At 43.8% G+C, this 72089-nt stretch overlaps 2 protein-coding genes across 2 annotated transcripts; one reads left to right on the top strand and one right to left on the bottom strand.

Annotated features, from left to right (window-relative positions):
- Nucleotides 1-41742: 41742 nt before the first annotated feature.
- On the bottom strand, nucleotides 41743-50294 carry olfml2bb (olfactomedin-like 2Bb). The gene is made up of 9 exons (XM_079285655.1): nucleotides 49714-50294; nucleotides 48486-48758; nucleotides 48231-48338; nucleotides 47058-47222; nucleotides 46723-46945; nucleotides 45726-46322; nucleotides 45429-45605; nucleotides 44390-44586; nucleotides 41743-43322 (listed from the first exon to the last, which is right to left on the bottom strand). Exons 1-9 carry the CDS (start codon nucleotides 49978-49980, stop codon nucleotides 42933-42935), a joined length of 2397 nt encoding a protein of 798 aa, XP_079141781.1. The 5' UTR covers nucleotides 49981-50294; the 3' UTR covers nucleotides 41743-42932.
- Nucleotides 50295-51260: 966 nt separating this feature from the next.
- klhl20 (kelch-like family member 20) lies at nucleotides 51261-61069 on the top strand. Its single transcript, XM_079285612.1, has 14 exons — nucleotides 51261-51373; nucleotides 53135-53198; nucleotides 55147-55404; nucleotides 55516-55624; nucleotides 56305-56511; nucleotides 56945-57103; nucleotides 57265-57359; nucleotides 57538-57653; nucleotides 57829-58012; nucleotides 58103-58246; nucleotides 59200-59333; nucleotides 59416-59624; nucleotides 59768-59874; nucleotides 60905-61069. The coding sequence occupies exons 2-14, from the start codon at nucleotides 53176-53178 to the stop codon at nucleotides 60987-60989; spliced, it is 1830 nt and encodes a 609-aa protein (XP_079141738.1). The 5' UTR covers nucleotides 51261-51373; nucleotides 53135-53175; the 3' UTR covers nucleotides 60990-61069.
- The last annotated feature ends 11020 nt before the right edge of the window (nucleotides 61070-72089 follow it).

Below are 72089 nucleotides of genomic sequence, written 5' to 3'. Positions count from 1 at the left end.
CATATGGTTTTTGGTTGACATCATGGTTTGTTTCGACACAATACAACATTACACACTTTCCACTCATGCACTCACCTGCACTGCTGAAATGACTGATTTCACACACCACTGTTAGTTTAAGCTTGCCTTTTATGTTGCCTTTAAGTTCATAATTTGTTTTGTTGCGTGAGTCTCACTCGTCGGTTTGTGACGAGGGTGCAACAAGAGCTTTCTTACATGTAGGGAATGTCCGTCACCACTTAAACCACCAAACCTCTCTCTTTGATTTTCTGCCATGTGTAGACTTCTCTTACTATTCTGACATGTAACGTAACTCAATCCAAACTTGTGCTGGTTCACGCAACAGCCACGCAATGCAAAAAGAAAAACCATCTGTATGATTCATTTTCCAAGGTAAATGCAGATTCTATATACAAATAACTGTCTGTGGTTTTAACATTATTATTCTGTCACACGGTGCTCAAACAAAGAAATCACATTCTAAATCCTGTTTAGTGTACTTTTAATGGAGGCAAGAACAAGACGAGAGCCGTAATGCAGCAGAGAAATGCCTTAAAAGAGATGATCCAAAACAATCAAGAGCAAAATCATTCATTCATAATTGTGTATAATAAAAAAAGAAAGTGCACATAACACTTCGTGTGACATATCAAATAATTTGATACAAACAGCCCAATAATCGAATAATACAGTGCAGTTTTGTCTAGACACTCCTGATGATCCTGAAGAGAGGTTGAGCTAGGCTGGCGTACTGATAACCGGAGTCAGGTTCCCCCTCGTGACCTTTCGAGAGTTCAGGGCGGTCAGGGCCATGAACCTACGCATGGAGAGCTTCGGAAACAAAGAGGTGGAACTCTATGGTTCAGCCTTCCAGAAAGCCAGGATCAGTGCCGGTCCGATGTCCCAAAGACGCCATGGTTGTGGTCGGGGGAGACCAGCTGAACCCAGATGTGGGACAGCGCATACCAAGCAGGGAACTGTGGCTTGCAAACTCCTTACGCAGTGGTATAGGCTTGGTGAAGAAGATTGAGTGGAGGAGGCTGGGTGAGATGCCAAACAAGCCAAAGTTCAGGCATGGAGTAGCAGCAATGGTGAGAAAGTTGTGTGTTTGGAGGATGTTACTACTACTGCAAGAATGACATGATGAAATCTGCCTTCAGGTAAAAGGACACAACTGGTGCACAAATATCCTCTTCTCCCACAGATGGGGTCTGAACATTTCCATCTACCTTTTTCTGTCACACACATGCTATAGTTATGACCCCGTGCAGGACAGCTGGAAAAGGCTCGCTGACATGCGGGAGCTGAGAAGAAACTGATTGGTGGTACACGAAGAGTCTTTATGCCATTGGTGGCGATGAGAACACCAACCCAGACAGACTCCTGGAGGTAAGTTGAGTCACGTTACACTTGAAGTAGAACATGTTTTGGCGGATCATCGCGAGAGTCCTAAATCCTACGGTATCAGGGCGCAGCTATGCAGAGCTTTAGTATACCCAACTTTACACAGGTCAGTGAAGCTGTCACATTAAGAAGCAGAGTCTGTCATTTAAAAAGCTGTCAATGTTTATTATATTTAACTAAAGCAAGGATGAAAGCTGCCAGTTCACTTGTATGGTGAGTCTCTTTTCCTCCATACAAATGCAATCCCAAGTGTTGTGCCACCAGATGTCCCCATTGTGACATCAATCACTTGAAAAGACTGAAATATAGTGTTTCAGTGACTGAGTTAATGTTCATATGTTGATCTCGGGTTTTAAAAATATCTTTAACTAGTAGCGAGGTGTTTGATGCACAGAAAGCCAAAAACAGTTTCAAAACAACACATTTGTTTCATCTTTTATTTTTGACATTTCAACAATCCTCCAAAATGTTTAAATTTTACATGAGAAATTGCTGAAAGGAAGAAGAACAGATTGAGACACGCGTCCCTAAATAAAAACCTTGGCATCTCAGTCGGTTCTAAAATCTACAACGTCGGGAAGATGAGGAACCCACTGAAGACACTTTTATGTATTTTCCCATCCTTCCCCAGGATGACGTTGACGGTCTCTCCGACACTCAGCTCAAGGATTACCGTGTTGCTGGTGGTGTCACTGTTATCGGAGCCGGTGGATTCCCAGGTGCTCACTTGGGAATGCCTGTTCTTCACCAGGATGGCTCCCGAAGTGTGACCGTTGTAGCCGAAAGTCATGAATGAAAAGTGGTAAACGCCTTTCAGTCGAGCAGTGAAGATGCCTGTTGAGGCGAATGCAATGACGTCAATAAGTTAGAAAAACATTTGTCCTTACTTCTTAACACAGTTAGATGAGACGATCGATACCACTCTTACATCTGCATGTTAAGAATGAAGATAAAGCAATGCAGCTGGTTAGCTTAGCATAAAGATCACAAACTGGGGAAAACAATTAACCACCTTTATTCTAAAAGTAACAAAATCACCTACCAACACACCCTAAAGCTCGATGGACTTATAGGCAACTTGTGGAATGCTTCAGAGGCCGTGGTAGGAAGATTCTGCCATGTTCTGACCATATTACGAAACCAATGTTTCCCATATGATATCCAATAATATGGAGGATGCATTCCATTTTAAAGACTCATACTTTCATATCTGTTAATCGTTGGTCAGTCTTCTGAAGGTTATGCATCTAGAACATACCTGTTTTACAGTTGTAAGCAAAGCCAACGTTTGTGAAGACACGGTTATAGATGAGAATATTGTTGGTGCCGTTCGTGCCGGGTCCAGTGAACGTATCGTTGGATTCGATTATAGTTGCAGAAAAGGCCACCTTGGCGTTGACTGAATAAAGAAATGCAAACATTGTTAAATTCAGTTGTGTGTTTAGCATCTTGAACTATTACTTACTCTACTTTCCCTTACCTTCTGCTATAAGGCACTTCACCTCTAATGAGAGTTCACTTGCTTCAGTTCCGAGTTTCTCTTCGTCTTCTTCTTCTAAAAAAAGGAATGTTACTTTAACATACAATTTTACATTCTACATTAATAAAAAGCAGCAGGTCAGTTTTTAATCCATTTTCGGGGTACAAGTAGCAAAGCTTTTGTTAAGGGATTGGGCAGTCTCGTCACTCTTGAGCCGTCGATGTCAGCCTTCTGCTGGTCCACTGCTGGTTTCAGCTGTTCATCAACAGTCCTGAATCCATCAACTTCAGCCTTTTGATCATTCAGTTTTGTCCTCAAAGCTTGAGCCATTATCAAAAGGACATTTTTGCAGTCAATTGCTGAAAACCTTTTTTTAAAGAGAATACAGACTTGTAAAACTTACCGTCGCTGTCATTTTGTATTTCCGTTAGTTTGGCTTCAAGTTGCGTCTCCGTGGGATTCAGTAGGGCTTCGACTTTGACTTCAAGCTCTCGGGCCGTCGAGTTAAGGTGGGAGAGTTCCTTCTTGTTCATATTCAGCAGTTTCTGTGTGGCATTGAACGCAGCCCCAGTTTCTGACTCCAGATTTTCAAGTTTCTCTTTTCTCTCCCTTAACTGCCTCTCAGTTGTATCAAGTCTCTCCTCAATCTCACTGATGTTTCCCCCGACTCTCTCCCCGTGTTTGACCAGTTCTCCAACGTCTCTCGTAAGGCTGGCAATGTCAACTTCCTGTTCCTCCAGCTTTGTCTTTGCATCGCTCAACTCCATCTCAGTTTGTGACACCAGCCTTCCTAGGTCCTTTTGGGCGTTCGAAACGTTCGCCACCAACCTTTCAAGCGCACTGATGTTGCCGTTTGCAGAATCAAGCTGCAGTCTGGTCCTACCTTCCATAGAATCAATCCTCTCTCGCAGCAGCATTTGGTTCTCTTCAAGTTTTGTCTGAACATCATCGAGGTGTAAAATGTTTTTGTAATTTGAGCAAAGAGTCGGCGTTTCTTGTCCTTGCTCCGGGTCACACCTCCGTCTGTGTGGGAGTTCTGAAGATGCCGCTCCAACTAAAGCCAGAAGAAAAACCAGCATGGTGACCATCTTCAGAGATAAGTTACGGTTCTTTACTTGACCGGTCTGCAAAGTTGGGATTCCTGTGCCAGTCTTGTGTGGCAGCTCCCTTTTACCTTTTTTGAGGTGGGCGTGGCAAAGGGTCATCAGCAGAGTGGAAACACCTGAGCTCATCAGCAACACATGGGCCCTTTGTGCCAGTGCACTCTTTTAAAAACCCTCTTTAGTCTCAGTTGGTCCCTGTCTCCTGCCTGAGACACCCATATGGTTCTTGATTGACTGGTTTCAGACACCACTGTTAGTTTAAGCTTGCCTTTTATGTTGCCTTTAACTGATGATGGCGAGATGAAGCCTCATGAGGCATCGAACCACTTCAGCCAATTGGTTCGAGAAAGGGTTCATTTCTCGAAGCTTCATGTGCACAAGATACCACCTACTGGCCAAGTGTATAATCACAGGCAGCTGTATCTGAACCACATAATGTGATGCATTGAATTGTTGTGTCTGTTATGGCTGTTGGGAATTACTGAATTACAAAAATGTATGACCAAATAATGTCTGTACATAAAGGATCACATATGTGCATAATAAAATATTTTTATATATTTTTTGAATGTATTCTGTGTGTGAATTTTCCCAAAATGGGAGTATCATATGATATGGCAGGTTGTGTAATGATGTTATTATGTCACTTTAGGAAAATGGCATGGGCTTAAGCAGGCAGAGGACAGTGAAAGTGCTTGTGGAACTAGGAAGAGGGGACTGAATATGCTTGTGGAACTTGGACAGTGATGTACAGGACACGGGACATTTTATTCATTTTTATTCAGAAATAACAGTTTCTCAACAGTGTTTGGTTTTAAACGATTCCTTTTTTTTGACACGACCTCTCCGGCCTTTGAAAACACCCTTTCACAGGGTACAGAAGATGCTGGCGTGCACAAAAACGCAAGAGCAAGTCTATATAAATTTTCATACAGGAATTTTTGCTTCTCCCAGTACTCCAGAGGCTTTTCCAGCCTATTTGGCTCGGAAAGGTAGCGCTGGACCTCCAAAGTGGCATCTGCTGTTACATTTTGAGTCTTCCGTGCCTCCATGACGCTGGTGTCTAAACGATGCCACAATTTGCTACCTTAGAGGAAACCACAGATCACGTTACTAAGTGTTCTCATCGGAATAATTGATCTCAAAATGTAAAATAATAGATTACCTCCTGTGACATCATGAGAGGTGGAAGCCTGGGGGATTTCCTCTCTGCTTTGTTTTGACCGTATAATGGTGGCACACTCGGAGGTCAGTCGTTTTATTGCTTCGGTGGCTTTTGTTTGGCTGAAAAATCCTATTACTTTAAATCGGGATCCAGTTTGGACACAAATGCCCTGAATCCAACATCATCCACAATACTGAAGGGCTGTGTGTCCTTCACTATCATGGAGACGAGGGCTTCATCCAGCTCTTGTTTTCTGGTGGCTGGTTAAAAGAGAATAAATACAGTGTCTGTTACCTGTCTTTATTTGCACAATAAACAAAAGTGAACAGGGAAAAATTGTGATGGTGCATTTGTAATATTGTAATGACTTACAATGGCTGGGTGAAGCTCCAGTTTCCTCCTTATTCTCATGCAAGGCACGGTAATGCCTTAGCATGGATGAGGTGTTGTTATTGTACCCCAACTCCTTGGAGCACAATAAACACCTCACCTTTGAATAAAATAAGAAACTGTGAAAAATACAGTTCTTGATAAGCAAACCTAATGTGTCTGAAATAGAGTTAGATTTAGCTTACCTTATTAGGAGTTATCAAATCAAAGTGTTCCCACACAGGGGAAATCCTCCTCTTCCTAGCTGGCTCCATCTTATCACCTATCCTTCTCTCCTCACTCTCCTAACTCTCCAAACTATCTCTCTCTCTTGTTGAGAATAAAACTCATGTTGAGGAGAAAACTCAGGTGAACAGACTTAGGTCGAGGCGTTTAGCTCAATTCAAGCAATAACATTGATTTGTAACAGAAGTATTATGTCCAGCAGTTAAACGTGCACGGACCTAGAAAAGTTCACTCTGTAGGAGCGAATGAAAAGCTAAAAGGCGCTTAGACAGAGTGCGCCAGTCGTGAATAGGTTCTTCGGATGGAAGCATATTGGTTGAATACAAAGCAGGAGGCGGATCTGTTTCTATCTTTCAGACAGCCTGTTGGAGCACTGGGCATCTCCGCCCACACTGGCTCACGTCCGGATCCCGCCTTCTCTGGAACGTCAGTGTGTGTGAAATGTTGATGTAACAGCATATTGTTATGTTCGGCCGACTAGATAAGCTCGGCGCTAGATATGCTAGGGCGCCTCTTTCTATCTCTAAGATGGAGCAGGCAGTTGAAACTAGTTCTCTGTAAGACTATGTGACAGTTAACATTTAACATTTAAGTTCTAGTACTTTCCACTTTGTTCAGGCGAGCGCTAGAGTGCCCCGCCTGGAGTTTTTGACCTTCGTGCACTAGAACTCACATATCCGCATATAAGCTGTGTTTAACATTGAATGAATGTATATTTTATTTACACTCTCTAAACTCTCCAAACTATATAAACGCCATCCAAACTATCCAAACTCTCAACTGACCGCAACTCTCCACCAACAACCCACATTTTGAATGGAGCCTGAGGGGTTTATATTGCTGTCAAACCTCCCGGCAAAATCTGAACCACTTCCCGAAGCAGTCACGTGGTACAGCCGGGCAGCGAGGCTTCGGACGTCATCATTTTTGGCTCCTCCCCTAAATGAAGCAAGCCTCGATACGCGCTTCGAGGAAACGCCCCCTCCGTTACTTGACACACGCTTCGAAGCGTCGGCACATCTCGTAACATCACTACCTTTAACCCTCCTTTTACTTTTGGGGTCAATTTGACTGGTGATGGCGAGATGAAGCTTTATGAAGCATTGAAGCTTTCCATCCAATTGGTTCACTCATGGGTCGAAGCTTCATGGTGCTTCATTTGCTCTACTGCGCCATCAAGTGGACAATAAATGTAAAACAGGCAGTGATTAATGACACCATGGCTTTGGTGTGTGAAGCATTGAATTGAATGAATGAATGAGGTTTGTGATGTGTGATACATAACTTATTAATATGGTGTCTGTCTTTATGATACAATGGCGGGGTCAAAAGGGAAAGTGGAAACAAATTGGGGAGAGGGTTGTGATGTGAAAAGTAAAAAAAAAACAAAGTTAAAGTTAGTATTTGATTGTCATATACACATACACATATACGGCATTTGACTTCTGCATTTAACATGTAGCAGCCAGGGATCGACCCGCCGTCCTTGCGGTTACCGGACAACCCTCTCTACCCATTGAGCCACGGCCGAATGTGCTTGGGTATCTTGGTTTGTGACTGTCTTTATGTTACTAGGGACAATATGTAACACGTAAAACATTTTATTCATTTTTAAAAAAGCGCTCAAGGAATTTGGTTTCAGCCTTCCAGAAAGCCAGGATCAGTGCCGGTCCGATGTCCCAAAGACGCCGTGGTTGTGGTCGGGGGAGACCAGCTGAACCCAGATGTGGGACAGCGCATACCAAGCAGGGAACTGTGGCTTGCAAACTCCTTACGCAGTGGTATAGGCTTGGTGAAGAAGATTGAGTGGAGGAGGCTGGGTGAGATGCCAAACAAGCCAAAGTTCAGGCATGGAGTAGCAGCAATGTTGGGAAAGTTGTGTGTTTGGAGGATGTTACTACTACTGCAAGAATGACATGATGAAATCTGCCTTCAGGTAAAAGGACACAACTGGTGCACAAATATCCTCTTCTCCCACAGATGGAGTCTGAACATTTCCATCTACCTTTTTCTGTCACACACATGCTATAGTTATGACCCCGTGCAGGACAGCTGGAAAAGGCTCGCTGACATGCGGGAGCTGAGAAGAAACTGATTGGTGGTACACGAAGAGTCTTTATGCCATTGGTGGCGATGAGAACACCAACCCAGACAGACTCCTGGAGGTAAGTTGAGTCACGTTACACTTGAAGTAGAACATGTTTTGCCGGATCATCGTGAGAGTCCTAAATCCTACGGTATCAGGGCGCATCTATGCAGAGCTTTAGTATACCCAACTTTACACAGGTCAGTGAAGCTGTCACATTAAGAAGCAGAGTCTTATGTCATTTAAAAAGCTGTCAATGTTTATTATATTGAACTAAATCAAGGATGAAAGCTGCCAGTTCACTTGTATGGTGAGTCTCTTTTCCTCCATACAAATGCAATACCAAGTGTTGTGCCACCAGATGTCCCCATTGTGACATCACTTGAAAAGACTGAAATACAGTGTTTCAGTGACTGAGTTAATGTTCATATGTTGATCTCAGGTTTTAAAAATATCTTTAACTAGTAGCGAGGTGTTTGATGCACAGCAAGCCAAAAACAGTTTCACAACAACACATTTGTTTCATCTTTTATTTTTGACATTTCAACAATCCTCCAAAATGTTTATATTTTACATGAGAAATTGCTGAAAGGAAGAAGAACAGATTGAGACACGCGTCCCTAAATAAAAACCTTGGCATCTCAGTCGGTTCTAAAATCTACAATGTCGGGAAGATGAGGAACCCACTGAAGACACTTTTATGTATTTTCCCATCCTTCCCCAGGATGACGTTGACGGTCTCTCCGACACTCAGCTCAAGGATTACCGTGTTGCTGGTGGTGTCACTGTTATCGGAGCCGGTGGATTCCCAGGTGCTCACTTGGGAATGCCTGTTCTTCACCAGGATGGCTCCCGAAGTGTGACCGTTGTAGCCGAAAGTCATGAATGAAAAGTGGTAAACGCCTTTCAGTCGAGCAGTGAAGATGCCTGTTGAGGCGAATGCAATGACGTCAATAAGTTAGAAAAACATTTGTCCTTACTTCTTAACACAGTTAAATGAGACGATCGATACCACTCTTACATCTGCATGTTAAAAATGAAGATAAAGCAATGCAGCTGGTTAGCTTAGCATAAAGATCACAAACTGGGGAAAACAATTAACCACCTTTATTCTAAAAGTAACAAAATCACCTACCAACACACCCTAAAGCTCGATGGACTTATAGGCAACTTGTGGAATGCTTCAGAGGCCGTGGTAGGAAGATTCTGCCATGTTCTGACCATATTACGAAACCAATGTTTCCCATATGATATCCAATAATATGGAGGATGCATTCCATTTTAAAGACGCATACTTTCATATCTGTTAATCGTTGGTCAGTCTTCTGAAGGTTATGCAACTAGAACATACCTGTTTTACAGTTGTAAGCGAAGCCAACGTTTGTGAAGACGCGGTTATAGATGAGAATATTGTTGGTGCTGTTCGTGCCGGGTCCAGTGAACGTATCGTTGGATTCGATTATAGTTGCAGAAAAGGCCACCTTGGCGTTGACTGAAGAAAGAAATGCAAACATTGTTAAATTCAGTTGTGTGTTTAGCATCTTGAACTATTACTTACTCTACTTTCCCTTACCTTCTGCTGTAAGGCGCTTCACCTCTAATGAGAGTTCACTTGCTTCAGTTCTGGGTTTTTCTTCTTCAAAAAAAGGAATGTTACTTTAAACATACAATTTTACAGTCTACATTAATAAAAAGCAGCAGGTCAGTATTTATCTATTTTCGAGGGTACAAGTAGCAAAGCTTTTGTTAAGGGATTGGGCGGTCTCGTCACTCTTGAGCAGTCGATGTCAGCCTTCTGCTGGTCCACTGCTGGTTTCAGCTGTTCATCAACAGTCCTGAATCCATCAACTTCAGCCTTTTGATCATTCAGTTTTGTCCTGAAAGCTTGAGCAATTATCAAAAGGACATTTTTGCAGTCAATTGCTGAAACCTTTTTTAAAGAGAATACAGACTTGTAAAACTTACCGTCGCTGTCATTTTGTATTTCCGTTAGTTTGGCTTCAAGTTGCGTCTCCGTGGGATTCAGTAGGGCTTCGACTTTGACGTCAAGCTCTCGGCCCGTCGAGTTAAGGTGGGAGAGTTCCTTCTTGTTCATATTCAGCAGTTTCTGTGTGGCATTGAACGCAGCCCCAGTTTCTGACTCCAGATTTTCAAGTTTCTCTTTTCTCTCCCTTAACTGCCTCTCAGTTGTATCAAGTCTCTCCTCAATCTCACTGATGTTTCCCCCGACTCTCTGCCCGTGTTTGACCAGTTCTCCAACGTCTCTCTTCAGGCTGGCAATGTCAACTTCCTGTTCCTCCAGCTTTGTCTTTGCATCGCTCAACTCCATCTCAGTTTGTGACACCAGCCTTCCTAGGTCCTTTTGGGCGTTCGAAACGTTCGCCACCAACCTTTCAAGCGCACTGATGTTGCCGTTTGCAGAATCAAGCTGCAGTCTGGTCCTACCTTCCATAGAATCAATCCTCTCTCGCAGCAGCATTTGGTTCTCTTCAAGTTTTGTCTGAACATCATCGAGGTGTAAAATGTTTTTGTAATTTGAGCAAAGAGTCGGCGTTTCTTGTCCTTGCTCCGGGTCACACCGCCATCTGTGTGGGAGTTCTGAAGATGCCGCTCCAACTAAAGCCAGAAGAAAAACCAGCATGGTGACCATCGTCAGAGATAAGTTACGGTTCTGTACTTGACCGGTCTGCAAAGTTGAGATTCCTGTGCCAGTCTTGTGTGGCAGCTCCCTTTTACCTTTTTTGAGGTGGGCGTGGCAAAGGGTCATCAGCAGAGTGGAAACACCTGAGCTCATCAGCAACACATGGGCCCTTTGTGCCAGTGCACTCTTTTAAAAACCCTCTTTAGTCTCAGTTGGTCCCTGTCTCCTGCCTGAGACACCCATATGGTTCTTGATTGACTGGTTTCAGACACCGCTGTTAGTTTAAGCTTGCCTTTTATGTTGCCTTTAGCTGGTGATGGCGAGATGAAGCCTCATGAGGCATCGAACCACTTCAGCCAATTGGTTCGAGAAAGGGTTCATTTCTCGAAGCTTCATGTGCACAAGATACCACCTACTGGCCAAGTGTATAATCACAGGCAGCTGTATCTGAACCACAGAATGTGATGCATTGAATTTTTGTGTCTGTTATGGCTGTTGGGAATGACTATGAATTACAAAAATGTATGACCAAATAATTTCTGTACATAAATGATCACATATGTGCATCATTAAATATTTTTTGAATGTATTCTGTGTGTGTAAATTTTCCCAAAATGGGAGTATCATATGATATGGCAGGTTGTGTAATAATGTTATTATGTCACTTTAGGAAAATGGCATGGGCTTAAGCAGGCAGAGGACAGTGAAAGTGCTTGTGGAACTAGGAAGAGGGGACTGAATATGCTTGTGGAACTTGGACAGAGATGTACAGGACACGGGACATTTTATTCATTTTTATTCAGAAATAACAGTTTCTCAACAGTTTTTGGTTTTAAACGATTCCTTTTTTTTGACACAACCTCTCCGGCCTTTGAAAACACACTTTCACAGGGTACAGAAGATGCTGGCGTGCACAAAAACGCAAGAGCAAGTCTATATAAATTTTCATACAGGAATTTTTGCCTCTCCCAGTACTCCAGAGGCTTTTCCAGCCTGCTTATATTTGGCTCGGAAAGGTAGCGCTGGACCTCCACAGTGGCATCTGCTGTTACATTTTGAGTCTTCCGTGCCTCCATGACGCTGGTGTCTAAACGATGCCACAGTTTGCTACCTAAGAGGAAACCACAGATCATGTTACAAAGTGTTCTCATCGGAATAATTTATCTCAAAATGTAAAATAATAGATTACCTCCTGTGACATCATGAGCGGTGGAAGCCTGGGGGATTTCCTCTCTGCTTTGTTTTGACCGTATAATGGTGGCACACTCGGAGGTCAGTCGTTTTATTGCTTCGGTGGCTTTTGTTTGGCTGGACAATCCTATTACTTTAAATCGGGATCCAGTTTGGACACAAACGCCCTGAATCCAACATCATCCACAATACTGAAGGGCTGTGTGTCCTTCACTATCATGGAGACGAGAGCTTCATCCAGCTCTTGTTTTCTGGTGGCTGGTTAAAAGAGAATAAATACAGTGTCTGTTACCTGTCTTTATTTGCACAATAAACAAAAGTGAACAGGGAAAAATTGTGATGGTGCATTTGTAATATTGTAATGACTTACAATGGCTGGGTGAAGCTCCAGTTTCCTCCTTATTCTCATGCAAGGCACGGTAATGCCTTAGCATGGATGAGGTGTTGTTATTGTACCCCAACTCCTTGGAGCACAATAAACACCTCACCTTTGAATAAAATAAGAAACTGTGAAAAATACAGTTCTTGATAAGCAAACCTAATGTGTCTGAAATAGAGTTAGATTTAGCTTACCTTATTAGGAGTTATCAAATCAAAGTGTTCCCACACAGGGGAAATCCTCCTCTTCCTAGCTGGCTCCATCTTATCACCTATCCTTCTCTCCTCACTCTCCTAACTCTCCAAACTATCTCTCTCTCTTGTTGAGAATAAAACTCATGTTGAGGAGAAAACTCAGGTGAACAGACTTAGGTCGAGGCGTTTAGCTCAATTCAAGCAATAACATTTATTTGTAACAGAAGTATTATGTCCAGCAGTTAAATGTGCACGGACCTAGAAAAGTTCACTCTGTAGGAGCGAATGAAAAGCTAAAAGGCGCTTAGACAGAGTGCGCGAGTCGTGAATAGGTTCTTCGGATGGAAGCCTATTGGTTGAATACAAAGTAGGAGGCGGATCTGTTTCTATCTTTCAGACAGCCTGTTGGAGCACTGGGCATCTCCGCCCACACTGGCTCACGTCCGGATCCCGCCTTCTCTGGAACGTCAGTGTGTGTGAAATGTTGATGTAACAGCATATTGTTATGTTCGGCCGACTAGATAAGCTCGGCGCTAGATATGCTAGGGCGCCTCTTTCTATCTCTAAGATGGAGCAGGCAGTTGAAACTAGTTCTCTGTAAGACTATGTGACATTTAACATTTAACATTTAAGTTCTAGTACTTTCCACTTTGTTCAGGCGAGCGCTAGAGTGCCCCGCCTGGAGTTTTTGACCTTCGTGCACTAGAACTCACATATCCGCGTATAAGCTGTGTTTAACATTGAATGAATGTATATTTTATTTACACTCTCTAAACTCTCCAAACTATATAAACGCCATTCAAACTATCAAAACTCTCAACTGACCGCAACTCTCCACCAACAACCCACATTTTGAATGGAGCCTGAGGGGTTTATATTGCTGTCAAACCTCCCGGCAAAATCTGAACCACTTCCCGAAGCAGTCACGTGGTACAGCCGGGCAGCGAGGCTTCGGACGTCATCATTTTTGGCTCCTCCCCTAAATGAAGCAAGCCTCGATATGCGCTTCGAGGAAACGCCCCCTCCGTTACTTGACACACGCTTCGAAGCGTCGGCACATCTCGTAACATCACTACCTTTAACCCTCCTTTTACTTTTGGGGTCAATTTGACTGGTGATGGCGAGATGAAGCTTTATGAAGCATTGACGCTTTCCATCCAATTGGTTCACTCATGGGTCGAAGCTTCATGGTGCTTCATTTGCTCTACTGCGCCATCAAGTGGACAATAAATGTAAAACAGGCAGTGATTAATGTCAACATGGCTTTGGTGTGTGAAGCATTGAATTGAATGAATGAATGAGGTTTGTGATGTGTGATACATAACTTATTAATATGGTGTCTGTCTTTATGATACAATGGCGGGGTCAAAAGGGAAAGTGGAAACAAATTTGGGAGAGGGTTGTGATGTGAAAAGTAAAAAAAAAAAAAAAGTTAAAGTTAGTATTTTATTGTCATATACACATACACATATACGGCATTTGACTTCTGCATTTAACATGTAGCAGCCAGGGAATCGACCCGCCGTCCTTGCGGTTACCGGACAACCCTCTCTACCCATTGAGCCACGGCCGAATGTGCTTGGGTATCTTGGTTTGTGACTGTCTTTATGTTACTAGGGACAATATGTAACGCGTAAAACATTTTATTCATTTTTATTTAAAAATAACTTTTCCACAGTGCTGGGCTTCAGGCGGTTTCTTTTTTTTTGAGATTATTTCGCCTGCTTTAGAAAACACCCTTTCACAGGGCACAGCTGAAGCTGGGGTACAAAGAAAAGCAACAGCAAGTTTATACAAGTTCGGATACACATTTTTTATGTCCTTCCCAATACTCCAGGGGGTTATCCAATCTTCCAATGTTTGGTTCACCCAGATACCTTTGGACCTCTACTGAAGCTCGAATAGTTTGCAAACAAACGCTCAATAAAGTCCGAAGTACACAAAATGTGACAGGGGATCCATTGCGTTTCGCTGCCCCTTATATTTCGAATCACACGCCAGACCCGTGAACCATTTCCTGAATCAGTCACGTGGTACGGCCGGCTCGCGAGGCTTCGACGTCACCACATACTTCATCAACACAACCGAATCACACGATTAATAGCATTATATTTCATGAAATAGAGGCCCAATCCGGGCCACCCGGCAGACTGGTGGGTCTGGCCGATGGCCCGCAGAGGATCTGAAGATGTCCGCCGATCCACAGTCCTATTGTCCGAAGGAAAAGTCAGGGAAAGTCTCATGTTTCACATTCTTCACCATCGATCAGCTCAGTGATTGGCTGAAGTCCGATCCTCCTTTGCCCATGACCCGATGGTCCAGAAAGACACCTCTCCTTGCAGCCAGCATTCGTCCATCCCCCTCTCTTGGCACGTTCCTCACTAACCACCTTATATGGTCTGCTCTGACTGCCCCAACACTTTAGACTTTAGTAACTGGCTGGTCAAGATCACATTTAGAAACGAGACATTTTTAGTGGGATCTATTACCAAAATTCTATACATCAGCAAATGTGTTTTAGCTTGAAGTTTTATTCAGACATGTGGTATAAATTGTAGAAATCTAAGTCCAGAATGACTGTTGTAAATGCCAAGTCTGTCTGTACTTCTTCAAAAGTATAGTATACTAAAGAGGATGAAATTCAATTCAATATTGGCTGCTATAAATCATCAAATCATTTGTAGTACATCACAATATGAATCTCTGCATGTTCCCTATTGCTGCATGACAACCAAATGTATATCAGTTACATATAATTTACAACAGGGGTCTTCAACGTTTTTCAGGCCAAGGACCCCCAAACTGATAGAGAGATGGAGCAGGGACCCTCGACTATATATATTGTATAAAATTGTGTTTTATATTAGTACCGTGTATACCTCTTTATTGTGCATTCAATACTAAGCTATTCAAATAATACACAGGTTCATAAATTGATGTTGTTATTTTAAACATGTGCAAGGTACAGTGAGTAGGGAGGCCGTGCCGCTGCCTTTTATAAACACACCTTGTCAGCTGATACCAATGCCAATATCAACATTGTCTGTCAATTGCATGATAATCATGCATACAAGCTGTTCAAACTGATGTTTTCATTTTAAACATGAATGTGGAAACGAAAAATTAGTGATGGCCTATTAGTGCCACTGCCATGCATAAATATACCTGTTATCCTGAATACAATACTGAACTATTAAAATAATGGACAGATTCATGTTTAGAGAAAATTAATTCATTTTTTTTTTTTAATTGTCCACTCTAATCAACCAAAAATTTCACGGACCCCCTGCAGTACCTAGGGGCCGCGGACCCCCTGTTGAAGACCTCTGCCCTAGACATTCTGATTCTATGTATTTAAATCTGACAGTAGTGCAGATGACTCTTCTGTAAAACAAACAAATGTAAATATATGTCAAATAAAAACACATACTTATATAAGAAACGTCTGCTGCAATTTGTTCCTGACATTCTGTAAAATGAATTCAGATTTTACCTGCATGGTGATTTGAGTGAAGTGTGTTTTACTTGTGTGTAGTTGACATTATCCAAAATCAATCTAATCAGCAGACGTGTGATCGGTATCTAAATCCCCCCCTCTTGTTTCTATAGATATATGTAAACTTTTTGTATTCACATCCAATATGAACTGTGGGTTGCCTCCAACTGATGGTGTAGTTTCGTGCTGATGGAATCCAACACATTAATTTGTTCTGAACTCTGACAGGCAGATGTTAAAAACACAGACCATGTTCTTTACTGTACCCCAGATAATATCAGTTTTATAATTCTTGATTGTTTACGGGTGTTTTCTGAAAGCATGCTCTCATATTCTCAGAAGTCTAAATACATATGTCGGCTCTCAGGACGTCCACGTGTGCTGCCGGTTTGTTGTGACCGTGTAGACTTGTTATCGGATCTGATGCTCCACAAATGTCCTGCAAAATGAAATTGCATTCATAACAGTGTTATGTTGCTTCAAAATGGTGTTTTGTCTTCATATGACACAAACCATCAAGTTTTTGTTGCTTTAGTCACATTCTGGTTTATGTACAAACATTTAGGCAAAGCAATGTTTCCAGTTCGACAGTACTGGAGCTGCGATGGAATATTGAGGCCTCTGTTTCTAGTGATTTGAGAGAGAGTGAAGTAAAAGTGCATCCAGTAGCTCAGCAGCTATTTGCAACCCAGAGAGGTGAAGGGAACGTGCGTACCATAATCAGTTGATAATCCAATCCCAAATTGCATACTATGCACTGCATTTGCACTATGTGTACCGTTCAACATACTTTGTAGAAATTGTGTGGCCTTCTGGCTCTTCGGCTGTTTAAGAAAGCAGCAATTTCCCTTCGAACAGCCGGCCTTTGCTGAGCCATCTTACGTTGTTGTGCAGCAGAAGGTCATCAGCATCTGCATCAATTCCCTGAGCATGTGATGCTGAAGGGAAGAGGATGCTCTGAGAAAGTTATTCATTGTCATAATTATGTTCATCCCCTCAGCATATAACACTGTCTTCTCCTTGTTAAAGAACCTCACATAAACTAAGAGCTGAGCATCGTCAGATACATCAGTGGACTCATCAGCTAAGCCAACACTGGCTGCTTTGTGAATTGTCTCATCCAGCTGTGCTAGTACAGATTATAAGTATGTTTATACTTTCCTTGTATTCATGACGTGTCATTTAGGAAGGTCACTTTCCCTTTAACAGTGATGGCCTTTGTTTGGGAAGCTGTACTCCATCACAATGTCATGGCAGTCATCAGCCACCTGAGGGGGCCGCAGAGCAAACCTTGTCAGGAGAGAATCACAAAATGGGAGTTGAAAAAGAAAAGAAGAGTAAAACCTGGAGATGATCATGAAGCTTTAACTCGATGAATTGTTTTATTGGAAGATATATGTCAGCCAAAACACTCAAATGTACACTGTAAAAACAATCATCTGCACGTAATGAGATGCCATTTTCGCTGTTGGAAAATGAACTAGTTTGCAAGCTTTTGAGCAGCTACAGCTACATAAGCTGAGGTACAAAAGGTAGTAAAAACGTTCTGTTGCTGCCATTACACAGGCTCAGTCCTGTCCTGTGTACACTGTGTAGACTTAAAGTACCATAAGGAAAAATACTCATTCTTCAGAATCATTCCCATAATGTTATTGATCACTATTTTAGAGTATTTTACATGCAGTGTGTTGTTGTTATTTCAGTATTCAAACACAGTTATCATACAGAGAAGGTACTGCATGGACAAAACCCCTGCTGATGAATTGATGCTGTCCAGTGGTGTCTTTGTCGAACATATACTTGTTCTTTTAGAGGCTTTTCCGTCCTTTAAAAAAATAGAATTCAAGAACAATGTGTACCGGTATATATGAGTCATGAATAAAGTCATTATTCTGGATAAACCATCAAATATCAGCTCAGACTGTCAGCGAGGTCCATTTCCATGTTCATCTAACACAGACTGTTTTTAAATTCATGCACAGAAGCTTTTTTTTGTAAGATCTTACATCATCTAAGCATTTTGTGCGAAACATGATTGAGCAACAAAGCTACTGAGTGTTCAGATCTCAATGCCAAGCCTTTAAAGGACAGTGTGTGGATTGTTGCAGTAAGTCTTAAGTGAGATCATTCCACCAGTGCCTGACTGTAACTCAGCTGTCCAACAGACGCCTGGAAACGTGGAGCACACACACTGGAAATCTAGTGCAGAGGAGGAAGAGGAGGAGGAGGAGCGACAAACGGTGACCAACCAAAAGAGAGGGTTATGTAAAAGTGGTGGAAAAGGGGTTTAAATGAGGTCAATTAAAAATGTGTGAAAATGAAAAGAAAAGAGAGACAGGGGATGTGGTCTGAGTTTTCCATGCTCTCATAAGCACTGGAATTAGGAATCAATCAAAGGGGACTTCCCACATTGTGTGTGTGTGTGTGTGTGTGTAAGAGAGAAACATGAGATCATAACATTATGTGCAGATAATGTATTATTTACATCAATCAGTTGAGATCCTGAGAGATTGTGACCACATCCGCCACAATCTCTCTTTAGGAAGTGAAGGAAAATAAATTAACTGTAAGACTGCTCATGAATGCTCCACTTCCAAAGTGCTGGATGAAATGTCACATCATCGTAGACATGATCTCAAGCTGCTACAGTCTTTGAATGTCTACCTCAGTTAACTAACAAATTACAAAAGTCATATCCACAAATAACTAGAGATCAGCTGTGACATTATAAAGTGAAAGGGGGCCAATGGCCCTTTCTCCACTCCCTACACCCCCTTACTTCCAGCAGACAGAAATATGAACACCTGGCAAAGTACTTACAACCACTTCTGTGGTAGCTCTCACTCAGCCCAGTCGCCAGTTAAGATTTTTGGCATTGTGCGTTTCTGCAAACTAATGTATGTGGACGTTTTGCATTCGGTCATAGCAAGTGATGTATTTTTTTAAATGAAGGATCATTTATCGTCATTATGCAACACAGGGATGCGCAACGAAATGCAGTTGTAGCCCATTTGTAACACAACAAACACATGATGAACACAACTAAAAACAGAAGAACATTCCTGAAGAGCATTTTTTTAATTGGCATCATAAGAAATGTAAACAGCAGCAACAAAAACAATTCTCTGGACAGATAATATGATCGACATTTTCACATAATTAATGTATCATGAGAGAAAAAAACATTGTCCATCAACTTTGACTGAGTTTGAGCACCAAGCATCATGATGTAAACACAGAATCCTCTTCCTCTGGTCCACCGGTCCTGCTGTCCGTCTGTCAAGTAAAGCATGATCCTGGACCACGATGGATCCAGCTCTCTGTGAAGATGTGGGTTCAACAGTCACCGACCTCCCGCTGCTTTCATCCATTTTATTTTTCTGAGACAGAGCATCAGACAGCCAGGAGCATGCTGGGTAGTGGTGTAGCCTCAGGTCCTAGCTGGGTTAGCTTAGCTTCCATCTACTCTCCTCCCTCTCCTCTCTGGGGCAGTTTGGTCCAGCTCATCTGGCTGGTTGGTTGGCCGTGGGCGGTGATCGTCTCAAAGTCTGCTGCTCTTAATCCCCCCACTTCCTTTTCACACGTTCATGAATGTATTCTATCATTTGCCATTTATCAAAAGGTACGTGGTATAATAACAAGTGAGAAAGTTCTCTAAGGGTAGGTGTGAGGCGTGCTGGATAGATCAAACAAACAGGACTTTCACCCAGATTACCTCTGTTCAGGGGCGGACTGGCCATCGGGGATACTGGGGGAATCCCCGGTAGGCCGACGGGGTTTGGGCCGGTCTCTGACATCGCCGGTCCCGACTATATTATATGCTTCACAGAACACGTTCAATTGACTCTAATACCGAAAGTCAATAATCAGTGAAAACTGTATCAACAGTATAGACTGACATTATACTACTCCTCGCGATCTGAGGACGCCATAGCACGGCTGGACACTACGGTGCTTTTAAAAACTTTCTCCATTACCGCGGTCTGCGCCGTGCGCTCGTGCCGGGCGACGGTCGGGGCGGGGCCGGCGGAGGTGCGAATGGCCGCCGTAGACCGGTGAAATACAGGGGCGGCTCGACTGTCACGGCGTCCATGAATCGAGGACTTCTTACTGGAACTGAAACGATGTACTGGGATTCAATTCTTTGTCAACAAAGAATTTGGTAAGTGACAAACTGCGTTTGTTTTTTTACATCTGCAGTAACGTTTTTATGACTAATATTTGATGGCTCGTGCTCTTGTGTGGTGGAATGCGTGGATCCGCTGCAGGTCTGCTGGATTGATGTGCTTTGTTGTCATATGAATATATGTGACTGGTTCTTATGACTTTGTGGCTGTCATTGTGTTAATTACGTTGATTTGACTACGCGAGTTACAAAGCGAGCTCAAACGTCTGGCACGACAGTGGGATAGGCTGAAGGCATCAGTATTTGAGGAGTACACAACCAAGACAACAGAAGCCGGGCCGGAGGATGCTGAAGATGAGGCTGAAGAGGCAGAGATGGTTTACAAAAAGTGCTCATCTTGCAAGGACTGTCCAATCTGTTGCTACCGAGTTCTGAAGTGTGGAGGCCAGAGCACACGTGTCCGGCTGCTTTGTGCCGTCGACACACGCTGCAATAATAATGCTACCAAAACTGGTTTACAATTATACGGAATTTAATTCCACTGATGCAAGTACGACTACAGTTAAACATTGGAGTACATACTCCTATGAAATATTAAAACAATAAAACCCCATTTGCAAAAAACTCTACTCAGCTCGTCAGGTATAAAACACGTCTGTCCTCTGCGAGCATTCACGTGAGAGAGAAAAAGGCTTTAAATCAAACCTCCCACACATTCGTTCGCGACTCCTCCCCTTCCGTCTATCTCAATTGCTATTGGCCAAATTCCCCTATGCACTTTTAGCTACTTAATCCTATATCACTTTATGTTTATCTTAATTATGCATTCCCAAAACCCTTATGATTATGACTAATTATGAATTATTAAATATGAATTATTAAACACTTTTATTATATCTACTAACTACAGTTTTTTTCTCAAATTTCTTACAATTCCCCCCTAACTCACAGTTCACTGTGAGTTAGCTACTCAAATGTAGTTAGTTATTCAAATGTAGTTAGTTACTCAAATGTAGTTAGTTACTCAAATGTAGTTAGTTACTCAAATGTAGTTAGTTACTGTAAGAAATTTGAGCAAAAAACTGTAGTTAGTAGACGGTAACATCAACGGTCCAGTTCGACTTCTGTGAAGTAGTTTCCTGTCCCAAGTATGAACACACCTACGGGTGGATGTCCAAAACCTTGTGCATCATAACTGACCAGTGTGGGCCTGCCACACATAAGTATGGGAAGCTGTTATCATATTATGCCTGTGATGTGTACAAAGGGGGTGGGTAGATGTAATCCTTTAAGACTTACCTAAATTGACTGACTGAGGACTTTACGTAGTACAGGGAAAGGCAACTACTGATAGTCCTGCCCCACAAGGGCTCATTAGGATTATTGTATCATTAGTAAATGAGATTCTGATTGAATATTTTTGAACACAGTGATGGAATTTGAATTTAGATTTGTGATTTTGATTTAGATGTTGAGTTTGATTTAGGAATTCTAACTTAAATTTTGGATTCGAGATTCCTTCACATATCCAGTATTGACTAATTTTGGTACATTTACTATTTTACATCGTTCCTAAGAATCAATTTTGACACGGACGGCGCAAACATATTTGAGAGATCGTTGACCTCTCTTACACTACAGACGTATGCTAACATTTACTGCTGAACTTTGGGCAGTTTTGTGTTTGTTTTAGTCAAGGTGCGTGGTTGAGTGGATCCAGAGCTGGGAAGTGGAGCAGTGGATCCCAGTTTTGGGGTAAACGACCGCACACAATACAGCACAGAGGGTGAGTTGACTTTGACTTCAATGACAAGTGTGTACATTTAACACACACATTAGAAACTAGACAAACACCACGCACACCCACATAACACATGCGATTGAAGGATTTAGAAAGTTACAGCAGGTTACGTTAACTATTATGGTAAAGTGTTTAGAATGTCACATGCAGGCTGATTCACTGCACAGCACATTTAGAGCATTTATTGGACAAAATATACTGCTGCTGTCTCTGTTTCTCTGTTCCCCCACAATCTGAGTTGTCAAGGGGGGAGATTCCACACTCGGACTCACTTTACTGACTACAGGAACAACGCAGTTCCGGGCACCTGTGTACAGAATAAAGGGGGAACACTGGACATGGACGTGGAGACTCCAGGGGGCTGCCAGGACGAAGCAGGGCAAATGGGGTGCAGAGGAAAAAAGATGAAATAGGAGTGGAAGATGGGGAGTGGTGAGTATAAGACAGACGGTTATGTGTTCCCAAAACCCAGAAACAGACAGAGAGCAGCCACAAGTGATGATGACACCCTTGACGACACTGATGAGGACAGAAGAGAAGAGGTAAGTGGAGCAGCCGGAGGTTGTCCACTTCCCAGACGGTTCAACAGGAATAGGAAGGCACCAGAACGCTATCGAGAACGTCTTTATCCTGTAAAAGGTGAGATGCCACCATTAGCCCAGACCCAACAGTACCCCTTGCTGGTGAAATACAACGGACAAGCTGAGTATGTGCCATGGGGACATCGAGACATGGACACACTGGAGAAGGCACTGCCACCGCTGGGAGGAGGAGCCAGCCCTTGGATCCGTCTCTTTGAAAAACTCACGGCAGCGGATAAATTGGCACTGGGAGACATACGGGCCATGATTATCCGCACAGAGGGGACAATAAAGTTAAATGCCCTAGAAGCAGGAACGGGAACGGCCCGCAGAGTGGACCAGACCCCATTCGACAACTTCCGAGGAATCTACTGGGAAACTATGAGAAGCATCTGGCCCACGAAGCCAAACATGACTTCCCTCAGTGGATTGAAGCTAAAACCAGAAGAAGAGCTGCATCGGTATCTAAAAAGAGCTGAAGAAGAGTGGCATGAGGCCACAGGGGGGAGACATGACGGCAATGAAGCCACCACTGTAGTATGGCGACACACTGTGCAGAAGGGCCTGCCCCTACCAGTACAGACAGCGCTGGGAGGAGTGGTAGGCTTGAGCAACATGGAAGATGCCATGTGGAGGGAACACCTAACTCACTACAACCAGAGACATCTAACTGAGGAGACAAGAGGACAGGAAGATCTGGAGAGAATGACGCGGCGGCTGCTGAAACTTCAAATAGCGGCGGCCGACAGAGAAATCAGTAGAAAACATCTGGCCAAGAAACAGATGGCCGTAGCCAAGGCTCAGGCCTCACAACAGCCCCAATATCCAGCTGCACCCCCGACCTCATACCAACCAAATCCAGCAGAACCGGCCCCCACAGTGGTGTACTACCAACCTCCACCACATTATAGAGGCAGAGGACGTGCACGATCATCCAACAGAGGGCGAGGTAACTACAGAGGAGGGTATGAAAGACCTGTAGGTAGAGGGAAGTGCTACGTATGCGGGAGAGAAGGTCATTGGGTGAGAGATTGCCCACATAAAAGAAGAGGAAGACAGCCCAATGCACCACCACAACATGCTCCGTTCCCACCACAACATCAGCAGTACCTACGACCAGGTCCATCTGGACCTCCTCCCATGAGACATCAACAGATGCCCATGCTGTCACCAGGACCATGGGGAGGTTCAGTGTATAGCCAAGATACATAGATGATTGCCATGTGATCCCTTACAGCAGAGATATCGAGGTGAAGGGGGGATATGGTAAGGTGTCAAACATTTTTTGTAGATCCACATTTAGAATAGTTTTCAGTAAAGGTGCTACTCAAAATTTTTGAGATTTAATAACGTCATGATAAACCACAACTTTGAATTTAAATACAGCACAATCCAAGTCCTCTAACTCAGTGATAGGTCCTAGCCTAGACTTGCTAACTCTAGAAATGAGAAATATACGGGAGCTCTAACTAACATGAGCCGAGTTTTGTTTTCTCAGGTGACAAACGCAGAAGCAGCAGCTGACGAAAGGAAGCAGGCTGACGTGTCACCAGGCAGTCTGGTGTGGATAAGAGTCCACGAGCGCAGGTGGAGTGAACCAAGGTGGACCAGTCCAGGGGAGGTAGTATTGGCAACCTCACATGCAGAAAAGGTAAAATGGGAGCGACTTGGCACCACCTCACTCACTGTGCAGCAGCGAAGGTAACGAGTGAGACACTCGCAGAGACAGGGTTGAACATCAAACAGGAAAATTTGAAGCCAAGGACACCTCAATAGAGGGGTTTAGACAGTACTGAAGATGACGTTTTCCCCACAGTTTAAGCGAGGCCTTCCATTGGGAGACTCTAGCTTCAGTAGGTTATGGAAGTCTGTAATTACTTTCTTCCTGATTTCAGTAGTTTCCCTCTTAGTATGGGGAATTAACCACAGACAGGAGCCAGAACACATGCATGACTACATCAGGATTCGACATTTAGCCTCAGTAGCTAATCAAACCGATCTCAGACCACGTAGAGAGGCTTCTCTGACGACACTCACCTATGAAAATGTAACTCTCACTCTTATGTTCAAAGAAGGTACAACATCAACGGTCCAGTTCGACTTCTGTGAAGTAGTTTCCTGTCCCAAGTATGAACACACCTACGGGTGGATGTCCAAAACCTTGTGCATCATAACTGACCAGTGTGGGCCTGCCACACATAAGTATGGGAAGCTGTTATCATATTATGCCTGTGATGTGTACAAAGGGGGTGGGTAGATGTAATCCTTTAAGACTTACCTAAATTGACTGACTGAGGACTTTACGTAGTACAGGGAAAGGCAACTACTGATAGTCCTGCCCCACAAGGGCTCATTAGGATTATTGTTAAGCCTGTAAAAAAGACCAGGTTCGACATACGACTGACGCAGAGAATGAGGTAAGGGGTGGAAACTGGAATGGCAGATGGGAATTTATGGTGGGTACAATATACGGCTTCAAGTCGGAGAAGTACAGATTGTATTGTGTGTTCAGGACCTAGCAACCCCTAGCAACACCAGTTCCTTCAAGATTCAGACTCATAAGTCCTGAATTTAGTTGTATTTTAACTCTGTTTACTGATGACACTTTGCCCCTCCATCACACTTGTCAGAGGCTACACTGGGATTACCCACCTGTAGAATATAATACCCCACCTCTGTTCAAGGTTACAGAGGGTCCATTTGATTGTATAGTCTCAGATACAGCTAAGGGGCCCAATGTAGGCAGTATTATTGCAAATTATCGCAAATTGTAGCCACAGTCACAATGCTAGCGACTATCTATATAACAGTGTGTTAAGACAGACAGCACCTAGAGCTGATTTATGGTGGTGGTGTGGAGGAAGAACCATACATCCAATCCTGCCTAAAGATTGGACAGGTAGATGTGCGTTGGTGCAACTTATATTGTCATTCTATATCTTGCCTGTCACTGATGCAACTTATAGAGAACTCATCTCTCCACGCCCACATGCTAACAGAAGATCCAAAAGAGATGCCGGTGGCCCGAAGGGAGCCTTTGATGACCAAGTGTACATAAGATGTCATAAGAGTGCCAAGGGGGGTGTCTAATGACTTTCAAGCCAGAAGCAGCAGATTTAGAATCTGTTTTCTCTCAGAGGGTGATGATTAATAAAAATGTCGATTGGATCAACTACATTTACTATAACCAACAGCGTTTTGTAAACTTCACCAGTGACGCCATATCAGGACTGCATGCACAGCTGGCGAAGACTAGTTTAATGACCTTGCAGAACAGAATGGCATTAGATATGATTTAGCAGAGAAAAGTGGCGTGTGCCAGATGTTTGGGTCTGCGTGCTGTACTTTCATTCCAAATAACACAGCTCCTGATGGATCGGTGACCAGGGCTCTGGAGGGACTGACAGCACTCAGCCAAGAGCTAGCGGACAACTCTGGTGTCACAAATCCATTCACCGACTGGTTGGGAAGTATGTTTGGCCAGTGGAAACATACATTTTTGGCAATCGTAATTATTCTGTGTGCTGTCGTCATAGGCCGCCTAGTTGTCTGTGGATGGGGGTTCCCTTGCATCCGTGGACCTCTACAGGGGTTTATTGCTTCACCGATGAGCCAGACACCAGTCCAGGGCAACCAGTTATGTGTCGAGGATGAGGGAGAATTGGAGCTTCTGATGGCCACAGTCTAGATGAGGCCACCAGCGGTGCCATAGCAGAACTTCACAAGCGGTTCCTGACCATCCTCTCGGAGATCCTGAAGGACCTGATAAAGGCCCAGATGGACTTCTAACACATCCGGTGAGATATTGGAAGTTTGGGAAATAGACGGATTGTTTTGGATGAGTATCTTGAGATTTTATTTTCTGTTTAATTGGGTTATAAGGGGATTTTAGGGTGTAAAGATTAAGAAATGTAATTTTGTCAAGTGTAAAAGAACAGTCAAGGCTTCTCAGTATGTGTTCTCTAGCCTACAGGCTGTATCCTGATCCTGCCAGCCCCAAGACATGGAAGGCAGTGATTTTCAACGCACTCGATTGTGAAACGAACTGAACAGGAATACTTGAAATGATATCTGTATGCATGAATTGTTTGCCTCTGTTTAGATAGATAGGGAGCCTCTCCCTGGATTGAGTAGGGGGGAGGTCTCCAGGGACATTTGAATAACTAACTACATTTGAGTAACTAACTACATTTGAGTAACTAACTACATTTGAATAACTAACTACATTTGAGTAGCTAACTCACAGTGAACTGTGAGTTAGGGGGGAATTGTAAGAAATTTGAGCAAAAAACTGTAGTTAGTAGATATAATAAAAGTGTTTAATAATTCATATTTAATAATTCATAATTAGTCATAATCATAAGGGTTTTGGGAATGCATAATTAAGATAAACATAAAGTGATATAGGATTAAGTAGCTAAAAGTGCATAGGGGAATTTGGCCAATAGCAATTGAGATAGACGGAAGGGGAGGAGTCGCGAACGAATGTGTGGGAGGTTTGATTTAAAGCCTTTTTTCTCTCTCACGTAAATGCTCGCAGAGGACAGACGTGTTTTATACCTGACGAGCTGAGTAGAGTTTTTTGCAAATGGGGTTTTATTGTTTTAATATTTCATAGGAGTATATACTCCAATGTGTAACTGTGATCGTGCTTGCATCAGTGGAATTAAATTCCTTATAACTCTAAATCAGTTTCGGTAACGTTTTTAGCGCCGTGTGTCTGAAAAGCTATCATTTCCACGTGTGCTAGCCTGCTCCATTTTCATTGTGAGGAGATTTCTGGCCTCAACATTACTCAAATGTAGTTAGTTACTCAAATGTCCCTGGAGACCTCCCCCCTACTCAATCCAGGGAGAGGCTCCCTATCTATCTAAACAGAGGCAAACAATTCATGCATACAGATATCATTTCAAGTATTCCTGTTCAGTTCGTTTCACAATCGAGTGCGTTGAAAATCACTGCCTTCCATGTCTTGGGGCTGGCAGGATCAGGATACAGCCTGTAGGCTAGAGAACACATACTGAGAAGCCTTGACTGTTCTTTTACACTTGACAAAATTACATTTCTTAATCTTTACACCCTAAAATCCCCTTATAACCCAATTAAACAAAAAATAAAATCTCAAGATACTCATCCAAAACAATCCGTCTATTTCCCAAACTTCCAACATCTCACTGGATGTTTTAGAAGTCCATCTGGGCCTTTATCAGGTCCTTCAGGATCTCCGAGAGGATGGTCAGGAACCGCTCGTGAAGTCCCTCTGGTGGCCTCATCTAGACTGTGGCCATCAGAAGCTCCAATTCGTCCTCATCCTCGTCACATAACTGGTTGCCTGGACTGGTGTCTGGCTCATCGGTGAAGCAATAAACCCCTGTAGAAGTCCACGGATGCAAGGGAACCCCCATCCACAGACGACTAGGAGGCCTACGACGACAGCACACAGAGTAATTACGATTGCCAAAAATGTATGTTTCCACTGGCCAAACATACTTCCCAACCAGTCGGTGAATGGATTCGTGACACCAGAGTTGTCCGCTAGCTCTTGGCTGAGTGCTGTCAGTCCCTCCAGAGCCCTGGTCACCGATCCATCAGGAGCTGTGTTATTTGGAATGAAAGTACAGCACGCAGTCCCAAACATCTGGCCAACGCCACCTTTCTCTGCTAAATCATATCTAATGCCATTCTGTTCTGCAAGGTCATAAAGCCAGTCTTCGCCAGCTGTGCATGCAGTCCTGATATGGCGTCACTGGTGAAGTTTACAAAACGCTGTTGGTTATAGTAAATGTAGTTGATCCAATCGACATTTTTATTAATCATCACCCTCTGAGAGAAAACAGATTCTAAATCTGCTGCTATTTGATTTCTGGCTTGAAAGTCATTAGACACCCCCCTTGGCACTCTTATGACATCTTATGTACACTTGGTCATCAAAGGCTCCCTTCGGGCCACCGGCATCTCTTTTGGATCTTCTGTTAGCATGTGGGCGTGGAGAGATGAGTTCTCTATAAGTTGCATCAGTGACAGGCAAGATATAGAATGACAATATAAGTTGCACCAACGCACATCTACCTGTCCAATCTTTAGGCAGGATTGGATATATGGTTCTTCCTCCACACCACCACCATAAATCAGCTCTAGGTGCTGTCTGTCTTAACACACTGTTATATAGATAGTCGCTAGCATTGTGACTGTTGCTACAATTTGCAATAATTTGCAATAATACTACCTACATTGGGCCCTTAGCTGTATCTGAGACTATACAATCAAATGGACCCTCTGTAACCTTGAACAGAGGTGGGGTATTATATTCTACAGGTGGGTAATCCCAGTGTAGCCCCTGACAAGTGTGATGGAGGGGCAAAGTGTCATCAGTAAACAGAGTTAAAATACAACTAAATTCAGGACTTATGAGTCTGAATCTTGAAGGAACTGGTGTTGCTAGGGGTCTAGATCCTAAACACACAATACAATCTGTACTACTGACTTGAAGCCGTATATTGTACCCACCATAAATTCCCATCTGCCATTCCAGTTTCCACCCCTTACCTCATTCTCTGCGTCAGTCGTATGTCGAACCTGGTCTTTTTTACAGGCTTAACAATAATCCTAATGAGCCCTTGTGGGGCAGGACTATCAGTAGCCTTTCCCTGTATTACGTAAAGTCCTCAGTCAGTCAATTTTGGGTCTGTTAAGGTAAGTCTTAAAGGATTACATCTACCCACCCCCTTTGTACACATCTGATAAGAAGCTGGGGCATTTAACATCTTCAGTCGGTCTTTAAGACCTGGGTTGGGGTCTTTTCCTAAACCCTCGCCACCTGTGTTCATCGTTGCCCATCCCCAATCTTCACAATCACAGTTATAATACGATAACAGCTTCCCATACTTAGGTGTGGCGGGCCCACACTCGTCAGTTATGATGCACAAGGTTTTGGTCATCCACCCGTAGGTGTGTTCATACCTGGGACAGGAAACTACTTCACAGAAGTCGAACTGGACCGTTGATGTTGTACCTTCTTTGAACATAAGAGTGAGAGTTACATTTTCATAGGTGAGTGTCGTCAGAGAAGCCTCTCTACGTGGTCTAAGATCGGTTTGTTTAGCTACTGAGGCTAAATGTCGAATCTTGATGTAGTCATGCATGCGTTCTGGTTCCTGTCTGTGGTTAATTCCCCATACTAAGAGGGAAACTACTGAAATCAGGAAGAAAATAATTACAGACTTCCATAACCCACTGAACCTAGAGTCTCCTACAGGACGCCCTCGCTTAAACTGTGGGGAAAACGTCATCTTCAGTACTGTCTAAACCCCTCTTTTGAGGTGTCTTTGGCTTCAAATTTTTCCTGTTTGATGTTCAACCCTGTCTCTGCGAGTGTCTTACTCGTTACCTTCGCTGCTGCACAGTGAGTGAGGTGGTGCCAAGTCGCTCCCATTTTACCTTTTCTGCATGTGAGGTTGCCAATACTACCTCCCATGGACCTGTCCACCTTGGTTCACTCCACCTGCGCTTGTGGACTCTTATCCACACCAGACTGCCTGGTGACACGTCAGCCTGCTTCCTTTCGTCAGCTGCTGCTTCTGCGTTTGTCACCTGAGAAAACAAAACTCGGCTCATGTTAGTTAGAGCTCCCGTATATTTCTCAATTTCTAGAGTTAGCAAGTCTAGGCTAGGACCTATCACTGAGTTAGAGGACTTGGATTGTGCTGTATTTAAATTCAAAGTTGTGGTTTATCATGACGTTATTAAATCTCAAAAATTGTGAGTAGCACCTTTACTGAAAACTATTCTAAATGTGGATCTACAAAAAATGTTTGACACCTTACCATATCTCCCCTTCACCACGATATCTCTGCTGTAAGGGATCACATGGCAACCATATATGTATCTTGGCTATACACTGAACCTCCCCATGGTCCTGGTGACAGCATGGGCATCTGTTGATGTCTCATGGGAGGAGGTCCAGATGGACCTGGTCGTAGGTACTGCTGATGTTGTGGTGGGAACGGAGCATGTTGTGGTGGTGCATTGGGCTGTCTTCCTCTTCTTTTATGTGGGCAATCTCTCACCCAATGACCTTCTCTCCCGCATACGTAGCACTTCCCTCTACCTACAGGTCTTTCATACCCTCCTCTGTAGTTACCTCGCCCTCTGTTGGATGATCGTGCACGTCCTCTGCCTCTATAATGTGGTGGAGGTTGGTAGTACACCACTGTGGGGGCCGGTTCTGCTGGATTTGGTTGGTATGAGGTCGGGGGTGCAGCTGGATATTGGGGCTGTTGTGAGGCCTGAGCCTTGGCTACGGCCATCTGTTTCTTGGCCAGATGTTTTCTACTGATTTCTCTGTCGGCCGCCGCTATTTGAAGTTTCAGCAGCCGCCGCGTCATTCTCTCCAGATCTTCCTGTCCTCTTGTCTCCTCAGTTAGATGTCTCTGGTTGTAGTGAGTTAGGTGTTCCCTCCACATGGCATCTTCCATGTTGCTCAAGCCTACCACTCCTCCCAGCGCTGTCTGTACTGGTAGGGGCAGGCCCTTCTGCACAGTGTGTCGCCATACTACAGTGGTGGCTTCATTGCCGTCATGTCTCCCCCCTGTGGCCTCATGCCACTCTTCTTCAGCTCTTTTTAGATACCGATGCAGCTCTTCTTCTGGTTTTAGCTTCAATCCACTGAGGGAAGTCATGTTTGGCTTCGTGGGCCAGATGCTTCTCATAGTTTCCCAGTAGATTCCTCGGAAGTTGTCGAATGGGGTCTGGTCCACTCTGCGGGCCGTTCCCGTTCCTGCTTCTAGGGCATTTAACTTTATTGTCCCCTCTGTGCGGATAATCATGGCCCGTATGTCTCCCAGTGCCAATTTATCCGCTGCCGTGAGTTTTTCAAAGAGACGGATCCAAGGGCTGGCTCCTCCTCCCAGCGGTGGCAGTGCCTTCTCCAGTGTGTCCATGTCTCGATGTCCCCATGGCACATACTCAGCTTGTCCGTTGTATTTCACCAGCAAGGGGTACTGTTGGGTCTGGGCTAATGGTGGCATCTCACCTTTTACAGGATAAAGACGTTCTCGATAGCGTTCTGGTGCCTTCCTTTTCCTGTTGAACCGTCTGGGAAGTGGACAACCTCCGGCTGCTCCACTTACCTCTTCTCTTCTGTCCTCATCAGTGTCGTCAAGGGTGTCATCATCACTTGTGGCTGCTCTCTGTCTGTTTCTGGGTTTTGGGAACACATAACCGTCTGTCTTATACTCACCACTCCCCATCTTCCACTCCTATTTCATCTTTTTTCCTCTGCACCCCATTTGCCCTGCTTCGTCCTGGCAGCCCCCTGGAGTCTCCACGTCCATGTCCAGTGTTCCCCCTTTATTCTGTACACAGGTGCCCGGAACTGCGTTGTTCCTGTAGTCAGTAAAGTGAGTCCGAGTGTGGAATCTCCCCCCTTGACAACTCAGATTGTGGGGGAACAGAGAAACAGAGACAGCAGCAGTATATTTTGTCCAATAAATGCTCTAAATGTGCTGTGCAGTGAATCAGCCTGCATGTGACATTCTAAACACTTTACCATAATAGTTAACGTAACCTGCTGTAACTTTCTAAATCCTTCAATCGCATGTGTTATGTGGGTGTGCGTGGTGTTTGTCTAGTTTCTAATGTGTGTGTTAAATGTACACACTTGTCATTGAAGTCAAAGTCAACTCACCCTCTGTGCTGTATTGTGTGCGGTCGTTTACCCCAAAACTGGGATCCACTGCTCCACTTCCCAGCTCTGGATCCACTCAACCACGCACCTTGACTAAAACAAACACAAAACTGCCCAAAGTTCAGCAGTAAATGTTAGCATACGTCTGTAGTGTAAGAGAGGTCAACGATCTCTCAAATATGTTTGCGCCGTCCGTGTCAAAATTGATTCTTAGGAACGATGTAAAATAGTAAATGTACCAAAATTAGTCAATACTGGATATGTGAAGGAATCTCGAATCCAAAATTGAAGTTAGAATTCCTAAATCAAACTCAACATCTAAATCAAAATCACAAATCTAAATTCAAATTCCATCACTGTGTTCAAAAATATTCAATCAGAATCTCATTTACTAATGAATCACCATTAAGTTCAAGAATTGAATAAGCACAACTGAAACCAATAATCTTTGTTAATGCTGTATTAGAACCAAGTCAACAACTAAAGTTATAATGCTTAATTAAAACTAAGGTCAGGATATAAGCTCACAGGTCATAGACAATGAATCTCTAAAAACTGTATTGTGTAAATTATCTATTAATCCACTGGGTGGCGTACTTATATTATAAAACCATGCTGTGATTGTCTCTCTAAGCCACCAGATGTCAGCCTGTTTTAGTACTAATGTAATTACAGATTCTAAACACTAGGTTTATCATGATCTAGTAGTTACTCCTCCTGGCCGCTAGTTGGTTTTCTGGCGTTTTGCATTTATTCTACTATTTTTCTAGCTTCCTGTTGACGTTCTAACTTGCCAGAAGATATGCTAACGGGAATGCTAACGGCTGTGCTAACAGCAAAAACGGAGCTTCTAATAAAGCATACGCACACACAAGTTTCACCAAAATCCCACACATTAATTCCACACATACGCCTCTGTCTCCTCTCACAACCCACCGGTTATTTTCTTTTATAAATACTTTTATTTTACATACAGAGTACCGCAAAACCGGAGCTACACGTAGCTAGCGTTAGCTCCTCACGGCGGCTACAGATCATGCAATGTTATTCATCATTTTAAACGTATTTCCACGCTGCTAAAACACAGACTAGACACACGTATTATTGGACTTAATGTCCGTTTTTTTAATAACCTTAAATCCTCTGGTTTAACCAGACCCTACGATCGTCGTATACAACCTTTCACCCAGTGTGTTCTCACAATCGTATCTCCCCACAACGCTATCGCCAACACGGCAACCACGCACATGGCAAGACACAATTGTTACCGGACTTATTTATCTTTTACCCACCCGAACGTCCTTTAATATCTTGCATTCAAAAGCCTCCCAGCACCCCGCGGCAATCTTACCTTTTGCAGACTCGATTCCCGGTAGCAGTGCCTGGCTGCTCCCAAATGCTACCGAAGCTGTCCTGGCTCACCAGCTCCTTCTTGTCAGTGTCTTTATTCCGTTTTGAACCACACCATCCAAAACTCAAACTCTAGGCAAGGCCGGCGAGGTAGTCCGCGGACATCGGGCTCTGTTAGTGCAGGAATCCCCGACCCCCGACGGTCTAACTCCGCCGGTCCTACCTATACCGAGCAGTGTTGGTCCACCACTCCCAAAAAATACGCAGTTCGGCCCATCAGGGCTGCCGCCCATCAACGCTTATCGATTCAACGCTCCCAGTCCGCGCAGCTTACCAAACGCTCCGAATCTCAGTATTCACTGAACTAGTCCCCTCTGCTCACCATGCTAGTATACTTCAGACTGCAAATCGTAGCTTACCTCAGTGGAACGAGGCCTCCTCCGGGGAACGTCCTCACCGGCACCTCAGAGCTAGCTGTTAGCAACGCTAGCCAAAGACACTTCCCCTAAATTTCCCACAAAGCTACCTCACAGACTTTCTTAAACGGCGCTGAGTACCATTGATGTGGGCCCAGAAAGTGTGTTTGACCAGTGCAGCCTCCAGCCCACGCAGCGAGGCCGGTAAGAATGTCCCATCTGGGGTGCCAAATTTGTGGAGGCCAGAGCACACGTGTCCGGCTGCTTTGTGCCGTCGACACACGCTGCAATAATAACGCTACCAAAACTGGTTTACAATTATACGGAATTTAATTCCACTGATGCAAGTACGACTACAGTTAAACATTGGAGTACATACTCCTATGAAATATTAAAACAATAAAACCCCATTTGCAAAAAACTCTACTCAGCTCGTCAGGTATAAAACACGTCTGTCCTCTGCGAGCATTCACGTGAGAGAGAAAAAGGCTTTAAATCAAACCTCCCACACATTCGTTCGCGACTCCTCCCCTTCCGTCTATCTCAATTGCTATTGGCCAAATTCCCCTATGCACTTTTAGCTACTTAATCCTATATCACTTTATGTTTATCTTAATTATGCATTCCCAAAACCCTTATGATTATGACTAATTATGAATTATTAAATATGAATTATTAAACACTTTTATTATATCTACTAACTACAGTTTTTTTCTCAAATTTCTTACAGAAGCAGTACAACCTCCTGACAGATGCATACCACATCATAGGCCTTGCATACAGGTTCCTGATTATCCTCTCTGTCACACAGGTAGCATGCGAGCGAAGCTTTTCGACGCTGAAATATATCAAAAACAGGCTCAGGAGCTCGCTCTCTCAACAGCACCTGGAGGCTTTTATGTTGATGGCTACTCAGACAGATGTTTTGCAGATGCTGGACAGTGAGAAAATCATAGACAGTGTTGCAGAAAAGAGTGAGCTGCTGCAAAAACCGAGCATTGAGTGGGCAGCGCGCCGTGTATTGAGTGGGCCGGTCTGACAGTAACTCCCGGGCCACTTTTTCCCCCCAGTCCGCCCCTGCCTCTGTTTGTGTCCCACGTGAAACTAACCCTACGGTACGTTGTTATGTTGTTATGTTGTTATGTTGTTATGTTATCATTTGAACACAAACCATAATGTTTCTTCTAACCTGAACCAAGAAGTTTTGTTGTCGAACAGCAACCAATTGTTTCACGACGTTAACCTTGTGTCATTGTGCGTTTCTGCAAGCGTGATACAAAGCGGATATGAAATGTATTCATGAAATCTGTTTTGGGTTCAGAAACGTCCACATTCAACATGGTTCATACATGGTTGTCAGGAACGTACAATAGAAACACTTTTTGTTCTGGCTGCTGTTTTGAAGCATCAGCATAATTCTGCCATTAAATAGTAACAACCTTTATTAATAAACTTGAATGCCATCATGCTGTGTGGCGATAATGCACTTTCATAGACCGTGCACGTATTGCTGTATTGATACAGTGGAGCTGATCAAAAAACCTAAGGCTAACAACCCACAAATCCAACGTGAACGGTCTGTACTTTGCTCAACTGTCCATAAAAGCATCATCCTCCTTTCTCATCAGATGGTTTCGTTTAACTTAATGGCCTGTAAGTGCATCAAATTGTGCAAGAGTAAAATAATAATCCTTGTTTAAGTATGTTAAATACAAGACCCACACAGTACAAGACAGGTTTTTTTCCTGACTTCAACTAAATTCATGTGTTTGCAGTTACTGATCTGGTGAGCAGAGACATGTTGGTTGAGTCCCAGGACAGCCAGTGCTCTCACTTCAATGCTCCAGAAGGCCTGTAGACATGTCTCTGCTAATAAAGGTGATATTGAGTGATAGCAGTAATAAAAGTAAGTACAGTGATGCAGAGGCCAGATGTGTGACTTATTTTTCCTGTTGCCGTTATGACGAAGACTTCTATGTATTGTGATGCAGAGATATCTACTGATATCTTCTTGACCACTCTGCTCTAAATCAAACCAAATCTCCTTCTGCGTTTTCACTCCGGCACATTCCAGGTCGAAGGCTGACCGGTTCCACCGCTGACTGGGCAGATAGCCATTCATTGTTTTAGATAGTGAGGTTGCCCTTGCTATGGACAACATGTGATGAGTTGCGCTCAATGAACAATTTTAGTTGGGCAAATAATAACTGATTAGTAATGAAACAAATCTTGAGTGCCGGGGTGAAATGAACTGATTCTGCAGTCTCATCTGTTCTCAGTACTTGGCATTGTGCAGTGGCATTATGTGGGCTGTTCTCATTAACTGTTAATACTTAAAACTACGAAAGGTGAGGCACTACAATTTATATATTATCCAGGACGTGCAGGGCTGCCTCTAAGGAAGTCAGGTGACGTACTACAAAGAGCAACATGGACAAGTCAAACAAGACTTTTACCCAGGACACGAAATCAATAGTCAACTTTGATTTATTTTGCCTTGGTTTTGATGTAACGTGTACAAATGAACAAAACTGATATTTAAACCCAACCCACCATCTTTCCTAAACTTACCAAGTAGTTTTGTTGCCTCCACAGGTTTGGCACTGCCCATGCCAACTGATACTATGTTGCTTTATGACAATGCCAGGTTACTGAAAATATGAAACATTTAGGTTGGAATGAGCATTTTGAATAAATGAAACATTAGTTAAGTACTGTAGCCCACTTTGGTCACCACGGTAAAGTCAATGCATCACCGGCTCTAGCAACAAGAAATGCAAAAACCCTGAACATCTAAAAATGAACTATAGACTTGAGAATTGCTCACAGTGTTGAGAGAATAATAGTTTTGGGACCAAAGCTACTGAGAAAAGCACTTTTGTCCCTCTGCATTGTGTGCTTTCAAATAGACTTGACTTATCATTGTCAGGTAATAAACTTCTGCATATACTGAGCTAGTTGCTGCTCACATTTTCCCGTGAGAACAGTGAGTTTGGGATGGAAAAGACCCGGCTGGGATTAATACAGCAGATGTGTCCCGATGCAGTCGGGACTAGTTACTAGCATCATAGAGAACCAGAGCTTTCATGCGGATGTCTGACATTCTAGTGTCTGACATTCAAAAGTGCAATATCTGCAGATTCATGCTTTTTCAACTTTCCAGACGTTTCCAGTCTTTCTATTCTCAAACCGTGTCTGCAGACAGACAAGGAAACAAATTGATTTTCCATTGTTTTTTTATCCAATTCTTTAGTGTTATGAGTCTAGATACTACCTGAGATGCTTGCCATTTTTTTGTTAGTTCTATCATTTTGTATAGACCCCAAATACATTTTCTGTCATGTTTTTTTCTTTCTGTCTGTCTGAGTAGCTCAAAGTAACAAAGCAGATGTTGCAATCTAATGTCTGGGAGACACATTAGCTTTCTCTCCTGTCTCCTCCTCTCATCTCTGCCTTTCCTCTGCCCTATTTTCCACCACTTTCCTCCTCCCTTCACCTCAGCTTGCTCTCTTTTCATCACTCTCCTCTGCTTTCTAATGTTTCCTCTCTACAAGCATAGAAGGTCTGGCTGAAGGCTAAAGCATTGTCTCTGTATTTCATATCATGTGCAACCAAAATATTTTAAACTATCATAACCTCTTGACCTCTTCAGTTTCCCCCTGAATGTCTCACTATCAGTCTGTGAATGTGGAAAAAAACTTGATCACAAACAATATAGGCTGTTTTATTTTGTATCAGCACTTCATTGAAGCTACCTCACGCTTACTAAATATTAAAAACCCCAACCCAGTCTCCAGAAAATATGATGGCATTGTACGTACAATGGCACGTTGTAAATGTTGTTAACGATTGGTTAGGTTCTGGTAACACAGCTACTCGGTTAAAGTTCGAAAAAAGATCATTGTTTGTGTTTGCAGTAGCTCGCGCATACGTGGTGACCCATGTGTTAGAAAAGACGTGATCTCAGACTGGCTGCCCTGTACGTCAATCAAGTGGCAAATTGCATAGGGAGGATGGAAATTATTTTTGATGGGCATGCGATCTACCCGCACTGCCTTTGCGATCGACCGGTCGATCGCGATCGACGTATTGGGCACGTAGTGGATGGCCTTCATACAAGACAATTGTTTTTAACTTGGCCCTTGTTCGCTTTTCAACAGTGATTTCTAATGAGTCTGGGGTAAGACCAATCACTGAGCCAGCCTTTTTGATCATCTTATTGATCCTGTTTTTATCATCCACAGTGATGCCGCCCCCCCCCCCCCCCAGCAGAGCACAGCATAAAAAAGAACACTAGCCAAGATCCCCTGATAGAAAACATGAAGGCGCTTCCAGGATGTCAACGCTGCAGGAAGTCTCTGCTGCTGCTAGGGTTAGGGTTATGATGAGAGCCTTGGATTGGGTTGCTATTTCACGCTCTTAATGGCCTCATGTTTGAAGACCAAACAAAATCACTCACCTGCACCAGCCCACAACTCCAAAAGTCTGCAGCGAAGTTGGCTGCTCTTCACTGGTTGCCTGAAAACTTTAGAAAAGTCTGAGGTTGGATCAGGACTTTTGACCAAATCCCGCTACTTTCAATGAAAGTAGTGGGATTTACCAGTGTAAAACTGTGCAGTATTAACACTACCTAAAATTAGGATTTCATGTTTCTAGATGTATGAATATCATATTCATGTATTGTATTGTCAATCTGCAAAAGTGCAGCAGAACAGGATAATCTGGGAGTGGCTCAACAACATTCTGAAGGCATTAATGATAATATAGTCAGTTTGGCTTGTCCGAATCTGAGTGATATTGATATTTTTGTTTTTCTTTTTATTAAGTCTGGTTCAGTTTCACAGTGCACAAATTAAACTGGTCCAGACTAAGAAATAGATTTGCTGACATGGCACCCATCAACTGTGCGCAATAATCTATTCTGCTCCAGTTTATCTCGAATGATTTTATTTTTCTATTTGGCATATTCTGTGTCTTCTCTTCGGCCCAGATGTCATCTGTAGTCCAACTCAGTCTCACACTCATGTTAACCTGTCGTGACTATCTCAAGACATTACCGCACGGCAGCCCATAATCCCCAATGTTGTGGTTCACTTCGATTGGGTCAAATGACTGTATGTTCTTACTGCAATTACTGCAATCACAACTGCCCAAATGACCCGCACTCTGAGTTCCTCTACACCAGATAATGTAGGCTTGTGAAAGCGCACTTTAAGATGTACATCTTCAGTAGGAGCTGATAGACAGAGTAGGGAAGCCATAAAGTATTGAGATATTGACCTACACATTGTTGGTTTGGGTCATTTCATGAGCTTTGTTGACAATAAGAAGGGCAAAGAATGACACCAGCTGTGTCATTTCACATATCAGCTTGGCAAGGGAGTACTGCACATGCTTCACTTCCAGTCAGATGATGCTGAACTTCATGAAGGTGTTGTGGCAGGTTCATGTATCATCTAAAGGTTCAGTTGACCTCTCTGATGTCCATAAAAGCACCACAAGCTTCCTCTGGTCTCACTTTGAGTTCTGAGTTTTATGACCTTGTTTGTTCTTTCCCCGTCCTTTCTTGTGACCTCCGACACTTAACCTTAACCTGCATCCCTGTCACTCTCTTTCTTTTGCTCTGTCTCCTACCTAGCTATCTTTTCCTTCCTCTACTCTCCTTACCTTCGTCTTTCCTCCTCTTTTTCATTCTTAACCGAAACCATCCACCATTTTACTTTCTTTCTTCAGTCCTCCCTTTCCACAGACTCCTTTTGTGAATTTTCTGTCACCTCCTCTCATTTCATACCTCTGAGTGAGTGTTGATCTTCATGACAACCTTCTAAACTCTCTCTCCCCTTCTTTTTCTTTCTTTGTGCATATTTTTAGCCCAGTGGTGGTCAGGAATGTGTCTGCAGATGCCGCTGATATCTTTAAACCAGTCAACATGCAGTGTGTGTGTGTGTGTGTGTGTGTGTTGTAAAATAGACATTATGCTCTGTGAACTTGATAGCACTGTGTTTTTGAGTGTTTGTTTGTGTCCTGTTAATTATATAATTTTGAGGACCACGTAGACATTTTCAAAAGTGAGGACATTTTGGCCGGTCCTTGCTTCTTCAAAGGCCTGTTGGAGGATTCTGACTTGGTTTTAAGGTTAAGCTTAGAATTAGGTTTAGGTAAGGGTTAGGGTAAGGTTTGGGGTTCGGTAATTGGTTGTGATGTTAAATTACAAGGTAAGGGGCTAGGAAATGCAGTATTTCAACGAGGGTCCTCACTAAGATAGAGGTACAGGGATATGTGTGTGTATGTGTGTGGTCTTCATGCTTTCAGACATTCAGACCAAGTGATTCAAGACACACACACACACACACACATTCAGCTTTGTGAGTCTCTGAGTATGCAGTTGAAGTGAATGCCTGCCTTTCTTCTGCATCCTGCTTGGTGGTCACTTACCACACACACACGCTCACACACACATGCACCACACACAGACGCGACCACATAAACATGATGGTTACATAACTTTTGATGTCATCTCCAGAGGAACCAATCAGCTTTACTGGAACACAAATCATGCTTTCGTCGTCAATATATTGTTTATGTCCATATATTTTGTTTTGTTTGAAACTTTGTCTTTTCTAACTTATGTACTCTTTCTGTGAACTGTATCTTATTGTGTGCAGGTAAGACTGTACCATTTAGATAGGGAGCCAGGAGTTGTTTTGCGATTCATATTTCCCCTTGAAAATTGGTGTGCGTGTCAGGCTGAGTTCTCTGGAGAGTCCAGAAGCAACCATGTGTCCAGAGCTGCAGAGGGCCCATGAACTTGTCCATGAAATGGAGCTATTTACTTCCCTGTGCTTGCCTGTTTGAAAATGTGTTATTGTTAGACGTGTGTTCATTACTTGAACGCATTTTTAGTCTGGATTTAGTGAATATGCAATGATCTGAGAACAAACCAGCCAAGAGTGAAAACGTCTCTCTGTGATGAAGTCTTATCAAACACCCGTTAACGGTTTCATAGGAGTCTAGGTGGGACTCTCCAACATGTATTGGTCTGTGTCATGAGGTTCACCAGCATCTGGCTGGAGCTTATTTTCCACCCTGGAATCCTTCCAGTGGCTCCTCTGCTTCCAGGAAAACTAAATCAACCCCATAAATAATGTCCACATTAGGCTGGACAAGCACGAGACAGACGCAGGAGAATGAAAGGAAAAGAAAAGGAGAGAGAGACCGGAGTTTATTCATTTGATTTCAAATAGTTTGTTATCAATTAAAAAAACGAAAAGGCAAACTTGTGGGAAAGCCGTTGAAATCAACCTTGTCTTGGGATTTTCTTCAACAAGCAATGTTTGAAAATGGTTTTAAATAAATGGACGTCAATGGTAGATGAAGCAATTACTGTACCGGAGTTAGAGCTTCCATTCCTGTTCCCAGCTGTAGTAAAACCTTATTATAACATTACTGGACAGGAGTGAGGGTAAATATGCAACACACTGATCAGAGATACAATAACAAACATACAGTACACACTTTGACCATACACAAAGATGCTGAGTTCAGGGTTCTTTCATGGCCATCTGAAACAACCAACTCCCAACTTGTTAAATAGCTTGGTCAGTGCCCTTCTGCATCCTGATACCAAGGCATCGAGGCACTCTTTTGCATCTGTATGAGACCCACAGGGCTTTCAATTAACGTCGGCTTAAACCCATTCGCCTCATTATTATAAGGGCAGAGCCACTGATGTAGTATAGAGTGGATGGGTCGAACAACCACAGGACTTTCACCCAGGAGACCGCTGTCAGTGTCCCGTGTGAGACAAAGTTTACTTATTTTGACCTGCGTACTTTGCTAATGTCAGGAACATTACAACGCACTTATTTGAACCCAAACCACAATCGTTTCCAACACCTACCCAAGCAGTTTTGTTGTGAACTGAAAACTAAGTAAGTCTACATTGGAAGTTAATTGTGAAATATGACGTTAACAAACAGAAACCGTATGTTTCATGTGAACACGGAAGTTTATTTTGAAAATACACTGCATGTAACATGTCCCTGACATGTCAAAAACTGACGCTAGAGGGGAACTTAGAGCCTTATTGTTTGAAGTGTAGAGTTGGAAGTGAGATTGTGTTGCCTTAAACGGAAACTACACTTACCTGTTGCACTTCCATAACGTTTGGTGATTTACAAGACACAAACTTAAAAATAAAAGGTAAAAATGTATGCAGCGATGAAACATATCTTAACTTCTAGCCCTAAAAACACTAGATCCTACATATCCCACAATGCAACCAATAACATCTTTTCATCCTGCCGGGTCAATGTCCAAGTCTTTCTAACTTCACACCTCCATTTGAGCATGGACGTTATAAACAAGCTAGTTCTGAAGTTCTGATTATTTTTATTTTTCAACTCAAGGTAAACAAAATGTCAACACATGCCCTTACATTGTAGTCTTAAAGCCGAAGCTGAGACAATAACCCTGGTGACATCATAAACCTCATTCTCCCAGACAAGTTTAATAATTCTTCCCCATAAACACTGCAGAGTTCCCCTTCAATAAGAGTTAAACACCACATATTTCGAACGTACTGGATCAATTCCACTTCAGCTTCGATGAGCATTGACGGTCTTGTAATATGTTAAATTAAGTGTGTACACATACACGTACATACCGCTCCTCCACAGTGATCACCATTCATGAAAAATAAACTCGATGTGAAACGGTGTGTATTTGTCCACACGCTCGAATGCTCGGAGCACGTGCTCTTAAAGAATGGGATTGTTGAATGTTTTCAGAACCATGCTGTTTCATACGGGAGTGGACAGCTGTGACCTCGTGCATGCTCATTCCAGTGATTTCTTCATGGCAGTCTGAATATGCAGAGGGTCAGGTATGCATCCTTTTTAAACCACAGCAAACTTTCCATTTGCGGAAAAAGAGAAATATGTGAATACATTTATTTACAAACATTCATATGACCCGTGGGGTTTCGTCTTTTACAAAATATATTTCCGCTTGTTTAGTGCTGCTCTTGCTGCTCGATACTGACTTTGGTCTGTATGAAAAAGCAGCAGGTCGATATACAAACACATTCAGTTAGACTGATCCACAGTCATTTAAAAAAACATTTCCGCTCTTATTACCCTATTCCTTCTGTCCTCAGCTTTGTTTGCTGGATATGCTCAATAGCTGTTGACTCTTCCAACTATGTGTCCATTCGTTGTGCTAATAAGCAAAGACGACATCGTACGTCATCTGATGTCCATCGTCCCATGCGTACAGTTTCTTGTCGAGTGGGCAGTAAGCCAGCTGGGAGGTGTGCGCGTGCATGTTCGTGAACGCCAGGCCCGGCATGCTGTGCGTGAGCGTGTGTGTGTCGAAGGCGTAGGTCACGTTGGCGTAGCGGTGCTCCATGCTGTTCACCGCGTAGAGGACGCCGCAAACCAGGAAGCTGTTTCCGTAGCGACCGCGCCGAAGACCTGTGCGGAAGCTCTGTATCGGCTGCAGGTCTCGGTGGCGGAGGTGGATGAGCAGAGTTACTTCCTGGTGGAAACCCTCTGTGTCCAGAGCGGGGTAGAGCAGCCACAGGCCAGACTCATCAACAGCAAATTCCAACTGAAATATATAGGAAGAGTTTTAGAAACTAAAATACAATTATACAATTATTAATACAATTATAATATTTTTAGATCAACAATGGATCATGTGACTACTTGCATGTAAACTGTCGCTCGAAGTGATAAACCAACAAATAAGGTGTCACCCAACTCTGCAGTTCCCACAGCTCTACACCTTTTTGCTGAAGGGCTGAGGTTCTACCCAGAACCCTTTTCATCCAAAGAACCCTTTTTGGAAGAGAGAGTTCTTCAATGATTGTTGAAGGCATGGGTGTTAAAAGATCCTCCCAGCCTACACCCTACAAAGTGATTGTGAACCATGATTGTTGTGGGTTGCTGGTGCACCACATCAGCCCCGGCCCTTAAAGAACCTCATGAGGCCCAACAATGTTGGACGTGGTTCCGTCGGCCTGAGGCTAACCTGTTAACTAAAACCATGGTTAGGGTGGAGACAGATCTACGGGATATAAAAAGAACTGTGAAGGGTTCTTGGTAGAACCCAGGTTGGTTCTAGATGAAACCCTTGAACTATAAAAGAGTTTTCGGTAGCAACCATAGGTGTGTTCCGGTTAGCACCCTTAGAGGGTGGACAGTTTCTGGATCAGGACATTGTTTGCCTAGCTTTGCATAAAGGCTTGAAGCAGGGGGTAATAAGCTCACTCTCTAACCCATTGTGACCTAAGCCTTGATTACAGTTTGTCATTTTAGGAGTAGTTATGTGGTGTATGTATTTCTTTTGTTTTTTTGATAGTCTTGTTGTTACAGTGAGGTTGCCACGTTTGGTTCCATTGGGGCTGTACAGAAACCTAAACTAAAACCTTCACTCACCAGCTGTAGCGATGAACACGCTATGAACAGCGAGCAAAACTTGCAAGAAGTTGTTTTTACTCCTCGCCATTTCACCTTTTGAACTCTAGTGATTTGTAGTGTTTTTGTTCCCCACACTGACCTTTATGACCCTTTAAAGTCCCGATTGCATGTTCCACAAATAAATCATCGTGCAGTGTTTCTTGTACAGTTAAATGTCAGTTGCCACCCTCACACTAAGTACACCATGGGTCTTACTTCAGTTTGTGTCCTGTGAGCTTGCTCCTCCAGTATAGCATCATGCAGTGTGGTCCAGGCAGCTACATATCTGTGTCTCAGGTCATATCTGATGACGTCCCTGCTGAAGGCACGGTTGTAGTAGAAAGCTCCATTAAACACGACGTGGCCGGTTCCAGTGAAACTGTAGGGCAGCTTGTATGAATTACTCGCCTGACCTGAGCAGGAAGCACACACAGAAAACATACATGCAACTGGTCAGGCTCACAATTCACATCATGACCTTTGGAACAAGTGTAACCATGACTGCATATCAAGATGTGATCCACCCATCCAGCATTGAAAGTGTTTTTGTAGTGATACTCAACTGGCTCTTTTTTACTGCCACCATGGAGATGGACCTTCAGTTAGCAGCTGTCACAACAATAGACTGTACAGAAGAAGTGGCCGTAGTCCCGGTAACGTCATCCATTGTTTTGTGGACTGACATTTTGAAGCCTCGAGTTCGTCTTTTTTTTTTTTGCAAACAGAAGTGAACAGAGCGGGTGGAGCAAAGTACAACCGAACGCTGAATAAATAAATAACCAACTGAATTAAAAACAACAACCAAACTGTTACGCTTCACTTTCATTTACTGAAAACACAATGTGAAATATTTATAATACGCCGACAAAAACACGGAAAACTTCCAGACGCAGTAGTAGTGACCTGTCAATCACAGTAGCCCCGCCCTAAAGCATCCCCTGCTTTATGGTCTATCTGACTCTAAATGGACCTTAATTTACTAAATGAACATCATGCTGTATTGAAGAAGACTTGAAACTAGAGATTGAGCCCATAAACTCATGTTTACAATGTTTACTGAGGTAATAAATCAAGAGAGAAGTAGTCATTTTCTCATAGACTTCTATACAACCAGAGGAGTCGCCCCCTGCTGGACATTAGAGAGAATGCAGGTTAAAGGCCGTTCCTTGGATTCACTTTCCAGTCTTTGAAGTTGCTGCTTGCCTTCCGAACACACACACACACACACGCACACACACACAAATAACTCCTATACCTGACTTGAAGGTGTCCATGTCTCGGAACTCGAAGAGGTTGTTGCCATAGTGACCATTAGTAAGGTAGATGACGTTGCCGTGGCCGCGCCCATCTCTCATCCACGCTCCGTCACTGAAGCCGTAAGAGTTCAGTTGAACCGGTTCAGAGATGCTGGCTACTGTGTCCTTACACACTGCTGAATAACACACACGTAAAGGTGACACTATGAATCAAGACTCGACTATAACGTGATTAGTATTTGTCAAAATATGTCCACTCACTACCGGATAAACTACAGTACTGCATGTATCTCTACCAGGCTTTTTTGTGGTCTTTGGTTGGTCAGAGGGGCTCTCCGTCCAGCTGAGTCGACTCTTGGATCCTGGCTGAGAGTCTGCCATGGGGGACTTATCGATGGGTGGACCTGCATTGGTATCTGAGAGTGAGGTGGTATGCTGATTGAAGCGAGGGGTAGACAGAATAGGGGTTGAAGTTTGTTGGGATGTAGTTGTCGGTTTGGTTGTCGTTTGTTTTGGAGCTGTTTGTGGTATGTTAGTGGTTAATTCAGTCGTTAGTTTGATAGTGGTGGGGACTGGTTTGGTTGTAGGTTGTTTGGTGGTAGTCGTCAGTTTGCTCGTCGTTGGTTTTGAAGTTGTTGGTGGTAAACTGGTGGTTGATTTATTCTTTGATTTGATGGTGGTGGGAACTGGTTTGGTTGTAGTTGTGGTTTGTTGCGTGGGAGCAGTTGGTTGCTGGGTGGGTGCAGGCCTGCTCAGTCTCCTTGATCGGTCCTCAAAGTCTAGCTGTGTGCTAACGGTGGTTGAAGGTCCTGGACTCTTGATGGGGAAAGTCTTGGTAGGTGGGAGAGACTCACGAATCAGTAAGTCCACTGAAGCATTTGCAGTTAGAGTTGCTGTAAAATAAGTAAAAAGAAAAATAGCAGTGAGGACATTTTGGTTAAATTATTATTTTTTTCGATCTGCCTGCTAGAGCTGAACACAATCCAGGTTTTTTATTGAAATTGTGCAGCGGTCACATCCTCTTTCTGTTACAGATGTTGCTGTAGTAAACAGAGTTTTGCAATGAACTCTACTTTCCAGAAGATCATATTGTTGAATGAGATTGCCAACACCTGATATGATTGTCCTTAGGAGGTTATGGATGTCCTCCAAGTGGAACTGGAACACATCCATAGGCTCAAAAGGAGCTGCATAAGGAGGGGATTACTTCCGGTTGTTGCCATCAAGTTGCAATATCTTTTCGACATAATGAGATATAAAAGCATTACAGTCGTAAGGGTACGCTAGACTTACCATTTTTTCCTTTCCCTTTGTCGTCCTTCTCTTTGTAGCTCCCTCCCTCCGCCTTGTAAAAGGTCACGCCCCTGATGACCATGCCGTTCTTGTCTGTGATAGGCTGCTTTGGCTCTGTCTTATCTTTGATTGGCTTTTGAGTTCCCGTCTTATTCCTGGTCGGCTGTTGTCGTTCCAGTCCATCCTGCTGTTGGTTCTTCTTCAGCTGACCATCAGAGTTCTTCTGCAACAGAACAAGCAAATTCCTGCTTAATTTAAAAATAATTTGGGATTTTCAGGTGAGATCATGGGTTTGCTTCTGATACGTTAGACTCAGATTTTCAGACGGTTAATACCTTCTTGTTGCTGTAGGCAGCTGCTCCACTTTTCTGTCCTGCGCGCTCCAAATCATTCACTTTCTTTTTTTTCTGCTGGGCCTTCCTCTCTTTCTCCTTTTCTTTTGCTCTTTCCTTCACACGTTCTTTCTCTCTTGTTCTCTCACTAGAATTACGGGCGACAGCCTGGAGTGCACACACACACGCACGCAGACACACACACACACACACACACACACACACACACACACACACACACACACACACAAGCTGACAGCACATGAAGATCCCATCCTAAGCTGGATTCACAACATACTCAATGGCAAACTACTTCAAGAATATGGCAACAAAAGGAAATAAAAAAACCTGAGTGCATATGAGTGCAGACATATAACTAATCCAGAACTTTACAAGACGTTTTCTGCTGTGTCACAGTAATCCAATAGCTAATTCAGCGTACTTCTAATGGCACCAGTTGCCAAAATGTAAACACATATCGGCTCAAAAAAGGGGTTGCAGTTGCCTTGATTGTCATGGAAAATATGCTCTTGACTAGCACTAGACACACGACAGACATGAAGGACACCAATCACTTTCTATTCTAACATACACAGTATATTGTGTTGTAAAACCCCACAGCAGGAGTCTCCTGAGTTTGCCAGACGACTCCAAAGTGCATCGGTTTTCCAATGTGACGAAATCAGACAACTTGTCATGTTGTCTATGACGAGAATCTTTGGTCAAAATACTGTGCTCCTATTTGCTAAACGCAAGAATTTCCTAAAAAAAACAATGCATAGCGTTAAATAAAATCCCTCTCAATCATTGCGTATGAGCCACTAGAGGTGTGTGGATACAAAGCGGCAGAAAAGGGGTTGTTACGTTGCTGTGATAACTGAAACTAAATGATATGATTGTATAATTGAAACAGGTTGAAAACTGCTGACTGCAATCATACTAATTCTGGCGATTAGAATTATTTTCCTTGTCCTGTCACCGGAAATGACAAGTGTGTATTCTGTGATTGGAGCTTCAGTCTTTGGCTAAAGGAAAGCCCGAAGAAATCCTTCTGTCATTCTTCCGAAAAACAAAGCGGACTTTTTTGAAAGAGAGTTTAGAGTTCCATTCCCTCCATGCAAGACATTCACCTAGACAGTTATAGCGGATGATTGTGCTTGTTGTGTGTGGGCTCACCTTCTCCATGTTGTCCACCCTGGTCAGCAGCTTGGTGGTGACAGAGTGGAGCTTTAACAAGTCCATTCCGTACAGAGAGCCCTCCAACAAGTCAATGATAGTCGCCAGCTAAACGGACACAGAGGTGAAGGACACAGAAAGACAACACATTGATTGGGCCGATGGGAATCGTTCTTTACCCAAAGTTCAAACTCTGCAAGAACATCTCTTCAACAGAAAGACAATTATAAGACGACATTGTGCGTGTGTTTCTACCTTGATGTCATCTTTGCTGGCCTCTTGCAGCTTTTTGAACCTGTACTCTCCCTCACAGGGGTTGACGGCGGAAGGCGGAGCCATGCACACACACTTCTTGCAGTCCGTTCCCTTGGTGACCGTCTCCACGGTGAAATAATCCTGGGAAGGCGACGGCAGGTCGCTGTCGTGGAGGCGGCTGCAGTCGGAGCGTTTGATTGGTCGGACGATACAGCGGCACACGCAGTCGGACCCTGACGACACGGTCTTCACTTTGTCGTAATCGCCCAGCAGCTGGAAGAGTTAGTTTTATTATTTAGGCCGCTCAGATTTAACAGAAACTTTGAAGAATTAATACACAAATGTGAACTTTTTACTCAACTTTGATATGAATGTATATTTGATCATTTGTATTAGTCTCTATGTTAAATATTAAGCAGAAATATTTGAATAAAGTAAACAAATTTTAAAAAGAGTTGCAGTGATGATTTGCAGCTGCAGCAGTGGTGAGCTGCCTGAGAGGAAGATAGCTACAGGCGTTTACCAACAGACCCTTTTTGGTTTGGAGAATATTACATAACCCACCCGTTGCCATGGTGCGCACACACACACACACACACACACACACACACACACACACACACACACACACGCGCGCACGCACACACACACACAGGTCTGGGGCAGATTTACACACCATTTGAGCTGAACTGACCAATTGTGGGGTTTGGAATAAGTTTAAAAGGAAAATATAGTATGGTCCAGTTGGTGTCCAATAATTACTCTCATTTTTACATTGGAAATGAGAAATGTATGGTTTACAGGCAACACATGTCCAACAAGTGCTTTGAATTCTCGTGTGGTTTTCACTTGATGAAGTGGATGGAAACTTGTCCTGAGCTCAGTAACCACTGAGATGTGATCTGACACACTGTCGGCTCATGAGATCAAATGAAGCCTCATGGAGGGAGCGGAATTCAAATTTGGCTTGGGTTGAAGTTCTGCTAGTTTAATATTGCCCACTTTTATCAAGCTTTCCAGCTTGGCCCATACAAAACTGGGTAATGTGAATAACACGTTTAAACTGGTTCTTAAGTCAATTAAAGGCTGCCTCTTTAATGTAAAATACATGAGAAATCTTTCACTGCTAGTTTTGTGCGTATGATTTACGCAATTTGTCATCAAACCACAAGTTTGTGTATGCAGTTTTGGCAGTTAAAGGATATTTGGTCACATACATTACACCGACCTGGCTAATGATATTCTCTTGGTTATCCAGCTCTTCATCCAGAGGCTCAGCGGTGGGCTGCTGAACTCTCCCCTCCGCACCCGCAACAGGAGCGTCTCTGTCCTGTTCTTTAGCCGTGGAGGGAGCATCCTTGTCCGGTTTGCCCATCTCCGCCGCTTCGGTCATCAGCATCGTCTCCCGCGAGGGGTCGGCGCTCCTGTCCGCCTCCAGAGCATCAAGTCCTCTTACAGCACAGCATAAAAGCAGCAGTGACAATCTGCGCCACATCTCTCCACAGAAGCTCTGTGGCTCAAGTAATTATCAGGTAGTTGTATTTTTAAAAAGATGATCCACCGGTCTCTAAATGACCGTTTACAGGAAAAGAGTTGTCCACTTTCAAAACGTTTGCTCCAAGTTTAACCTGAAAACAAAAACGTAATTTTACACAATAGACTCAGTTGAAGTCGATGAAGTGTGTCAGTAGAAGGATGAATGAAAAAAGACGGAGTTACGAATTGTTCAAGTATACAATTCCAGAGACAAGAGAAGGAGCTCCAATTGGTTCCATGCGACGTGTCGCCAATGAGACCTCCACACGGGACCCGGTCCAAACCAGGTCTGTGTTCATGCCCAAGAGAGAGAGAGAGAGAGAGAGAGAGAGAGAGAGAGAGAGAGAGAGAGCGAGAGAGAGAGAGAGAGAGAGAGAGAGAGAGAGAGAGAGAGAGAGAGAGAGAGAGAGAGAGAGAGAGAGAGAGAGCGCAGGCTCACCATGCATGTTTGGGACAGAGTCAATAATCCCTTAAAGGTACAGTAGCCTAATTTTAATACTCCATAGCGAATATTAAAGACCCAGTGTGTGAGATTTTGTGGACTCTAGTGGTGAGTTGCAGATTGCAACCAACTAAAGACCAACCACGGTGGCCTCCCTTAATGATTTTTTTTAATTTTTAATTTACATAGAATAAGCATATTATTTTGTTATCGCTAGACCTCCCCCCCAAAAAAAAAAAATGAAGACCGTGATGCAGATAGGATTGTCCTTTTATGGGGTATATATAGCAAATGACACAAGCAAAAATGATAAGTGGGTTTGTCTTTTGAAATAGGCATATTTCCAAGACAACTATCAGAAGTACTCACTCTTAAACAACCCAACACATTGTTGGAGGACATGCACACTCTCTCTCGGCTACAAGCATGTTGTTTCCCCTGTTTTCTTCTTAACAAAAGTAAGGTGAAGGTAAAAACAAAAACCTGTAAAGCCTATACAGATTTCTACCTTTGATCCACAAACTGCAGGTTTGCAGCGCTCTCTGGTGGATAGCAGGCGCAAATTAATAAGTGACTGAAACCTCAAAGAGAAGGGACCCATTGATAACGCTAGATACTGACTTGATTTAACTCTAAACTGAAACAATTTCCTTGACATTAGTCCAATTTATTAATACATTTCAAACCTAAACAGATATGTGTAATATTTTGATATTTTCTAATTTACTTTTACGTATACATTTGATGCAATTACGTCATCTCATACATTTATTTTGAAAAACCCAATGTCCGGAAGTGGAGCATTGCATTTGGCATGCGCATAAATGCACCAGTGTTTAGCCGACGGCATTAAATTGTAAACATTAGCAATCCGGGCAACTTCTTTCTGTCGCTGTGATGGAAGTATAAGGTAAACCCCGTCTTCAATCTGTTGTTCTGATGTTAACTTATTTTACGATAGCATTAGTTTATGTCTGTACTGATGCCGACAGACTCTCCAGCGGCCGCGGATTCCCTAAACATGTCGGCTAAGTAGGGGATGTTTTCTCGTTTTGTTTTCATTGGTTGTATCGATTCACTTAGGCACTCTACGTTTGTACTGTGTACTGAATTGCCTGTTGATTCCCCACCATAGTGCTAGCGATAGCACCTAGCTTTAGCATTATATCCTCAGCTCGTTAGCTAGCTACTGAAGCTCGCTGTTTTTTACTACGTTAACTCGGCGCATGCATGCATTCCCTCGAGTAATATCATTAGTTTCTGTCACAAACTATCGATAAACATCACTGGACCCCAATTCTGATTAACGTTAGCTAGCTAGGTGGACTGTCTTGCATCCGGATCTGTCTATCTGCTGAAACGGCTAACAGCAAACCGCTAGCTTATCCCAATAACTCGTTAATAAAGCAGCTGAGAACCAGCCACTCTCGGGGAGCTGCCGTGTATTAACGTGACATGAAGTGATGGGGCTGACATGGGGGGGGCATTTGATCACAGAGCTGACTGTAATAGCAAGTGCACATCTGAGCCGCTGTCTTGCTGATCACGTGCAACACTAATCGTTGTTTCCTTGCTGTCTCCCCCACTAACTAATCCCGATCTGTGATGAAGCTAATAACGTTCGTGTAATGTTTTCTGACAACTGTGCTCCACCTCACTTCGTTCAGGGACAGATGAGTTCCAGAGTCACTGTTTCAGTATCACGTCTACAATTATTTCAACAACAAATGAAGATGCCAAAGTTTATTGTAGGAAACGAGGACTCTAATTAAACCATCCACAGACCCACAATGCAGCTGTATAATGTATCTCATTCATTCTCTTAACCTCTTAACCGCACTGAATACAACAACAATAGATACGTTGTATTGGAATACTGTACTCAAAGCTGTTGTACACAATAAGAGACACCACAACACTCACATTTCACACCTGAGTATACCTCGCAAACACATAAGTTACCACTGCAAGAGTTACATCTGCAAAATGTATTGCAGCTTAATTCAATTTCATGCAATAAATGGATCCTGTAGTTTTATTTTGATTTTGTTTATACTGTGTAGATTCAACTCTATGGTCGTGTTTTGAGGCTGTAGAAGTGTTGTTGTATAGGACTGCATTACATTGTAAGAGGTTTTACAATACATCCAATTCACACATGTGTTCGGATAACAAATGCAGACACGTCACCACATAGTTATAGTCTCCACATGAGCTGCGGAGACTATAACTGTGTCTGCACACAACTGTACAGCATACACTTTAGGATGGCAGGGTTTCCTGCACAGCGGCGGTATTTGATTGCAATATATTGTACACTACAGGCATGTCTAATAAACTCAGTGTAAGCAAAACGGATCAATCTGATCTTGGTCTTGTTTAGAGAAATGGCTACGAGTCAAATTCACGAGGTGTGGCACAAACTATGATGATCCAAAATAAAGCAGTCAGCGTCCCCTCACAAAAGGGTGCCGTATCTTTTTATCATCAGCAGTCCAATCACATCTTTTCAAATGGAAACATAAAAGTAGGTACCAAACAAAATGTTCAAATGTGAAAGGGCTTTCTGGCAAACACTGCCACATTGACTTTGAATGTGTTGAACTCCTTCTGTGAGTGGGGGACAGACTGGCCCCAGGAAAGGTGTGATTTTGTTGTGTTGTCTTTGTAGGTCAACCCCAAGGTTTGGGACCAAACATTGCCCTTCAGTGCATGGACGCAAAGCCAATGCGCCGGTAAGTGTGCTGTGAAGGAAACTATACACTCCTTTGCAGATTGAGAAACGTGTTGGTACTCTCTCTAGACTGTTCTACAAGAACTGTGCTTTAGTCAAAGCTTAGATTCAATGTGACCACCGAGACTCTGAGTCTGGACTCAGTTTGACTGCTTTTGTATCTATATATTGCTGCGTTTGTTTTTTCTGTCTCTCTTTTGTTCTATTATGTGTGTGTGTGTGTGTGGGGGGGGGGGGGGGTTCTGGTAATGTCTGAATGTCCTATTTTACTCAAGGAAAACTCATGTAAAAACTCACATAAACAGACTAATCCCTGCCGTACAATGGTAGATGGACTTGTGTAACGCATTTCTAGGCCAACGACCATTTAAAGCGCTTTTAGACGACATGCCATTCACCCGTTCACACACAGATGGCAGGAGCTACCGTCAGACTAACTAACGTCCACACACCATACATACAGCCTTCAGGAGCAATTTTAGCGACCCGCTCTATCATTGAGCCACAGGCCCCCCCCATACAGCTCCGCCTTGATTAAAGACTACTAGTTATTGGGGTTCCTACCCAGAATCCCCACCTCCCAACCCCCAGAGTACTGGATGGATGTGACCCAGGCGACCTCAGATTGTGAAAAGAGAAGCCAAAGCTTCATGTGTTAAGCCTGCATTCTCTCGACTGACCATCAGGGGGCGAGTCCTCTGGTTGTATAGTCTATGAGAAAATAACTCTTCTTCTTCAATACAACATGATGTTCATTTAGTGAGCCCTTTGCGTTGCTGAACCTTTGGCTGCTGTCTGACATGTTAGTGGCCCAGTGGAGGGATGATGTTGATTTCTAAACCGTGGATATATTTTTTAATAAACATCCATTACAACAACTATACAGCTTTTCTTTGTACACTGTACCCACTGCCCCATTAGTGTCAATTCAGCACCATCTGCAGAGCAGCCTTCCCACACTAAATTCCCCTATCAGCCTGCACTAGTCTCATGTTTTACCTCTAAAATACACAGAGCGGGTGCATCAGTTATAAAGCAGACTGAACGCGCAGTCGGACTGGTCAGTAATAGAGGAGTTTGTTCCAGTGTCTAGTTCAGAAGCTCCTGCATTGCTCTGTTTACAATGACGCAGTGGAAATAGATTGGACTGACAGCGACTGAGGACTCCAATCATCGGCTTTTAGGGGGCAGCCCTAATCTAGATGCACTGCAGGGTCTGTGTACCTGAAGAAGAAAATGTCCTCAAATTTTGAAAACGGTATCTTTTTAATGTAACTTACATTTTGAGGTATGATCAAATGGCATTAAACTCCAGCATTTAAGCATTTCTCTGCCACAAAGCTGGGCGACTCACAGAAGACGGGTTGAAATTACTTGTGACAATCGAAGCAGCCGAGGCAGAGATCACCGACATTTATTTAATCCGAAGTTTAAATTAAGCTTCAAAAAGGCGAAATGCTACCTTCCAGCCATTTCATCATGCAAAGCCCGTCTTTCATGAGATCCTCTCGACCTCGTCTTTGCCCTCTTCTGTCTAAATACACACCTTCAGTATTTTAGTGAGACATTTTAATCCTCAAGCTCCTCTCTTGTTGCAAAAACAATAAAGGATTATTGTACCATATTTCCTAAGGCCTATTCTCTCAGGTCTGACATAGCAATAATATAATAGTAATGGTGAGGATGATAATAAGAATCATAATACATTTAATTAACTTTTTAAAAATTTGTATAAAAAACGGGCTTCAAAAGAGCAGGTATATTATTAATCCACACATTAAGAAAAGTAATTGATTGTTAAACATCAAGGTAGAGAAATAAACTAATATTAAATACAATTTAAAAAAGAAAACGTAGCAATAGAGCTGAACCAGAGGAGTTGTTAAGATGTTGAATAAGGACCAACGGTATATTTACATCTAATCTTTGCCCCTCCGGTCCTTGTTTAGGGCCACCAGCGCACGCCAAGACGCCACTGGAATGGACATCACCAGCCGCTGTACTCTGGGGGACCCCAACAAGCTCCCAGAGGGTGTCCCCCAGCCCGCACGCATGCCCTACGTGTCAGACAAACACCCGCGGCAAACCCTGGAGGTGATCAACCTGCTGAGAAAACACCGGGAGCTCTGTGATGTGGTGCTGGTGGTGGGCGCCAAGAAGATTTATGCTCACCGCGTCATCCTGTCGGCCTGCAGCCCTTACTTCAGGTACAAGGAGGCCACTTGCAGCTGCTGAAGGCAAACACATCCGGACACGAATCCACGTCAAAGTGCAGGAGTGCTGGCTGTGACGGTGATACGTCTTGATGTTCCCTTCAGGGCGATGTTCACTGGGGAGCTGGCGGAGAGCAGGCAGACGGAAGTGGTCATCCGCGACATCGATGAGAGAGCCATGGAGCTGCTCATTGACTTTGCCTACACCTCACAGGTAACGACAGTTTCTATTTGCCACTCGGGGTCAGTGGTGTGTTTAGAGTAACACAAAATGCCATGGGCCACTGTTGGGAACGCGTAATAGGGATGGGAATTGATTCGTTGTTGTTTTTTTAATCGATATTGCTTCCTCTTATCGATCTGATTTTAATGTTTTATTTCGCTTTGAAAACATCTTAAAATATTCTCGCCAAAAATAACATTTTACAAGATTATTTTTGAGCACATCACAATAAGGTTATAATTTCCCTTCGTCCAATGCTCATTTTTACTGAGTAGACCTTGAAGGCATCATAATGTAAATCAATGCAATCTCCAAATACTCCATATGCAGCGTCCCCTCAGCTTTTTTAGTGCCATGCTTTTTGAGCATTCAAAATCAACTAACGCATGAAACATGGTGTTACATCATCGTGCGCATGCAGCTGTCGATCAGCCTCGATAAGAGGAATCGAAAGTCACCGAGGTGTGCGATTCCAAGGAACCTGTCTCCATCGCCACCCCGAACGTGTAGCCATATTAACCAAAAGCTTGCAGATGGTCACCAGAGCTAATAATCTGAGAAGGAGCTGCAGGGTTCTGTAGCCAAGACGGGGGACACTCTGCAGACAGGTCTCGCTCGAGCGTCTGCTTAAAAGAGCATGTGACGAGTGTCTGATGTCCTGAACCTCCCAGGTGACGGTAGAGGAGGGAAACGTCCAGACGCTGCTCCCCGCCGCCTGCCTCCTCCAGCTGGCTGAGATCCAGGAGGCCTGCTGCGAGTTCCTCAAGAGGCAGCTGGATCCCTCCAACTGTCTGGGCATCAGGGCCTTCGCAGACACGCACTCCTGCCGCGAGCTGCTCCGCATCGCAGACAAGTTCACCCAGCACAATTTTCAGGAGGTAAGCCCATGGATGAGAATCCCCGTGCCCTAGAATTCTCAAAGTCGTATGTTCTAGTAGATGTTAGTGGTTGGTTTGTTTCGGGTTTCTCTCTGTTCTCCCGTCCTCATTCCAAGCCTCAGGATGCGTGCACACAGTCACTAATGCAGTTGTTGGTGCGACTCTGTTTCACTGCATCATTTTGACATGAAGTTGTAAACGTGTGAAGAATTCCAGTCTCTTGACTCATGAATAAGAAAACATCATGCGACGTCAGAGCTTTTGTGCTGACACGGCAGAGAAGAAGGGAGCCGTCGCTACATCGCATTCGGAACGTGTAGCTTCACAGCACATTGCTTTTCAAAATAAATGCATGCAGTCAAAGTGTAAGGTGTATTTAGCGTCCCGTCTTTGTGGCAGAGCCGCTGACTGACTCTGTCCCCGTTTGTCTTAGGTGATGGAAAGCGAGGAGTTCATGCTGCTGCCTGCCAACCAGCTGATCGACATCATTTCCAGCGACGAGCTCAACGTGCGGAGCGAGGAGCAGGTCTTCAACGCGGTGATGGCCTGGGTGAAGTACAGCATCCAGGAGCGCCGACCACAGCTACCGCAGGTTTGTGGCTGAGGAAGTATCTCACCACGGCAGTCGGCGGCTTTGTTGCCGGGATGGTTCCGGGTGTACATTCCAGTTCTAAACCCTCGGCGTTAACTTCAGGCTTCTGTTGTGGCCCAGCAACCCTCTGAGACTGACGTGGGTTTTCCTGTGTTCTGTAGGTCCTGCAGCATGTCCGTCTGCCGCTGCTCAGCCCCAAGTTCCTGGTGGGCACCGTTGGGTCAGACCCTCTCATCAAGAGCGACGAGGAGTGCAGGTGAGGGCTGTTTGTTTGTGGGACGTTTCGATGTTTTGAGTGGGAAAGATGCTGCTGATCTGAATTTAGTGGATTCTCTTTTTACATTATTGAACAGTATGACAAATGCTGAGAGGAGAAACTCCATTTGGTACGATGAGAATGATACAGTGATTATATACATCTATTTCTATTCCAGAGACCTGGTCGATGAGGCGAAGAATTACCTGCTGCTGCCGCAGGAGAGGCCACTGATGCAGGGCCCCAGAACCCGGCCGAGGAAACCCATCCGCTGTGGGGAGGTCCTCTTTGCAGGTCAGTACCGAATAGGCCCGGATCACACAGACACCTCGCCCTTTAAAACCCATTGTTTTCCGATGGTACGCTGCGTTTCCCTGGTATCAAGTAAGTAGACTAAGTGAAGCAATGAATCCTCTTCATCGTGTGATCATTTAACGTTGCGCACTCCTCTCCTCTCCTCGTCACGTAGTCGGCGGTTGGTGCAGCGGCGACGCCATTTCCAGTGTGGAGCGCTACGACCCCCAGACCAACGAGTGGCGGATGGTGGCGTCGATGAGTAAGCGGCGATGCGGAGTCGGCGTAAGCGTTCTGGACGACTTGCTGTACGCTGTGGGGGGTCACGACGGCTCGTCATACCTCAACTCCGTGGAGCGGTGAGCGGCCCGATCTCTCAGACTTGGGTCTAGAATTCTAAATCTGAATATGTTATTACATGTTGTCTTTATTCCATCTCTCCTGTCCAGATATGACCCGAAGACCAATCAGTGGAGCAGTGACGTGGCCCCCACCAGCACGTGTCGTACCAGCGTGGGAGTGGCTGTCCTCGGCGGCTATCTGTATGCTGTAGGGGGACAGGACGGGGTTTCCTGTCTCAACATCGTAGAAAGGTATGATAAATCGTCCATGTTTTTACCCGTATATTAGGTGCTAGTTCAGCATGTTATGTGTCACCCAGGTGGCAACCTCCGGTTCTACCGAATGAAGCCGATGCTTCATGTCTGAAACTTAAATCCTCTCTAGTTTCCATCAGGGACATTAGAGACTCCTCTGGTTGTGTAGAAGTCTATGAGAGAATGACTCTACTTCTCTTGATTTATTCCCTCAGCAAACATGAGCCAGACTCGTCCTCTTTACTTTGGGCTTCACTGTTCATGTCTTAATGTTTTTTTATGCCACAGGCTGATGTGACATTATGTGCCTACCGGCTTCTCTTTTCATAGGTTTTCCTCACCACAGCCCTCTCTTGGCTAGTGGTTGCATTGGACTTCATTTAGTCAGAAAAGGTTGGAAATGTGCCATCACAAAGTATTTTATCCTTTTTAATTTAAATGTTTTAATGATCATAAGATGGGTTGATTTAAAGGTGGAGTCTCTGCTTCCAGTCTCCCTCGCGGTCCGCTAGCTGTCCGTTCTGTGGGTCAGACAGAGCCACTAGGGCTGTACCCAATGCCGCTTTTCAAGTTTTCAATAAACGCATGATTTGCCACGAAAAACACTGTGGCCATTGTGTCAATATGTCTGTCTGAACTCAGACTTCCTTCTGGTCCGCGTGCACATAAAGCGGGTGCCCCCTTGTGTGTAGTCAAACGCTGCAGAAGACTCTGCGATTCTGCAGCATGCGCTCCTTCTGCTCCAGTGGTGCAGCTACACCGACGCACTCCAAGGCCTCCAGTCCCTCAATGACGGACAGCCTGCAGATTGTCCCGTCGCTGTTTTCAGAACTTCAGTCAAAGACAGAAAGTATTCGGTCAGAGTGACCTCTGCTCTTGGCCACGCCCACATTGACTGGCTAATATTCACACAGAGACGTTTTGAACATGGCGTCCTTCTTACGCTGTAGGTATGATCCCAAGGAGAACAAATGGACTCGCGTGGCCTCCATGAGCACCAGGCGGCTGGGTGTAGCTGTCGCTGTGCTGGGGGGCTTCCTGTACGCTGTCGGAGGGTCCGATGGGACGTCGCCATTAAATACAGGTGTGGTACTGAGTCACGTGATGAGTACAATCGTAAAGTAACCCAGAGCGTTGATAGTATTTCTCCCTCTCTTTCTCTTCAGTGGAACGCTACAACCCTCAAGAGAACCGCTGGCACACGGTGTCCCCGATGGGAACCAGGAGGAAGCACCTGGGCTGCGCCGTCTACCAGGACATGATTTACTCCGTTGGAGGGAGAGACGACACCACGGAGCTGAGCAGCGCCGAGCGTTACAACCCCAGGACCAACCAGTGGTCCCCCGTGGTGGCCATGACGTCCAGACGGAGCGGGGTGAAACATTGTTTTAGTTCCTACTTCACGGTCATGCGTCAATAACTGCATTGAATATGTGTCAGTTAAGTTACTGTAGTTGATGTTAAAGATACTGACGGTGGTTTAATGTGTGTATGAGGCTGACGTGTAACTGTGTGTAGGTGGGCTTGGCTGTGGTGAATGGTCAGCTGATGGCAGTGGGAGGCTTCGATGGGACGACGTATCTCAAAACGATAGAAGTCTACGACCCTGATGCCAACACATGGAGGTGAGAGGGGCTACAAAACAAAACCTTGAATGTTATCGATATTCGTTACCTCGGGGAAACATTGAAAGAATACAACTTTTATTTGTATTCAAATAAAATGTATCGAGGCTATAAAACGCCTTTTCTTTTCTTGGCTAGGAGCAGTAAACAGCAGAATGACTTTAATAAAGGAATATAACTTAACATCTTCTTTAATGAGCTACCGCCATTGTGCTGTCCTTTCCTGGTTTGACCCTGTGAGGTTGCCGTGGTCCGTCAGTGTGGAGTGCTGAAGCAGCAGGTTAAGCTAGCAATGTGAAGTAAAGCAGCGACTAGTTCATGTCCTCAGAGCAATGGAAACGTATGACTAAAATAGTTTGTGACGGTAATATTATCACAATGCTAATTCCCATTAGCACATCACTGGTAAGTCTAATTACGTGTTAGCATTGAGCTAACTAACACTAGTTATTTGCCACATGGTTGTAGGCAGAGCATCGACCTTATTGTACAACAGCACAGACGCTCTGTCGTCCAAACGAAACAGCAAACTTTATTTTTCCTTTCAACTTTGACAAAGGCAGCACAGACCAGGTCCTCTCCCTCTGTTCTTAACTTTCACAATAAAAGCCCTGGACAAATACACTGTTCACCAGATGGAACTCAAATTCAAGCCAAGCATTTTAATAGAATATCTTGCAGCAGTTTAGCACTGACAGACTCTGCTCTGGATCTATAGGATCCTTTCCTGCTGGGGTTAAGTTAGAAGTAAACGCTTAGTCACAGCACACAAGACAACCCTTTACTTGATCAGATCGTGTGCTGTTACACACACTCGAGAAGAGGTGATTAGACCTGCACAAGGACATCCTGTAAGAAACAATGAAGTACACGGGCAAAAAGTCCAAAGAAGGTAACCAGCAGATAACATATTGACTTTCTTTAATCTGTCTTGTCCTGCTCTGCTGCTGTGTTCACATCCATGAACGCACACTTGCAGTGTATATTGTGTCGTTCCTCTTTCCTCATCATGTCCCTCTCCTCTCACCAGGTTGTATGGAGGAATGAACTACCGCCGGCTCGGTGGGGGGGTGGGCGTCATCAAAATGACTCACTGTGAATCTCACATATGGTAACACAACCCCCCCCCCCCCCCCCCCCACACACACACACACACACACACACACACGCACACATTCACACACTTCTCCTCATGTTGCAATGGATGCCTCGCTTCACCGACACCTGTGCCTCCGAAAGAGACGCTGTAGTTGAAGCGAGGATGAGGGAGACATGGGGGAAGGGAGGGAGACGAGACGGAGAGAGGAACAAACTTTGAACTCTAGCTCATCCCCCCCCAACACTCCGAGGTCATCCACTTTGGGATACCCTTGATGTCTTCATCGGTTGGACCATGGTCAGCATGAAGTGCTCCGCGAGCCGAGGTCTACAGCTTCCAGTTTGGAGAGGACGGGCCTTTTCTCCTCTCACCCTCCGAGCATCTCGGTCTGGACCGTTGGACTCGCCGTCTGTTACGGAGCTCAACCTGCTGCTGGAGATTAGTTTACATTTCAGAAGTTGAAGACGTTCAAGCATCGGCTCACTGCAAATCAACCACCCGGGGAAGAAATATCATTCTTTGGTTTTAACTTTAAAATGTTCCTGAGCATCCTTCAACGAGTTAACAAAGAGAACTCAGCGTCCGTTCATCGTGTGAGGTCGATTACTTCCTGGAGACACAACATTGCATTTCTGACTGTCGGAGGTAAATCCACCCTTGCATCCTGTTTTCTGCGTTGGGCTGTGAAGCATGATTCCTACTCACTGCTGTGGTACCTGTTGTTACATTAAGGTGTTTACAGGCTCCGATGCGTCTTGAAGGATCATCTCAACCTGTTGTCGCTCTTCTCCTGATTGGCTTCGGTGAACAGTTTGATTGACAGGTGGTTCATCCAATGGCCTGCCGAGTAATCTTTTTTGTGATAGCCTCCTCTGTTCTAAACGGCTCGTCAGACGATTCTGTTTCAACAACCCCGTCTCCTACAAAATGACGTTGCTATGCAACTAAATTCTCTGAAAACTGTACAAAACCGTCTTCGTTAGGTTGAGTGAAAAACATCAAACCAAACCACCGTTTAACACGATTCTGAAGATTGAAACAAAACACCAGGTTTAGTCAGACTTCTGCGTTATTGGGAAAACTATTTGATGACAAAAGCGACGTAATCCGCCACCAAGCACGGTTTCATTGTATTGGAACATCGTTTTGAGGAGAAGAGGCTGTGTGTAAACAAGCCATCCATAGGATTTCATCAGACGAACCCTTCTAAAGCAAAGTGCCACCATTTCCCTTCTAATGAGCCAACATGTTTATTAGAGAATGCATGAGGTGGAACACAAACGCACTGCTTTGAAGTACTAGATTCATTTTCCTGTTTCCATAACAAGTGAGTTTCGAGCTCACGTCGTAACATCACTAAGCACTGTTGGAGCTGAACACGGGAGCCAGTGATCTCATGTGGACTCACAGGATTCCAGATAAAAGTGTTCGGGTCCAACATGATGCACCGAATCCGTTCAGTGTCGAATTAACAAACGTTGAGACGGAGCCGAAGCTATTTTTATTCCAGCCGTCCGTTTAGGGTGCCGATATATTTACTGAGGCCCAAGCTCAGTTCAGAGATGTTACTTTAAAACCGCTGGACTCTCATTTATTATTACCATTATACGACCGCATTCTCTCGCAAAAGGAAGTTTCACAATTTGGCACTTCAAGAGATTTATTTTTTTTATTTATTTTTACTAATATCCCTGTTAACGCAGTCAGGGAGCTGTTTCCTCATTTTAAATGGAGAATCAAACCCAGTTCCTGCATTTGGATGTCTGTCACATGATTAACACTTATAGCATCAGAGTCTGACCTCTTTCATACAAGACCAATGCAGTAGTATATTTACCCCAGTTTGTTGTTAAGATAATGTACCACATGGGTTTGATTCTTATCTGGATATGCATTAATAAAGTTCAGCTCGTGAGACTTTTCTTCTGCTGTCTCACGTTTCTGTTTTTGTTGTGCGTCGTCATATGCAGCACAGTGTAACGGCACCCCCTGCTGGAGGGCTGCTGTAGTGCAGCTCTGACATGATGGAACAGGTCCCTCGCAGGTCCCTGGTGGTAGAACTGATCTCAGCTCGATGTCAAACACACGGGGAATTGGTTTGCTGTGAATCTCGGAATTGATTGGAAATGTATTTTACTTTCTTAAGTGTATTTAATATGGGTGTTCTACTTCATCGTGGGGAGAGAGAACATCATCATAGGAATCTGACATGTCAGGCCTCAGGCTGAGGATGACTTGCTTTGTGCCACACAGCTCATCACACTTTGAATGGTTTGTGGAACGAATGCTGCCGTTATGCATTATTATAACCTGGTGTTAACCCTTTAACAATAAGGTGACTCCAGATTGAGCCGGGTTCAGTTGTCTATGCTAGCGGGAGACTTTAAGCCCCGGTCTGTCTCATCATATATGCACATCGTGTTGAATCTGACCGTTTCATGCCCTTCTCTTTTTTTTTAAATTTGATTTATTTATTTATTTTTTTCCTTTGGATAAACACATCTTCCATATTGGTTGTGTATGCCTGCTTCTTGTAAACCATGAACATGTTGCTGTTCATCACTGCCACAGAAGTACAAGGAAACCCCACTCGGGTTCAGACTCCGAACACCTTACTGCTTTGGTTCTGTTACTGTTGGCTGCGTTCATGGTCTGAGATAAACGCCCTGTTTTCAGGTTTGAGGCGATTCATTTTTCAGATACCTAAAAGGTCCGACAGGTAATCCTTTCATTAATTTGAAGAAGCTGACTAAAACTGGAGATTTTCATTGCACGGCGACAGAAACCCCATGTTGCTGATGAGGGATTGAAAAGTAAAATTATATCCAAATGTTTCGTATTTATGAATTTTATCCTAATCTCCTCAAAATGTCCCTTTCTTTTAAATATCTTTCGCTCTAGTCTTCACTTAAAGATATTTGTGTTACCATGGCGATATGTTGAGGCGTCCTCGACCAGTAACGCTGCTTCATGTCCTAAACTTGAGTGGAGTTTCCTTCCTAATCGTGTAAGCTACCGACGATGCATTGTGATTGTGATGAGCAGAAGTCAGTCGCCGATGTACAAATGTGTCGTTTTGAGTCTCCTCCGTGTGACCCGACATGTGGCTCTCACACGGTTGTGATCTCTGGTGTTGGTCTTCATGCATCGTCACTGCAGCAGCTCCGGACTCACCGTGGTCACTACGACAAGGATTCACCTGTTCCCGGGAAGAACCAAACAAAAACGTGTGACTCATTTTATTCTCCGTGTTTTTGTAGTTTGTGCAGAAAAATAAAATTTAGAGTGACAACAAGAGTGATTTTCTCAGACGCACTTCTTTCTCTGTGGTCCAACACTCCAAACGGCCCATGAAGAGCAGTACTCATGTCGGTTTCTATCTGTAGCAGGAAGGTAAAGAGTAGCAGGAAGACTTGAAGCTGCTCAGCCTGTAGTGATGATTTCAGAGACAAAGAGCTGCCTTACAGACGGTGAACAACGACTACCAAACAGATAGGAGGAGAAGGCTCTCTGAATGGTAAAGTGAGTTTGTTGCTTTGAGATCTCCGCTTTGGCCTGTCGGCCACATGAAGCCGGTTTTCCTTTTGTCTGTCCTTTGACGCTCGTCATGTAGCAATGTCCTGAGTCTCACTATGGTGGGAAGAAACTGCTTAAGCCAACTTGGAGGCTTCTTAGGGCCCTGCAGGCCCCGGACATTGACTGATCGTGGGACATGGCAACCTTGCATATCTACAATTGGTGTTGCTCACTGACAGTATTCTATTGGGCGAGAGCCCTGTTTTATCCAAAACTGGCAACCAATGATGTCCATACTTCACAGCAGCCTGTCGCTAGCCTTTAGATTTAGCCTTGAATGATTTCTGAGTGTTGCCATGAATATAATTTTAAATGTAAGCCTTGTGAAGATTGACAAAGAACGAAAATGTGTGAATGCCATTTTCTTTGAAACATAATGGACGAAAACCAACCGTGTGTGACGTTCAGTGCTGAGTGACTCAAAGGCACAGCGTATAAAGCGTAAAGGGCAGGCGGCAACCTCCGGTTCTGACGAGTGAAGCAGACGGGGAAGTGTCTTTACCTGACTGACCTACTGTCCATCAGGGGGCGACTCCTCTGGTTGTACAGAAGTCTATGAGAAAATGACTCTACTTCTCTCTTGATTTATTCCCTCAGTAAACATGAGTTCATGTCTCAATCTCTAGTTTCAAGTCTTCTTCAATACAGCATGATGTTCATTTAATACATAATGGTCCATTTAGAGTCAAACAGACCATGAAGCAGGGGATGCTTTAGGGCGGGGCTACACAGTGATTGACAGGTCGCTGCCGCTACCAGAGACGTGTGTAGCGTTGCTGCGTCACTCCACATTCCAAATATAGTCATTTATGTTTATTGGCTGCAAAAAAACAACATGGCGATGGCTGCAATCCAGTCTTCACAAACCAATGGGTGACGTCACCATGACTACGTCCACTTCTTACAGTCTATGGTTCAGGTCCAGGTGAATGAAGGTCCAATCATTTTGTATTTTTTCCAAAACAGATGGAAGGGTACTAAAACATATGTCTGTAGTATTCATGATATATGAAGTTTCTTCATCATGATTGTAGTTTGATTCGATTTTACAAACCTCACACGGTAAAGGACTCTTTTTACAACGAGGGAAAATTCCCAGTGAATCAAAAGTCACAGCTGCAGACAGAGCAGATGGTTGAGAGGTGAACAGTTCACACACTACACTGCATGGACTGTGTCTGTAAAAGCCCTTTTACTGTTTCAATAAAGCGTCTGCTGCACTGGCTCTGTTGCCTTTTGAAGCAGTAACGGAGGCACTGTTGTTCATTCTCCGTCTTTACGGCGGCTGCCTCCGGAGTTCTTCTTTGGCATTGTTCTCTAATGTAGACACACCCTTAGTGAGCTCCTCTATTTATTCACAGCTCGTTCATTCTTCATCTCCAGGCTTTTCTTTTCCAGCAGTGATTTTTCATAAATTCCCCATGAGCCTTTTGTTGTCCTCTTCCACCTCATGGAGCTGCTCACTGTGTTTTTCTTCTGGCTCTTGGCTGTTTTGGATAAAGAAGACAGCAAACAGCTGTTTTGAGCGTTTGCTCTCATAAAGATCGGAACGTGAAGCCTGGTTCAAATGACATTAATATTGCTGTAACACAGCTATGCGCTGGTTATTCGACAGCACGATAGATACGATATAGAAAACAACCCGATATCGATGTGGCAAACAAAGACATCTTTACTCATGTAAGAACACTACACAGCACAAGGTATCTTTTTTTTTTTTTTTTACTTTTAGGAAATCCATCCCTCACTAGGCACGCTGCCAACAACCAAAAGCATGGGTGTTAGGTGGGAGGCCTGGATGTGTTTTTAGCGTGTGTAGGGACATCTTGATAGGGTGCTTTTCTCCTCTAAACATGAGTTTGAAAGCATTTCATTTTGCAGTGTGACACCACTAGGACAGCTGAGCGGAAGAACATTTGGTTCATTTGAGAACAAAATTAAATGAAATTTCCTAGCAGCCTGCTGGATAAACGTTTCGACAATTAAGCATGAAAATGCTGCCCGTAAGAACAACAAGGAGGCCCATTCGCTGCCATCAAACCCAGCACGTCCATTCAGCTTAGACACAGTCGAAACAGTCACTGTAGCTGGTCAAATGCTTCGCAGCAGTATTTATTTCATCCGCATCACCAAACCCTCCATGAAAGACCTAATAATGAGATATAACGACTCAGTGAAGCATTTCAATTTAAGGGTCAGTGAGGTTCTCTAACCTGTCGGTTACAGCTGATATGTGGTTGAACAAGCATTTGTCAAATGGTCTGAAGTTTGGTGATAGTGATTTGTACACTGAACTTTCTAGATGCCCTCTTTATGCATTCAGACCTCTGTTGTTGCCATAAGGGACGTCTCAGCTTAGCCGGCTGCCTTCATGACCTGGCCCCCAATAACGAACACAAAATGGCTGGTTGGATGAAAGTAATTACTGTAGTTGTCAAATTGCATTTGTCTCAGTGTAAAACGTTAAGTTATCCCATCAAATTTTGGATCAAATAGTAAAGTGACTTTTGTTTGAGTAATGGCTTGGTCTGGTACCGACGTACTGACGCACTGGGCTTAACCCATCCGAGTCATCGTTAGACGGTTCGAGCAACTGACATAGTGTAGAGAGAGAAAATCTGATAGGTCAGGTTGGATTGGTCAAACAAACCCAGGACATTCACCCCGGAGACCGCTGTTTCCTTTCACCTTGGATTCATTACGTCACTTACTTACTAGCTTAACTGACGCAGTTTCTGCAACAAAGGTATTTGAACCCAAACCACCATCGTTTTCCTTTCCTAACCACATGCTTTTGTGGGCTAAACTCAACCAACTTGTTTTGTTGTTCAAGCAAACCTAAACGGAGTAAAGAGACGCTGGAAGTTTATTTTGAAAAGAGACTGTATACCTGTAACGTGCGGAAACTTATGGAAGCCCATTCCCGCCACTGTGAGGGAAAAATAAAGATCCCGTTCTCTCAAAATGTCGACTTACTAGCACAACAGCTTGTGACCACTGAAAGTGGCTTTCAGTGTCACTTTCACAGCAGTGTAAGAAGCGGCTAGAAGGCTGTATAGACACGGGGCAACAAAAACATCAGCCCATAGCTTAAATCTAATTTCCACAGGCCTGCATTTCAGATGGCATTTACAATAGCAGTCACATAATAGCCACAAGCTGTTGTGCTGGTAAGTCGAAATTTCGAGATAACAAGGTCTTTATTTTTTCCTCACAGTGGCTGAAATGGGCTTCCATAGGAACTGACACGGCGTCCCTGATATGTTCAAAACGGCCACTGGAGGGGAACAGAGAGCGTCATAGTTTGAAGCTCAAGGGCCGCTGGCCAAGCCTCGATGTGTGACTTGAGTCGTTAGTGAGGATGTGTTGCATCATCACCGGCAGTCACTTACTAAACAACACTACGTAAAAGGAGGTTGAGGTTTATTTTTTGAGAAACTTTAGTTTTTTTTGTTGCAGGCCATGCTTGGGAGGAGTGGAAGCAGTGAATAGTGAGCTCTGCGCTGCTGTTCCTTAAAGCACCTAAGGGTGGACAGACACCAGACACACTACACACATCTCTGCTTCTCTCTCTCTCTCTCTCTCTCTCTCTCTCTCTCTCTCTCTCTCTCTCGCTCTCGCTCTCCCCTCTTTTTACTGCCTCATAAATGACTGCAGGCTATTCCTGACTGAACAATGTCTTGCTCGTTGCATCTGTCCCAGAAGAAGCACCCTTTACTCTCAAATATACACTAAACCATGAAAACCTTGCTCTGGGTGAGAAAAAACAATTGAAATGCATTTTTATTGGTTTGTGGCTCAGCTGGAGCTGACCTCTGCTCCAGTACGTATACATGTGCACATCACTGGGGTTTTTACAGCATAACAATCTTTTTATATATTTATATATGTTCACAGTTACTTTTTTAACACTCACCTTTATTTGTTTTTACCAGCGCTCCCGCTTTCTATTGGTAGTCAGCGAAGAGGCATTTCTTTTGAATGTGACTCACTTCAATGTATGTCGGCATCATCATAGTCTTGTGTGCGGTTACTTTTGAGAACATACGCAGAGTGTGTCAGGCCAAATGTGATTTGGTGACACTGTAAAGGTACAGACAAGCTCTCGTCAAAATCAGTTTTTCCCCCCATAGGAATAAAGTACGGAATAACAGAAGTCCGTTCTCCTCCTACTCTTTCTATGGTTTTCACTGTGCCTTTTGTTGTTTTTTATCGGGCACCAAGTTGCAGCAGAACCAGATCCTGCGGTTTGGTCTCAGCTTGTCCTCGTCAACAACATCATCAAGTGATGATTGTTGGGATGAGATGGTGATTTTGGAGTGGGCTCTCTTCAGGGCTTAGAGACAGTCGGCTGCTCATTGCTCTGGGTCAATAATGGCAAGAAAAAAGGAACTCCCTTTTATACGTTTGGTTGGAAATCGTACACGGAACAGCTGAAAAGGCAGGGAACATGGGCAATGAGGCTTTATGCAAGACTACATTCATTTTGAGCTCTGAATTCATTTGAGAAACACAGAAAATAACATCCTCAAATCGATGAACACGCTGACAGGAACATGGTGACTCATCCCTTCAGATGTACACTCAAAGGTGTATTGGACTGACGGCTACAATATGCAACACTTCACCTTGAGGCACTCTGCCAACGCTGTCATCTTGATGAACTGTCTACCTTGAAATGGTATCTAGTCTGAGGAAACTGTCAGAAATAAAGCAAGCACAGATGCTAAAGAGGCCAACAGCAAAGGTGGGCATTCTGTTGTAAAAGCAAAATGAGTCCCAATAAAAACAGATAAGCCTTTCTCGTGTGAGCTGGGCTGCTGAATGGCTCATATGAAGGGAGTCACACAACGTCACATACAACGTCAGTTATAAAGCTAAGACAGTCAACGTGAAACATGACCGCACGGTCTTGTTGAGTGTTAATGTTGGAACACACCGCTAATGACACAACATTCTGCACATCCAAAAAGCATCACCTTTGCAGATGACTTCAGTCCTTCCACAATGAATATTTGGATCGACGTCCTTGCTACGACGTCCCTGTGCTTGATGACCACAACGTTTTGACTGAATGCGAGCACTTTGCTGAAAAGCAGACGACACGGCTCTATGGGAATCAGGAGTGTGATTTCTTGTTCACAAGGAAACCTACTTTGGAGCGGAGCTACTCAAGAACCTGAAGGAAAGTAAACTAAACACGCCTTAGCTTAATCTTCAACTGGCATGGAATTGTTCTGCCTGTGCTGTGCATACAGAAGCGTCTCAGAATAAAGTTTAATCAAGTCTTTAAAGAAAAAAAGGAATTGACTGCATTCTCCTCCGCTTATTTTCCATTATCACAGAAGATGTGGGAGCCCATTCGCTATTAGTGCTGCAATCATAGAACCTGGCCCTGGTGAACAAATGAAAAGGACCCTAAATTACTGAGCCAACGCACACACACACACACACACACACACACACACGCATCAGAGATCTTTAATCAGCTGTCTCAGGCGGAGGACAAATGACTGCAGTAGTCAGAGGTATTTGTCGACTCCAGCTCCGATCGGCAGTGATGGAAACGCCCGGATGGACAAAGCTTTGTGTCCCCTGTTCCGGCACGGTGCTATAACTTCTGGGACTCTTTGTCATGTTATTTGCAAATTCTGTCTGTCTCCGTCCAAGCAGCGCTCCAACATCGGCCCAAAAAAAGGAGGAACTAGCATATCATTGTCCTCTCTGCTGCTTTCTACTGTTTACTAAACCTGTTTTACGTGACACACCAGAAGAAAGTCAGTAAGGCCACCATGAGACCCCAGAGTCTAGAGCCAAATAGCTGTTTTTTACTGCAATGAAATGTGCATATCATGCACACATTTAGAGGTTTAACTCTGTATTCTGCCCAGTCTCAGGAGACTTTAAGACAGATTGACAGATCTAAAGGTTTAACGTCATCTACTGGGAAGAGTTCAATCGTCCATTTTTTAGCTGGTTTTCCAGCCAAAATTGCACATACACGCTAATTTGGGCGGGAAAATGGTAAGAGATTCTGTGTGTGGATGAACTTTAAAGGGTATTACACTATTACACAAAATGATGAAACTTTTAACACGGGCAATTTACCAACAGTAATCATTGGAAACTAGTTTACATCCATGTCTGTCCAAAATGTCATCACTTCATCATTTTATCCTGTTAGACATTTGTGTAAAAATTGTCCTAATTAGCAAGAAATTCTTAAATCATGACCATAGTGACCTTTGACCACCAAATTGTAACCGATTCATGCGTGAGTCCAGGTGGACGTTTGAGCCAAATTTGAAGGAATTGCCTGGTGGTGCTGTTGAGATATCGCGTTTCAAAAGTGGACTGAACGGACGGACAGCCTGAAAACATCACCTGAGCATGAAGACAAATATGAATCTGTTTATGATGAGCTTTGATTCTTTCTATCAAGGCAAGGCAAGTTTATTTGTATCGCACATTTCAACAACAAGGATAAGTCGTGTAAATAAGCGGGTCAGCTGCTGTCTGCATTCCACTTGTCAAGAAGAGTTGACCTCTCAGCGCTGCCTCGGTAACATGTCGACACATTCAAGGGAGAGAGAGTCAGGCTATGAGCACAAAGCATATATTCAAAGTTGAAGTATAATCAAACAGATAACATGAATGAATAATATAACGAAATGTTCTAATCAATTGTGTAACAAATGTTTAACTGCATAGAAGTGATTTAAACAAATGTAATGAATGTTTCTGTGTGTTCTGTGTGAGATTGGAGCTGAAATGAAATGTATTGGGCAAGAATGACATTGCTGTAATCAAGACCAGATGTTGGGTGTAGTCAAAAGAAGGTTCTGGAAACTGATGCAATAGTTGAGTCATACCGGCAATGTTCGGCTTAACGCCCTTTCCAGAGGGAGGGGGGATGAGTAATGGACCAAACAGGTGGGGGCTGATCACAGCCCATATGAGGAATATAAGGACATGCTTGCAAAGAGCAAAGCTGGGATTTCATCGCGGATGCCGTACCAAGCGCATCGGAAGAAGATACTAAAGCCTGCAGCTGATGTATTGAGGACTTCGTCTCTGTTCACGGAAAAGAGACCTCTGTTCGTGGACATTGAGATTGAAAGACGAAGGTTCTAACTCTCCCCACCGCTCGCCTCTTAACATCTGGACAAACGGAGAAGCCGCAGCTGCCTGAGAAAGACTTTGTACTGAGTTAGGAAGTCTGCTGAACGGGCTCCGTTGCGGAGCGGGAGGATCGAGGGTCAGGCCTGACCTTCGCTCCTAACAACTCCAAAAGAACCTTTTTCATCGCACCATTGGACATCCAGCTCCAACCGAGCCGTCTCGGCGACTAAAACTAATGAGTATAATCGAAGAAGATAATTAAATTGACTAATCATGTGTAGTGACATTTTATGTGAGCTGTAGCTGTAACCCCTGCAAACTAACTAAATATAACCTGCAATAAATATCTAATCTGCATTTAAAGTGAAATCCTCAAGTGCATTAATTTGCCGAAGTAGTAATAAGTTCCTCGTGACAG

The sequence above is a fragment of the Melanostigma gelatinosum genome (genome assembly GCF_949748355.1).
Source record: "Melanostigma gelatinosum genome assembly, chromosome: 15".
Taxonomy (NCBI): Eukaryota; Metazoa; Chordata; class Actinopteri; order Perciformes; family Zoarcidae; genus Melanostigma; species Melanostigma gelatinosum.
The sequence above is the reverse complement of the archived record's forward strand: the minus strand, read 5'-3'. Positions and strand labels throughout refer to the sequence as shown.

Coding starts and splice junctions, on each gene's coding strand:
- olfml2bb (XM_079285655.1), bottom strand. CDS start 49,980: ATGTGGCGCAGATTGTCACTGCTGCTTTTATGCTGTGCTGTAAGAGGA. Junction 45,606..45,725: donor AAAGACCACAAAAAAGCCTG/GTAGAGATACAT, acceptor TGTGTTATTCAG/CAGTGTGTAAGGACACAGTA. Junction 43,323..44,389: donor CTCACAGGACACAAACTGAA/GTAAGACCCATG, acceptor TATATATTTCAG/TTGGAATTTGCTGTTGATGA.
- klhl20 (XM_079285612.1), top strand. CDS start 53,176: ATGGACGCAAAGCCAATGCGCCG. Junction 58,013..58,102: donor TACCTCAACTCCGTGGAGCG/GTGAGCGGCCCG, acceptor TCTCCTGTCCAG/ATATGACCCGAAGACCAATC. Junction 58,247..59,199: donor TGTCTCAACATCGTAGAAAG/GTATGATAAATC, acceptor CTTACGCTGTAG/GTATGATCCCAAGGAGAACA.